Source organism: Carya illinoinensis, chromosome 8 (genome assembly GCF_018687715.1).
Source record: "Carya illinoinensis cultivar Pawnee chromosome 8, C.illinoinensisPawnee_v1, whole genome shotgun sequence".
In the NCBI taxonomy this organism is placed as follows: Eukaryota; Viridiplantae; Streptophyta; class Magnoliopsida; order Fagales; family Juglandaceae; genus Carya; species Carya illinoinensis.
In genome coordinates, this window is record NC_056759.1 from 13520045 (window position 1) to 13592133 (window position 72089).

The 72089-nt window shown below is 35.5% G+C and overlaps 2 protein-coding genes across 5 annotated transcripts; one reads left to right on the plus strand and one right to left on the minus strand.

Annotated features, from left to right (window-relative positions):
- The first annotated feature begins 6557 nt into the window (after window positions 1-6557).
- On the plus strand, window positions 6558-7539 carry LOC122318896. Its single transcript, XM_043136630.1, has one exon. It carries the CDS (start codon window positions 6852-6854, stop codon window positions 7356-7358), a length of 507 nt encoding a protein of 168 aa, XP_042992564.1. The 5' UTR covers window positions 6558-6851; the 3' UTR covers window positions 7359-7539.
- A 141-nt stretch (window positions 7540-7680) lies between these two features.
- Window positions 7681-25652, minus strand: LOC122318894 (protease Do-like 2, chloroplastic). 4 transcript variants are annotated; one of them, XR_006244930.1, is made up of 23 exons: window positions 25345-25651; window positions 24340-24498; window positions 24173-24223; window positions 22711-22784; window positions 22440-22503; window positions 21842-21886; window positions 20835-20942; window positions 20221-20298; window positions 20059-20125; window positions 19804-19862; window positions 18381-18480; window positions 16221-16300; window positions 15968-16024; window positions 10350-10453; window positions 10089-10176; window positions 9893-9978; window positions 9761-9785; window positions 9572-9643; window positions 9057-9107; window positions 8915-8975; window positions 8525-8789; window positions 8078-8162; window positions 7681-7964 (listed from the first exon to the last, which is right to left on the minus strand). XR_006244930.1 is itself a non-coding variant. In XM_043136629.1 (21 exons), the coding sequence occupies exons 1-21, from the start codon at window positions 25552-25554 to the stop codon at window positions 8542-8544; spliced, it is 1884 nt and encodes a 627-aa protein (XP_042992563.1). In that variant the 5' UTR covers window positions 25555-25652; the 3' UTR covers window positions 8281-8541. The 4 variants fall into 4 exon arrangements, 2 of the variants coding, with proteins under 2 accessions (XP_042992563.1, XP_042992562.1); XR_006244931.1 differs by having other exon boundaries at window positions 7681-8000; XM_043136629.1 differs by lacking the exons at window positions 7681-7964; window positions 8078-8162 and having other exon boundaries at window positions 8281-8789; window positions 24340-24495; window positions 25345-25652.
- Between the last annotated feature and the right edge of the window lie 46437 nt (window positions 25653-72089).

Here is a 72089-nt window from a genome sequence, read left to right on the forward strand (position 1 = left end):
ATAAAAATAATAGAGAGAGAGAGAGAGAGAGAGAGAGAGAGAGAGAGAGAGAGGGCACCTCGTTCGGTAAAAACGGGAATACAACGGTTGGGAATTTGAGATGCGACGGAGGGGCAAGTGGGCAACGGCACAGCGTCGGCAATGGGTTACGGCTTGGAGGGGATGCGCACGGCATAGGGCTAGGGTTTGTAGAATTTGTGAGCGTCGAGCGTGTTTTTCACTTGAGAGTTGAGAGAGAAAGTGAAGTCTGAAGACTGAAGGAGGAGTGGAGGGAATCGGGGGGGAGAGGGGCGGAAAGGGAAATTACGTGCTGAAACGGCGGAGGGGGGGGGGGAAGGGAAATTATGTGCTGAAACGGGCGCCGTTTCAGCACATAATTTCAGAAAAAAAATATATGGGTTGGGTGAAACGGCCCCGTTTCACCCAACCCATATAACTTCTTCTAAAATCTAATTCTAAACAATAAAAAAAATTAATAAGTTGGTAAAAATATATTTAAGTTAGTAAAAATAAAATTAGGTAAACTATTTAATGTGTATTATTTAATTAAATCACTAAAAAAATCACTAGTTAATTGTTAATTTAGTTAATTATTACTAACTTAGAGAGTTTTTTTTGTTTTTGAAATTTACTTAGTAATTTACTATTATATTAATACTATTAGTCTATTAGTAATTTAGTATATAGTAAATTAGTAACATTTATTAACTTATTTACTATAGTCTAATAACTAGATAGTCTAGATGTAATAACTAATAACTAATAATATTAATATGTAATAACACTAGTTAGTAGTTACACTAGTACTAATAGATAATAACTTAAATATATTAATTTAATATATATAAGTGATAGTATACTATAATTACTATTATATATATTAGTAATTTACTATATACTAAATTACTAATAGACTATTATACTAATACAGTAATACTATTAGTCTATTAATATATAGTAAATTAGTAATATTTATTAACTTATTTATTATAAGTTTATAAATTATAACTAATAACTAGATGTAAATATCATGTAATACTAACAACTAGTAGCGATTTATTAATATAGACGGTTAGTGATTTAGTCTTAGTCTTAGTAAGTTAGTATAAATATTATTATATTAGTATTATTGTATTAGTATAAAATTATATATATTAATAATTAGTATGATAAATATTAGCCTATTAGGTAAGATAAAAATTATAAATAATTATAAATTATATACAATTATAAATAATTATATACAATTATAAAAATTATAAATAATTATATATAATTATAATTATTATATAAATAATAAAATATATTAATATTCATTCGGTCCGGTTCGGTCTGGTCCGGGGCAAAACCCCCTGGACTGGGACCGAACCGAAACCCATCGGTCCAGAGAAAATAGGATTGAAACCGACCAGACATTCTACCGGTCCGGTTCGGTCTGGACCGAAACTACCGATCCGGTCGGTTTTGCCGGTTCGGACCGGCCGATACTCTCCCCTGACCTCCGGACTGAATCCGATCGACTTCCCGAGGCATCGGTTCAAATTCAATTTTCAATTCAGAAAGATTTATCTTTAATTTCGTTATTCTGGCATAGAAAAAGGAAAATAAAAATTAATTTTATAAATTGAAATGATTTAATATAATTTATAAAATTATAAAATTATTTTTATTATTAAATAGATTTAACGGATACATAAACATTCACATTAACTGTTGTTTAGAATAAGTTGCGCAACAGAAAAATTCTTTGATATATCATATTTATTTTTAGTAATGATACATTTATGGTTAGGCTTTTGCGGGAAATCTACGGAATATTGCAAGTTTTGCACTTTTTTTTTTTTTTTTTTAACAGTATAAATTGGCTTTTGCGGATGGGTGATGCTACATCGAGCGAGCCACTGAAAGTGCTCACTGAATATATAGTTTTTAGATATATATTTTAAATATTTTAAATATTTTGTAAAAAAATTATATAAATTTATTAAAAAATATTTTATTAATTATTAAGTAAAAATAAAAACAAAAAAATAAATCGGTATAAAAAATCGATGGACTTCCTCGAGAAGAATAGTATTTTCCTTTGCAGATTTATCGTAAAAACCTCTCATTTAGGCTTTCATTAATATTTCATATATTTAGTGATCTTATTCAAGTATTTAATAAATATAATCATTTAAAATGTTCTTTATGATTAAGGATAAAAAAGTCAGAAATTAAAAATAAAATAGTATTGAATAAAATATTGTTAGAATATTATTTTTAATATTATTATTTTGTGATTTGAAAAGGTTAAATTTTTTATTATATTTTGTGTAAAAAATTGATATAATTATAATAATTTAATGAGATGAAATATTTCTTATATTCAAAAGTAGCCTTAATTTTACATGTCAATTCTTAGCTGTAAGAGTTCATTCCACCAAGATGTGATAGAAGAATATATGTTTTCAAAAAATAAAAATGATATTTAACACACCATTTGACAACCATTAAAAGTTATTTTTTTTTTCTTATTTTCTCAATTTTCTAATTTTTCATTTAGAAAAAATATCAATTTGAAAAAAAATGAAAATCTAAAAACTTAAGATTGGGTTACTCTTGAATATTAAGATGATCTGATTATTCGAGTTGATATATAAATAGTACTATTTGTAGGTCTCATTTGGAATTTTTTTTAATATAAATAGATTAAAATATGTGTTTAAATGTATGACTAAGTTGAGATAAATTTTAATTTTCTATAAAAAATTAAAAAATAATAAATTCTATCAATAATTTATTTGAGATAAATTGAAACGATTTTATCTTCCAAACACAGCCTTTAAAAAGTTACCTTTTGATTAGTTAAAATAGAAAATTCTTTTTGAAATTTTTTTAAAGGGTAATACTAGATATAAGTTTTAAATAGAAACATTTTGTACAAATCTTTTATATAAAAAAAGCCCCCACTACTAAATAATAATCTTTTTAAAAATATAATTCATTTTTTTTATTAAAACTTACACGAGATTTATTTATTTAAGACTTGTAGAATATCATTTCAATTATATAATTGATAAAAAGAAATAACTGAACGTCTAAAATCTTTGATTCAAAATCTTTTGATCTACTCCGGTTTGGATTCAAAGGTGAGTTGGTTAAGATTTTCTAGCTAAAATTAAAAAGATGTGTTTTTAAAGGTGTAATAAATAAATTTAAATTTTTATTTCTTTTATTTATTAAAAATATAAAAGCCATCACAAGGTAGCTATTTTTTTTTTTTTTAATTTCATATTTCATATTATGTGAGAGATGAGTTTTTAAAAATGTTGTGAAGTTTTTCAAGGTATTATATTTGGAAATAAAAACATCTTAACTTGTCAAAAACTCCGCCAAGTTGTAGAGATTTTATAGCCAATGTCACTTTTTGGATTCAGGAAATATCTCATCTCATCTTATTAATTTATTATAATTTTTTTAAATTTTTATACAAAATATAATAAATAATTTAATTTTTTAAAATCTCAAAATAATAATAATATAAAAAAATAATATTTTATTTAATTTTTATCTTTTATTTAAAATCATTTCTTTTTATTTCATCTCTTAAATAAAATATCCAAAAAGCAGAGTTGTGGAATACTTAAAACTAAAAAAAAAAAAAAGCTGTATTGCAATTAATTTATTGTGTGAATTGACAAAAAGAACTGTAATAGACTAATAATATGTTCCATATTTATTTTATTTTATTTTTAAACTTTATTGAGAGGGGACAAAGTCTATTGGAGATACAAGATAAGGTAGCTTCTCGGTCATGACATGATAATAGACATGATAACAGTAGCATGAAATAAAAACGGAATAATTTAAAAATAATGGTAAAATGATGTAAATTAAACTATTTTATGAAATTTTGAAAAATAAGAGAGAAAAATTTGAGTAAAAATATTATAAAATTTAAATATTGTTAGAATATATATTTTTAATATTATTTTTATTTTAAAATTAGAAAAAATTGAATTATTTTTTATATTTACTTAAAAGTTTGAGAAAATTATAATGACTAAATAAAAATTATTTGTCTTTGTCGTATTTAGATATTAAAATAGGATGGAATGAGATGAGAGGATTTTACTATCCAAATCAGGCTTAAGATTCCAACCGGAGAGACCTAAATGATAGAAAGTCTCAAAATGTTTTCCTAAATCGGTTAAAAAAGAAATCGATTTTAAAAAATCTAACGAAACAATCTCGATTTCAAAAATTTCTATTTCTTAACATTAGGTACAAAGATTTCTTATGATAAATAAAATTGTTCATAGACTTGGTAGAACAGGATTTTGAGTAAATTTTGCTCGCCTTTCCCTTCCTCCTTTCCAACAAAAAGTTTCACAAATTTAAATCATTTACTTTTGGCTCATGAACACTCTACATCTGAATATTGTGCATCAACTTTTACTCCATCTTGGAAATGGAAAAGCAACTTTTTACATGATCCGAAGAAGTAGAACAGTCATCTCAAAATACACTCATATTTTTGGTTGTTAAAGATCAAAAGAATCTAAATTGAACCAATGACAAGAGAGATTACAAAGCAATGGAAATCTTTTCTCTACATGCTCTATAGTACTACAAGCCCCCATCCTATCTGACTAACAATCCCTAATGGATCAAACAATTAGTAATGATTTGTGTAAAATATGGAAAGTGGTCCATAAATGTGATGTAGTGGGTGGGCACGAATGACTGAGTTCTGGGTTGGGGAAATATGTTTGGGAAAATGAAGATTTTGGGATCCTTTTGGAACTTTGGAAGTGTACCACATCTTGTCTCATGGCACTGTTCTAAAAGGTTATATGTTGTTGGTGTTGGGATGTTTGTATGGGGTAAACTAGCGAAAGCACTTGCTGGTTTTCATGGTGGTCCTCACAATTGATTGCTCTGAACTCCACTAGGAGCTGTCTATATACTTTTCAACGCACCCTTGATCGATTTAGACGCTTGAAATGTTGCCTCGTAGTTAAAATTAATTGGTGTTTCGAAAGATATACTCATTTTTTATGATATTTGATATCGCTCGCACCTTACATATTTCTTTTTAAAACGGTTACAGAGAGTGGTGTTATGAGCCTACGAGAACCTTCTCTCAGAATGAGGTAGTGAGGTTCATGTGACTCCGACCCATAACCTTGGATTCTGATACCATTGGTCGGATCATGAACTGTTTACCTACTTGAACCAATTTGTGTTAGGAAAGATATACTCAAATCTTAATGATATTTGACAGCACAACCCACATACCTGTTTTTGAAATGGTCCCAAAAGCAATACAGTAGACACATTTCAACAAATGTAAATAAACTTACGTGACCATGCAAAACTGCTTATGGGATCCTATAACAATGCGTCGGTATCTCTCTTTTTCTATATTCATCTAATTATCGGTAGACCTGCTGCAGGTTTGTGTATATGGATGTCTATACCCATTATATATTCTCTGGCAGAACAAGATGAGAAGACCAAGGCCACGCTAAAATTGATTGTAAAGGATGCAGATTCCTTTGCTCAACGAGCAGAAATGTATTACAAGAAGCAACCGGAGCGATATGATCAATCTTGGGGTTCCCACTTTCTTCCTCTAAGGATCGATGAAACAGATGACAGCTACTTGGAGACTTAAGAGACCCTCACGAGTCTGTTGATTCTGACTTAAGTTGATGATCCTGAGCAGGAACACGAAAACTCAAGTGGATCCATATGGAAGGAGAGGTCGGGTCAGGGATGATGAAGTGAAGAAGTTGAGGGAATATATTGGGGAACTTTTAAGAGAGAACAGAGCTCAACATTATCTAAATGCAAACAGGTGAAGGAAGAGAGAGATCGTAAAATAGCTGAGCTTAGCAGTGGATATGCACAAGGATGAAAATGTGAGTCTGAAGAAGTATCTGGCTTGAGACTCCTTTATTTTATTTTATTTTATTTTATTTTACCTTTTGAGTTGAGTTCAACAAATTTAAGGGGGCATTTCTAGAGAATTTGTTAAGGGATCTTTGAAGGTTAAATTGTTGATTAAGTAGTGTCTCCTTTTTAACACAATCTAGAAAGAGGTCTATATTTAGGTGAATCCCCTTCGAGCTCAACCTGGAAGTTAATCTAAAGCTTCTTTTTCAAGTATTTGTATTTTCCATCATTCTAGGTATTCTTCCTAGATGACACGTTACCTGTAGCTCAATTGTTGTATTTTCATTTCTTCTTCTTCTTCTTCCCCACCTTCTTACTTTACTCGTTTTATGCTCTTAATTTTGGTAATTGGGCAATAGCCCCCCCTCTTGGAACTTTGCAAAACAAAAAAGGACAAGTCAGGTTCTCTTTGGTTGAAAATACCTTTTGCTGAGTAATATCTTTCAAAAACAAAAAAGAAGAGAAAAAGAAGAATAAAAACTCCCTACTTTGTTAACCTTTCCTTTAGTTAAACAAAAGAGAAATGCTTGGTCTACACAAAAATCTTATAAAAACAAACTTACAAACTAACATGCTTAGTCGGATTGTGAAAGGTAAATATAATGCATCACATCTTTGTAAGTCTAGCACTTCTCAAAACAAAATATTCTATCGGAAGATATGTACACACAAGAGAGCATAAAGTATGGGATTTCTGAAAAACGTCTATTTATTTTGTACCATTTTGCAGACATTAGCCTATCATAACTCACAGCAATGCCTTTCATGCCAGTTCATACCTAAAATTACAATAGATCATACCATGTACTACGGAAACAAAAACAATCCTACAGACAAAAAGGAGAACCACTAGTAAAAATAATTGATGGAGCTGTTCAACAACACCTCATATACCAGGAATCTGCATTATGCTAACCGCCACCAAACTTAGCAGTACAACAATGTATAGAGACCAGGATGGAGCCATAGAAATTGATGAAGATTCCGGCAAAGATTTGGATGGTGGAAAGGCCGCATCATGTGCAGGAGCAACCGTAGAATCTGGGTTTGGAGGGCTCCGGCTAGCAGGGATGGTAGGCAGTGATGACTCGGATGGAGGAAGTGCCACACCACCAGGAGAAGGAAATAAGGGACTGATGTCTGGGGAAAGAGCTGGAGAGGACACAGGAGCACTTGGCAATAATGCAGGCGCAGCTGAAATGGTTGAAACACTCGTTCTCAAGTTTAGTTTAGATGCCATGGCTAATGAAGAGCAGGCCATCAAGACAGCTAACATTGCCAATATGGACCAAAAGGAAGCCATTAATGATGATGAAATCAATTGCGTGATAATGAACAGAAACAAAAATATGTTTCCCAGAGAGAGAGTGGAAGAATATGGGAGGAATGGGAGGATGGTCATGAAAAGGGGTTAAACTTGCGGAAGTGCTGGTGGTGTCTGAATGCCATGTTGCCAAAAGATAACTGGGACCCATTATGATAATACACTCTGTATGTTAGCTAAGGGACAAGTTCGATGTGTGGTTTTCTGGTGGAGCACATGAAGAACAGGTGCCTTTTAGCTTTTTCATTCCCTTTTGAGCATTTGGTGCTGCAGTGCGGTTGACTCATGAAACACTGTTGTTGTTAAAGGTTGTTTATTTCAAAGAAATGTAGCATATATGTAGGCTTTCCCAGTTGGCATATTTGAGCCAGTTTTAGATGTATGATTTGCTAATAATTACAGTGACTAGGACATACGAAAGTTACAATTCAATCTTTACAAAACAGGCAGAGAGGAAAACAAAATTGAGCATTCCAACACTACATATCGATTTGAGTGATTTGGATTTGGCTTCATGTTCTGTTACTCTAAATATTTTCTTCTTTGTTTCTTGCTGGATCAACTACTTCTCGGTACAACTTCATAGGTCAAGACAAAAAAAAATAAATAAATAAATAAAAGAAAAAAAGAATAGCACTTGAGCATTGAGATCCACCCCACATCTCTTGTCTTTTGGGTAGCTGTAAATGCTTTTGGCCTGACGGTACCAACAATTTGAAATTTGATTTAAAGGCTGTTTTATTAGAAACTTGATTTAGATCTAATATATCAAACTGATGCATATGGATATATGTAGTTGAGTCGCTTTACCTGTCTGTAGTGATTTGTCCTTATTCTCATCACGGGTAGCATGTGCTTTCTCACCCGTAAAGAAGTGCCGATTTATAAAATTAACCTGTGAAAACTAAATTTTAATCCTCTGACACTGAATATAAAACCTCGACTTTACTATCTATATTATTATTTTGATGGTTTATCTCATTCTTTAAGCAGCATATTATTTATCCAATTAATTACTCAAGTAGATGCAACTTAAATTAGAAACGACCTATGTTTTTTCCCTAATCTTTCTAAAGGAATATATTATGATTACACCTCCCATATCTTTGCCACATTGTAAGAACATGTTTCTTTCTTGTGTTAAATGTGCTTTTTTATAAGGAAAAATTACATTTTTCACCAATAAACTATTACAATTTTCTAATTTTTACCCTAAACTATCACAAGTATGACTGCTATGAGAAAATTGTGATCGACCTCTCGGTGCAAGTTAATTATGTCCAGAGAAGACCATCTATGCCAATTTCCAAATTTGAAACCGGACTTGCACCAATTAAGTCCTGATCTATTGCTTGGTTGTCTCCCCATAAATCAACATATGGCTCCAACAAATCAGAAGATCTTTCTGATGGAATCCCATAATCTTTGAGAATGCATGGCAAAGCAGCAGTCGCCGCTTTCCTCTCCAAAACAGCAATGTAATTGTCTTCAAACTCAAAAACTAGATCTTGGTCCTTGCATGCTGAATAAGGGCAGAGGCATAAGAAAATGGAAAGATGATTTATGCAAGCCCAAGGGGTGCAAGTCAAGAGATGAGAGTAAGACAAGAAGAATGACAGGAAACAGGCATGGGATGTTAGCACTTACAATCAATAAGGTGTGCCAGGTGATGGATGTTCTTTATTCGAGTTCCATTGAATTTCAAAACCTGCAAGTATATTCATCTGAGAATATATAGGAAAGTGGCAGTTCGTGTCAAAGTTATAAGAGGTGATAATAGATAACTTACTTGCTGATTGCTCATATCCTCATATCCAATGTTTGCTTCGTTTGCTAAGACCTATGAAAGTTAAAGAAAATAAGCAAAGCGCAACTGTACTACAGACCAAAGTCGACAAGTTTTATATCTGCCAAGCATGGTAATGTAAGCTTGTAATCAAATGTGAATCAAGAGGCTAAAAATATTTTGGGTAAATTCAGTTTGGACATAGAGGCTCTTGGCTTGTCCACCTTGGTTTGGAGAGAAATCTCAGCATTCCCTAATTGGGTTGGAGTGAAGCTATAATACTGAAAAAATGGCAGTTCAATGCAATGGACTATGATCATTCTCTAACAACATAAAGACATAATTGCCAAGAAGAAAAGAAATAATCAGAATTTAGAACCTCTGCCAGTTCCCAAAGCAAATAAAAGGAAACACAGAGTCAATAGCAATCAGTAATTCGTGTACGGCAGGATTGGTTTTCTTGAGTAGAATCGTTATTTGAACAATGCCATTGATGAAAAAGGCAGCTTGCAGCTAACCTGTGATAAGATCACAATCCGTTCCCCTTTGAACCTTGCTAAGGAATAACTTGCCTTTGCCAGTAGTTTCAACTAACACAGGAAACACCAAACAATCAAACTCCAAAACAAAAGCCATTCATTTTGGTAAAATATATCTGTATCAAGTATAATGGTAGTGAAAGGTGTCCTTTACAATTCACAACTCACCCCTATCGAATCTTCACTCTCCTCGCTGTCAAAAAATAAATATCCCCCTCCCCAAAAGGGATTTGTTAGTAATTAAATTAATATATGCAAAAAGGATTTGTGTAACTTGAAAACACAGAAAGAAAAACATACTCAATCAGTGGTTCCGAGAGTGTGGTAAACACAAAACCAGCAATTATTATATACGAAGGTTGATCTCCATCAATATGATAAGGAACCTTTATGTGAGAGCACAATTAACCAAAATTAATGAATCAGGACATGAAAATTGTATGTGACCTAAATGCATTTTATGATTAAATATAGTATCAACATTGTAACGGTATACCAAATGCACTCGTGGGTTCAAAACTACATTAACTCCCATCAACTTTCCTGCTCTAATTATTCCAAGCTCTGCTACATCACCAGCAAATCTGTACACAAGGATCATTGTTGACAAACATCATCATGATTATGGAATCATAGGAAAAATAAGAAACTGCAACAAAGAATCATTATGGATTCCCCAGGCTATGAGACTGAAAAAATAAAAAAAAACTGCCGGGCTGAGTTAAATAATTCCATGAGAGAGAACTAGGGCCTTTACTTCTGGCTGACGAGGTAGCGAAATGCAATGCGCTCACTTGATCGGAATGGCACTGTCCCTTCACATCCTATACGAATATCATCAAAGCTTACAATGACATCCCCCTGGAAAAGTGCAACTACATTTAAAATTCCAACATATGAAGTATCGAGCATTGTTTGATACAAAATTCTCAAAATAAAAAAGGTTCCCAACTCCAGTAAATTTTCCTTTTTTCCTTATCGAGGGGAAAGGTTGAAGATTTGAGGAGCGTGAAAACACTGTCAAAAAATAAATACCATCTTCACACTCCTCGTTGTCAAAAGTTTGAACATTTACAAAAATGTTCAATTGGATGACATGTTAAAAAAAAAAAACACAAATATTAAGCATTGTGTTTCGACTACACGATTATTAGTGTTAGTGAATGGCACTCCTACGAGCTTCTTTAATAGTTCCCATGGATTAAGACAAAACGATCCGTTGTCTCCCTTCCTTTTTGTCATAGTTATATATGCACTCAGTCAAATGTTGGGGGTTGCAGTTGATGGTGGTTTTTTGGCAGGTTTCTCAGTGGGTGGGTCTTATAATGGATTTGAATAATGTTTCTCACCTTTTGTTTGTAGATGATACATTACTTTGTTGTCATGTGAATCCACGTCATGTGCAAATATTGACGGTGAATCTTGGAAAATCTAAGATGGTTCCGATGGGCCCAGTGCAAAATATTAGAAGTTTGGAAAACATTCTGGGGTGCTAGGTTTCATCATTGGCAATAAGATGTCTTGGGCTCCCTTTGGGGGATGTTTTTAAGGCAAGAGCATTTTGGGATGGGTTGATAGAGAAGGCAAAGAGAAGGCTGGCGGAATGGAAGTTGTATTTGTCAAAAGGGGTAGAATCACCTTAATCAAAAGCACTCTTCTTATCTCCTACATATTTTCTCTCATTATTTCCTCTACCAGTTGACGTGGCTAACCAGACTATAAAGATGTTTTGAGAGTTCTTATGGGTAGGTATCAGGTAGGAAGCGATGTTCCATTTGGTTAGTTGGGATAAGATTTGTACTCCACTGTCGTGTGGAGGGTTGGGGGTTCGGAAGTTGAGAACCTTTAATAAAGCTCTTCTAGGGAAGTGGTTATGGAGGTATCATTAGGAAAGTGAGTCTTTGTGGGGGCTGTGATTGATTCTATATATGGGAGTGCTTGGGGGATTGGTGCTCTAATGAGGTTAGAGGTACATATGGTGTGGGGGTGTGGAAAAATATTAGGAGTTGAGATGAATTTACCAAACATGTTAGTTTTGCGGTTGGTGATGGTTCTAGGATTAGTTTTTAGCATGATTTTGGTGCAGTGGTAGGGCCAAGCACTAGCATTGTTTTCTCTATATGCATCTTTAAAATTACATCTTTTGAAAATTAATTTTGCATATCAAGAAAAACTCCCACATTGGATTATGCATCTTTGAACCAAATAATAATAAAATATTTTTTTTTTTTCCTTAAAGTTATTATTTTTTATATATTTTACAATTAGCACCATATGTTCAAAAATAGCAATTTCATATATCTAAATATTACTAATTTCATATATCAAAATGATCAATTTTATCACTAAATATTTATATGTACTAAAAAACATTGTATCATCAACTTAATACAAATTTCATATATCAAAATCATCTAAATACAAATTCCACAAAGTTAATTTTAATTTGTAGGAGAGAGAAAAAAGATTAAAAATAATGTTTGGAGAGTGAAAAGTGATTCTTCAAACTTGAAGAATCACTATTTATAGCTATGCAAAAATTTAGAGATGCATAAGCTAATGTAGATGAATTTAAAGACATATGATTCAAATTTGAAGATGAAGATAAAGATAAATAAGCCAATGCTAGTACTCTAATTAGGTTTCATTTCCAGGACTTTTTTGTATCACTCAAAATCCAGATGCTTTAGTGGCTAATGTTTTGGACTGCTCAAAGGTTGCTTTCTTTGGCTAGACAGCTTCTCTTGAGAAAATTCTGACCTTGGATAATCTTAGGAAGCGTGGATTAATTGTTATGGATTGGTGGATAATTTGTTACTTCCTTGTGAGATGGCAAGGGCCAATGGCACTATGGTATGAGGTTTTTAGTAGGATTGGAGTGGCATGGGTGACGGCTAGGAGAGTAGTAGATCTTTTTGCTTGTTGGAGAGGTCTCAGGGGTAACTCTCAAATTGCGGCTGTTTGGAACTCGATCCCTTTATGTTTTGCATGGTGTATCTATTTCATGAGTGTTAGAGGACATGGTTGTTATTAGTGTAACCTGTGAGGGTATGAGGCTCAATTGTATGTAGGGTATATATATGCTTGTATATTAGTGAATAAAGTAAGTTTTTGTCCCATTTGTTTGTACAATGAGGAATGATTGGTGTTTTGAAGATAAGGAACACTCAGTTGACGGACTTAGATGTTTCTTCTTTAATACCTTATTTTCTTTGGGCTTCGGCCATTTTTTTTAATGGAACTAGTGTCCATGATTTCCTTGTTCTCTTTCTAGTTCTTGACTTGTAACTGGGTTTCTGCATTCTTTCTATGTACTTGGGCTATACCTATTTACTTCTCTTAATAAAATTTTCCTACTTAAGTAAAGGCGCTAGAGAATATCTATTTAGTGCCTTTCCTACTAACTTAAGTAACAAAGGAATTGTTCATCAAACATCATGTTCATATACACCCCAACATAATGGAGTGGCTGGATGAAAAAATCGTCATTTGTTAGATACAACTTGAGCACTTTTGCTACATATGCATGTTCCTAGACGATTTTGGAGTGATGGTATTCTTACTGCTTGTCACCTTATTAACCGTATGCCTTCATCAGTTTTTGATGGTTCCTCTCCCTTCTCCATCTTGTTTCCATCATCTTCACCATTTTCTCTTCCGCCAAAAATCTTTAGGTGTGTTTGCTATGTTCATAACCTTGGCCCAAGCTTTGATAAACTTGATCCCCGCTCTACCAAGTGTCTCTTCATTGGTTATTCCCGGACTCAAGAAGGATATCGTTGCTATAGTCCTGTTCTTAGACGCTACTTCACAAGTGTTGATGTTACCTTCTTTGAGTCCATACACTATTTTTCGAATACATTTTCAAGTGTTGAGTGTGATCCTCTACCATTACCTACTCTTAAATTACCTCCATCACACTCATCCAATCTTATCCAACCCTCCTGAGTCCCTTCCCCAATTCCTTTACAGGTTTACTCGCGTCACTCGCAACTGCTGGCTCCCATGCCCCAACCAGTTGTGTCTCTATTTTCAGATCCTGAGTTTCCTAGTTCTTCAAACTCTCCACCTATTGCTCTCCTCAAAGGTAATCGTTCTTGTGTTACTCAACATCCAATTAGCTAATTTGTTTCATATCATGCTTTATCCCCTTCATTCTCAGGTTTTACATCTCAACTTTCAAAACTTTCCATTCCTAAGACAATTCAGGATACTTTATCTGATCCAGGATGGAGGACAGTTATGGAAAAATGAAATGGATGCCCTTCACCATAATGTGACATAGGATCTTGTTCCACTACCACTTGGTAAACACCCCGTTGGCTGTAAATGGGTATATATTATTAAATTCCATCCTGATAGTTTTGTGGAACGTCTGAAAGCTTACTTGGTTGCAAAGGGCTACATTCAAACCTATGGCATTGACTACGAAGAGACATTCTTCCCAATTGCCAAAATCTCCTTTGTTTGAGTGTTGATCTCTTTTGCTGCTAATTTAAACTAGCTCTTATTTCAGCTGGATATTAAAAATGCATTTCTACATAGTGACTTGCATGAGGAAGTTTATATGGAGCAACCACCTGGGTTTGTTGCTCAGGGGGAGTATTGAGGTATTGTATGCAAGTTAAAGAAGGCATTATATGGTTTGAAACAATCTCCTTGAGCATGGTTTGAAAGATTCTCTGATCTTGAATTGACATTTGGTCTTCATAGATGCCAAACAGATTAATTGGTATTTCACTTACATAGTGATGCAGGTCACATTTGGTTGGTTGTATATGTGGATGACATTGTAATTACTGGGAGTGACTGTGCTGGAATTACTAGACTAAAATAGTTTTTACATGATTAGCTTCAAACAAAAGACTTGGGCAAGCTTAGATATTTGCTTGGAATTGAAGTCAGTAAATCTAAAAAGGATATAACCCTATCTCGGAGGAAATATGTACTTGATCTTCTAGAAGAAACTGACATGTTAGGTGCACGACCTATTGCCATTCCTGTGGACCCAAATCGTACATTCTTGAAAGAGGAAAATGAGTTATTTGGAGATCCAGATAGGTATAAAAGACTTGTTGGGAAATTAAATTATCTCACTATCACTAGACCGAACATCTCGTATGCAGTGAATGTACTGAGTCATTTTTTACAAACGCCATGGGTCTCACATTGGGATGCTGTAATTCATATTTTTCGTTATCTTAAGTGAGCCCCAGGCCTTGGATTGTTGTATCAACCAAATGAACATCACAGAGTTGAAGCATTTTCAGGTGCTGATTGGGCAAGATCTCATTCAAATAGAAGATCTACTATTGGATATTGTACATTTGTGGGAGGTAACTTGGTTACACGGAAAACTAAGAAACAAGCAGTAGTAGCTTGGTCTAGTGCAGAAGCCGAATACAGGGCAATGGCTCACACTACTAGTGAGCTGATATGGCTGCAACACTTCCTCCAAGAGATTGGATTTCTAGCTCCAATTCCTCTTTAGCTATTTTGTGATAATCAAGTTGCAGTGCATATTGCTTCTAATCCAGTGTTCCATGAGAGGACTAAATACATAGAGATTGATTATCACTTCAGTCGTAATAAAATACTAAGTGGTGACATTTCTACACCTTTTGTGAAGTCTACTAATCAACTCGCAGATATGTTCACTAAGTCATTGTGTTGTAGTCATTTAAAGCTTATATGTTTCAAGTTGGGTTTATATGATATATATGCCCCAACTTGAGGGAGAGTGTTAGAGGACACGGTTGTTATTAGTGTTACATGTGAGGGTATAAGGGTCAATTGTATGTAAGGTATATATATGCTTGTATATCAGTGGATGAAGTAAGTTTTTGTCCCATGTGTTTGTACAATGAGGAATGACTGGTGTTTTGAAGATAAGGAACACTCAGTTGACAAACTTAGATGTTTCTCCTTTTAATACCTTACTTTCTTTGGGCTTTGGCCATTGTTTTTAATGGAACTAGTGTCTATGATTTCCTTGTTTCTCTTTCTAGTTCTCGACTTGTAACCGGGTTTCTGCATTCTTCCTGTATACTTGGGATATGCCTATTTACTTGTCTTAATAAAATTTTCTTACCAATAAAAAAAACAACACACATGGGAGCCATTAATGGGGATAAGCTGGATTATAAAGCCCAAGATGAACCAAACTAAAAAGAACTCGAGTAGTCATTTCCCCCTTTTGCTAAAACAGTTCTCAAATCATCCATAAAAATAAGATGAATAGTATCAAAGATCTCATATGTTGTACTTATTAAGAAGCCCCACTGATCTAAAGGATCCCACTTCGGTGATTGCTTCAGATTGTGAGAGTGAAACTCAAGTGCATCAAGTTCTGCAAGCTACAAATGGAAACCATACCTCCTTCAAGACATTATTTGAATCAGAAATGGGTTCAACTCTCCGTACCAGTACCCCCTACAAAAGCAGAGTATTAAGAGGAATCTGAGAAACCTAAACTAATAAGCAGATAATGGGCTAAGTACATGCAGATAAGGATAAAAGATTGTGTTCGCGGTATCAATAGTAGTTGATATATCTGCAAACATTTATAGATCCTTATATCACTCCAACTGATTCAGAACAACCTTCTAAACAACATAAAGAAGCATACCTCATTAGACTGCACCTTTAAGCAGGCACGTAGAGCCGGATTCTCTAACTTTTGCCAAAATATGCCAAGGCTAGGAAAACCTGGAAGATATTATATTTATTCAATTGTCATATTTATGTCAAATGATATGAGTAAATTACTTGATCTAAGTAATAATAACCACAACTAAGTGCTGATATTTTTGTATAATATGATAGGGAGTAAAAGTAATAGGAAATCAAAATAATGACAGTAAGCATTACATGTGGCTCATAGCTTTTTAGAGGCATTGATGCTACTAAGATCTATTACCTCCATAACTCTTTTTATTGGCCATTACTTCATAATCCAGTTACATTTATCTTTGCCTCTAACTCAATCAAGAGTTTGCGTGGGTAATCACAAGCAAGCACAAAAATCCAGAGTCGTATAGGTTAGCTTATATCCTCTCAGACAAAAGCTTCTATGAAAAAAGCATCTTTACCAGAAAGAGACAAAGGAAAGAAAAAATAGAGCAAACAGAAAACAGACAACTATAGAGAAGAACAATCTTAAGTTGACCCACTGAAGAAAGCAGTAGAAGAAGGGAAGCCACTAAAGAGATTAATGGCTCGTTTGGGAGGAGGGAATGGAGTGGAACAAAGAGTTTTTTAGAATATTCTATTATTTCCTTTGTTTTTAAGTTAATTAGCAATGAGTGGAAAAGGCATTCCCTCATTCAAAAGTTTAATTAAGAAGGAATGGAATGGGTAGAAGGGTATACCCATTCCCTCTATGTTCCTCATAATCTCACTTTTGTATTTCCTCAGAGATTGGGAGGAATGGCCCATGGGAGGGAATGGAATAAGAAAAAATGGAAATTGACCAAAGCCTGTATAATACCCCTTATATTTTGTTAAAATATTAAACTACCCGTCTCTATTATTTTCACCCATATATTCTCTTTCATTTTTTCTTCTCATTCTTTGTCTCTCTATCTATCCCTTTTATTAAATTCTTTTTTTGGATGGATGACAAGTAAATAATATAATCAAAATGGATCCATAGTAACTTTTATTAAGTGCAAAATTGTTGCAATGTTGATATAACTATAAATTGAAAATTACCTATCAAAAAAATTATGAGTGAAACTTACATTTGAAAGTCCATCTCTATAATTATTAATGAAAATGATATTTAAAAGTTCGTCTCAATAAAGTACAATTTATAAAAAATTGAAAAATAAAATTTAAGAAAAGGGCATAATGGTGGTGTTGTTAGGAAATATTCATCTCCATTTAGTTTTATAATACTTTTAAACAAGCTTATTTACTTAAATTCCTTTCCATTCCCTTCTTTTAAAAACATCCAGACAAGATAGATTCTATTCATTTCATTTCATTATATTCCATTCATATGCTTTCAATTTTTTTATGTTCCATTCCTTTCTAAACCCCCAAACAAAGCCTAAAGAAAGACGAGTAGTAGAAGAAGCAATGGAAACGAGAGAGAGAGAGAGAGAGAGAGAGAGAGAGAGAGAGAGAGAGAGAGAGAGAGAGAGAGAGAGAGAGAGAGAGAGAGAGAGAGAGAGAGAGAAGCCAAGTAGATAGAAGAAAGGGAAAAAGAGAATAGGGGAGGAAGAGAAAAATAATTTCATAATATTTTCATACCATTTCGATTGGGGTATAAAAGATGCTTAGATGGACTAAGAAATGTCCTACTACAGCAAGGACTCTTATTTCAACTAAATTCTAAGGAGAGAACTCAGATAAAACTCCTAATCTTAACTTGAATCTGACTGAACCATCCTAATTGGACTCGACCTAGTCAAAATAAAAACTCTTAAATCAAAGATAAAATCAAATATTAATGACCTCAAAAAACTAAAAATCCAACTTTTTTTTATCCATTTATCCCACATCACATTTAGTTCATGAGTCTCTTACTTTCTAGAATTTCTTTTTAAGGCACATGATCTAAACCTGAGTTTAATGGTTTGGGACTGGAAAAAATTTGAAGGACATGATCTCATATATGTAAATTGGAACTTTCTATACCACACATTGATGAATCACACAGGACCTAAAACTTTTACCATTTCTTATTGAAATCCAACATGACTACAAATAAATAGATCTTGAAGAAGAAAGAACCCCCCCAAAAAAGAACTCCATATAAAGATGATCAAGAGGAGTTTCTCACCAGTGTATTTCCCATTCCTTTCATAGTCCTTAAGAAAATGAGAAACAACTGTAGTTGGAATCACATATCCAATATTCTCAGCTGCTTCAGATCTGTAAACCTGAAGGAAGCATCTCATAGAAGCATAATAGCCAAGATCAGTCAACTAAGAAAGTGATGTCACATAGCAAGTGCAATTTGTTCAAGTGGAAAATATTACATCTAAGTAAAGGTAATATATTCAAATAATTTATGATCGATTAAACACTAATACAATGTCATAACTGAGTACCTAGGGTTTGAGTTTTAGAATTTTGGGTGTTTCTAATTTTCTGGTTTGTTTATAATTTGTAATTTTTCAGTTATAGCCACTCTTTGACTGATTTAAGGAGTTAATTGATAAATTAAATGCTGATCTGTCATATATATGGAAAGTAGAAGTCTTTTTCTGAACGGTATGGAAAATGCAAGGGTTAAACCAAGGAAACCAGATATGATTTCATTTAGGAAGATAGTACAGAAAGAATTTAATATTAGTAAGGACTATGAATGTTTTTCTTCCTAGGTAGCGAAGAGAGTGTTGATAGTTTCCAATTTTAAGAAGAAAGGTAAGTAGATATGATCATATCCTCATTTCTTCAAAAATCTCAATTCAATTTTTTTTTTTTCCCCCCTGAAAATCACTTCAATTATTATGATATAATGTAGCCTTCCTTCATGCATCCAATACAGCAATACCATGTAAAAAAACTTAAATGTAATTGATTTTATGTGCATGTTTCCGTCATGGGATATGTAATGAAAATGTCATAAATATTTATGATACGTGATGAAAAGGAAAGAAAGGAAAAGAAATGACATATGAGTGCATGAAAAGGTTTTGAAATGTTTTCTTGGCCTTATGATTTGACGAGCGATGATACCAGAGCTAGAGGGGCAGGGCCAGATGCGGTTCCACCTGAGTCCAAATAATGGAACTGGGATCCTTGTGATCACCAATCCTTGCACACAAGGCACAAATGTGTGTCGGCCACCTAAGAGATTAAAGAAAATGGGTTTATTATGTGTATAAATGCTTAAATGTATTTAAAAGTATTTTCAACGCTAAAACCAGATTAAAAATCCTTATACTAAGCATTCAACTCAATTTTGTTTTTATGTTTTCAAATATCTCTAGTGATGATGATGATGATGAGTTTGCAAACCAAAACCATTGACAGAGACCAGAACTTAGCCAAGCTTTAGTAAGTGAGGATTTTGTTTAGTTTTATTTGTTTGATACATTAATTTTATGATTGGTAAGATATTAAAGTATGTTTGTGGTTTTATTGTTTGTGGGTTTCATATACCTGGGCTACTTAATGTATGATGCAGCATTCTTGACCCTATCAGAAAGGGGTGTTACATAACATACAACAACTTCAATGATCTGCCATAGATTTACCTGAAATGCCACTCCAATGCACTCCCCTTGTTCATTGAATGCAGGGCCGCCACTATTACCTACAATCTAGCAAGTATAATGAGTTGCTATCACAAAGAAATCATGCTTGTACCTACCAAATGGAAAATGACTACTTAAGAGGAAAATAATTTTGAGCAGTTGAACACAAATGCTTTCCAAAAAGAAAATTGCATCAATTGGAGAAGTTTCAACTTGAAGGGCTTCTTCTTTTTTTTTTTTTCCCTAAATACCAACCAGGATTTATTGCTGCATCAATTTGAATTCCCAACAAATCGGATGACCCATGAGCATATGATGTAACCTGATGATAGAGTTTGGTAAGAAATTTGGTACCCTATTCGTTGATGGCAATTTAGGATAAACATAACCAAGGGCATCAAAATGACTAGAAGAAACCTCTATACGTGATACCACTCCTTTTGTCACAGATATGGTGTCCCCTCCGAGGGGGTATCCTACAACAGTTACTGCATCCTGTCAATTGAGAAAGGACCACAAAGAACAACTTAAGATTTGCTTAGAAGAGATGTTTACATCACACACAGATAACTATCAGATCAAATGGTACAGAAACTGACTCTGACAAATAACCAGAATAAGAAAAATGGAACTGTACTCAACCCCCTAACATGGATGTCAAGTTTGGATTAGGTGGACAGATATACCTATAATACATGCAACTTATAAATTTCTGAGTTCAGAGTCGCAAAGTATATGTTAATTTTTAAAATTTTAATCATGCAGTAAAAACACAGTTGTTTGGTCAATTTTTTACAGGAATCATTTTTCAATTAAGGTGAAATACTCAACCCAGGATGTGTCAATTGTTGAAAGCTTTTTAACTGAGAAAATCTTATTTCCTTAGCTATGAGTATACACTTCTTCCAGGTCATCTATCACACCAGAAGAAATAAAGAAAAGTACAAATGACAACATGCCTCTAATGAAATGGGATAATTTTTTTTATTTTTTATTTTTTTTGGTAAGTAATGAAATGGGGTAATTTATACCTGAAGACATGGCAAGCGCCCAAAATTGAGTGATTCTGCTCCTTCCCAAAACTCCTTGCTTTCTACTGAAAGCAAAGCTATATCACAATCAACACCCCTGGCTAGAACCTGTCCATAATGTCACCATGAAGAAAATAAACTAAACTGTAGCATCTTATCAAAGTTGCATAAGCTTATACCATCTTAAATGGACAACTTTAAGGACATAGTGAGTAAAATTTACAGTTATGCTGTTAAAAGTATCTTACAATGATTTCTTATGTGACTTTTCTACTCCATAGCATCAAAATCTGCTAACAAGTAGCTCAGCTATAAACACCCTTTGAACCCACCCCTGCAAAGTAAACCCCGGTCCTGTACACCGCACCCTTGGAAGTTTCTCTACACGGAACTAGTTAAATCATTGGTTTTTCATAATGCGGTGTGGCCCTAAAGGATTGTTTGTACCCATAAGGTGTTAAACCTTGAACCTTGAGAGGAGTGATACCCCAAGACCAAGGCCTTCACCACTTTGGCCAACCCCTTGGAGTTCTTTTGACAAGTATAATTAATATGAGTGCTCTTGATTTTACACCGTTTCCTTTAAATCAACCATATAATTTTAAGAGCCAAAATCCTTTTGACAAATTTGTAGCAAAGCAACCTTTACAACCAAACCACTAACACTCACATCCATGGAATCAACTCAATGAAATTAATATAACTAGAGGATTCTTAACCGCACAAGATACCCTATATAATTAGGAAAAATTAACATTTTACACCTTAAATAACTGCTCCTTCTGCAAAGTCATCACAATACCCCCAAACTAACATGCAATTTATTCTTCAAATATGGAGATTAATTCAATTTTGATAGTTTGGTGGTCATATTGCAAAAGAAGCGATAGTTTGAGGGGGTAAAATATGATTTTCCCATGTACATATAATCAAGAAACATAACAAGTGTCATAATTTTTCAAGAGTATGCTCAAAAGGCATTGTGGTAATTTATGTAGGAGCAATACCTTAGCCACATATTTTGTATCATCTCCTCTTTTCTTAACTTTGACCTGAAATCATTGATATGACAAATACAGACAATGTTCAAAACATACTTAGAAGATAAAATATATATCTGATCAAAATGAACACTAACTCTAAATATGTTACATTTAAGAGAACTGGGTCTGTGAATCCCTCTCCTTGTTCCTGAATGAAAATATTTCATTGAAATTATCTAGGCGACACTTAGGAAGTTGGGGCTCCATACACAAGTTGTTGCATAATGTAGATTTTGAGAATTTTAGACCAAGTGATTTATATACAACTGGTTTCATGGTTATCATAGTGGTTAGACATCAAACCCCTAGGGGTTGGCTCAAGTGGTAAAAGTCTTGGTCTTGGTGGTATCCTTTGTACAGGTCTAAGGTTTGAATCCTCTTGGGTGGAAACAATTTTTACGGGCCATTGGACTGAGCGAACTTCCCCTTGAATTACCAAAGGTGCACTTGTAGGAAACTCCTTACTGAGGGCCTGTGCACCCCCAAAATTAGTCGAGACTTTGTTCTCGGAGATCCGATGCCAATAAAAAAAAAAAATAGTATTTTGACGTCATAGTATTACCTGTGTATCATATTCAACACAATGTGCATTTGTCAAAAGTTTCCCATCCCCAATTATAAAAGCACTGCATAAAAGACAAAGAAACAGAGAATAATTTCTAAAAAAGTGTTAAATGAATTAATAAGCAACAGTCGATAATTAGAGGTATAATGGATGAACCACAATACTTGACTAAAATTAAGTAATAAGCTTCAACTCATTAAAAATTTTTTAAATGAAAGTGCTTTCCACATTCTTCAAGAACAATTGATCCCTAAATTACAAAACTTGCCTTCCAGTGCTTGTATATTGTCTTTGCTTTTGCCAAGGAAGGGAATAATCTGGGGTAGTATGGGTGCAATAAACCTAGGCAACAATTAGAACATCTTATTAATATAGAAGAAAAACTGCAAAGCATGGAACGATACTGAAACCTAACATATAAAGTTTACAACTCATGATTGATGAACTTACATTGATAAGAAATTGAGTGCAAAGCAAAAAAATAGTTTGTCTACATGAAGAAGGTTTCTGACATCCATTAATGGTGACTTGAATAATTACAACCTTAACTGCAATGCCCCACGTTTATGGAAGGGTGGTGATGAGAGCTTGGTGAATGAGATCCCACATTATTTGGGAGAGAATTTCTTGACCTTTATAATGATTCAAAGTGGCTTCAATTATAATTTTGATTATTCATTTTAGAATATAAATTCAGATGTGACTTGAATTTTCCTTGGGTCATTACAAATGATATTAGAGCTACTACCAGCCAAAAAAAGCAGAACTCGAGCTATGTGAAGTCTTGAGTAATGCCACAATAGAATGGTCTGATGATGAAGTTGGGGATTTGAATGGTGGAGATTGTAACACAACATACTTGTGAGAGAAGGATTAATGAGATAGTTTCGACCTCTACAATAATTCCAAGAAGCTTCAATTGAACATTAACTAGTCCTTTTAAAATGAAAGCCTAAATATAGCTTATGCTTTCCTTAGATGGTTACAGTAGCCCTTCAACCCCTATTGCAAAGGATATGAAAGTGGTTATATATGAGGGCCAATTCTAAAGCGCAATCAATTCCACTAGAAAATAGCATAGGACAAATCCTGATGACATGTGATACCGCATTCTGATAAGTGAGGGTATGTGGTTTATGGGATCTCACATTGCTTGGGAAAGAGAAGTTCTTGCTCTTTATAATATTTCAATAGGACTCCAATTGTATCATTGACTAATTCTTTTGGAGTATAGGTCATGTGATTTGGGCCTTCCATTGAGGCATTACAAGACATCATAGAACTTTTTAAATCAAAATGAGCATTGCACTATGTGTGCTGTACTGCTTCTAAGACCCCAAAAAAGTGTTGATAACTTGATTGATTATCTTGTATATGAAAGTGTAGACAAAATGTGGTTATACTACAGAATTCATTGTACTTATCATAAGTTACTTGGGTTATGTGTTCTGCACTTTTTAATAAAATCTTCCATTATTTAAAATAAAAAATGAACTTATCATAAGTCAAGGGACACCAGATCAGGTTATTATGATGCAAGATATAAACTAAAGTCCAAACTGACTGAAGCATCCGCTGAAATTTGCATCAAACCATACATGCCATGAAGAAGGAAGTTAGGACCCCACATGTGGACCACCATACATGAGACGTTTAAGAAAGGCATGATTTCCTGTTCTATTAACACTTAGCAGAGGCCGTGAGTTCAAGACATCAATAAAAAGTTATACCTTCACAACAGCATTAAGAAAAGCTGAATTTTGAAGATTCTCTGGTTCAACCTGAAATGTACGCAATCAGCTCACATGACAAAAGAATGAAAGGAGACAACCTAGGAATCTTGCAGCCAAGAAGTAACTATCAATTCCCAATAAGAACCAAATGCTAAAGATTGTACCTGCTGCCTTAAATCAAAACGGATGTCCTTCTTGTCTTTTCTTTGCTTGCCAAATGATTTAACAGATGTTGATTGAGCACGCCCAATATCCTCTCTTCCACCATTTCCATCAGCATATGAGTTAGGCCTGCCATCCTTTGATCTTCCTGGAATATTCTTCTGGGGAACAGCTTCTTTCAGCATGAATAGCAATCCAACAGTGAAAACAGAAAAAAAAAAAAGGCTTCCAACTAATACAAAAATATGTAGATCATGACAGAGAAAGGCACTAAGGCGATGATTGCACCAATTATTCTCTCCCACTTTTCCTCTGTACACTTGCTTGCCAAAAGGCAAGGAGACAACTAAGGTCCTCAAGGTTCAAATAATTTTTTACAACCAACCTTGGATTCTGACCACTTGAATCCATACTTGAACTTAAACTCTATTTTGTTGTCATCCTAGTATTCTCCTTGTCCTGTACCTTTTTTTCTTCTAACTAAAGGTTAGGAATGCCACAAACGTGCCATCGTCAATGAATTAGTATTTCTAACTTCAATTACCACTAACATCATATTACAAATATATATTTTAAGTAACAAGTATTTCTCTTTAGTTGTGTCGATATAAGAATTTAAATAAACACCCAACTAACCACATATCTACACTCCGATGAATCTGATACGTGCCCTTTACACTTATAAAATCTTCCCAAGCATCACTAAATACAATGTGACAATAATGAAAATGTTGGCATGTCGTACAAGCCTATATACTCAGTGGCTGAACCAGAATTTATAGACCTCTCAAACATAAACATAGTTCACGGATCAATCTAAGCATGCCAAGACAACTTTTTTACTAAGTTGACAGTTTTATAAAATCTTATCACGAATTTACTTCAAATTGTCTCATTATACAAGGTCCAAATGCAGCTACAAGCACTAATGTCAAAGAAAACTGAACAACTAAAATGAATATACATATGGGTTTGTACATTGGACCGGAGAGAGAGTTAACGTTAACCTCTCCGCTGGATTTACTGGAGGACGATGAGGAGGAGGAGGAGCCTCTTTGAGGATTTGAAGGTCTGCTCCTGTGACTGGAGGCTTTGGGAGTGATAGAGCCATTGGATATCTGCAAGGTGGCGGAGCGGGGTTGGGAAATAAGAGAGGAACGGAATATAAGGGTAGAAGTGAACTGGGAGAGGCGACAGCTCGTGACTGCAACCGCCATTCGTACTTCGTATCACAATTATAAGCTTCGAGGTTGGAGTTGCAGTTTTGAGTTTTTGAGCTTACTTTTTCCCTCTTATCCTCTCTCTCTCTCTCTCTCCCTCTCTCTGCTTCGATAAATTGGATTGGATTAGGTCCATTGTTTTCTGCCTTTTGGGCCAATTATTTGGGTTTTATCCGTATTTTCCCGTAAAGCCCATTTGTTCCCTAGTACCATTCATCCGAATCTAGATCCGTATATGTGGAGAATACGGATTCAGATTTGGATAAGAATATCTAGGGCTGCAAACAAACAGAACTGTTTGTGAATAATTCTACATCGACTTATATAAACTCGACTCGGACTCGATTCATCTAATAAATGAGTTGTTCGTGAACACTAATATTAATTCGAATATTAAACAAGTAAAACTCGTATAATCTCAACTCGATTCAGTTTAGGCTCATAATAAATATTCGTATAAACTCAATTCGACTCATTTTGAGTTCGTCACAATACTCGTAATATATATATTTACATATATACTTACATATATTCTTTTATTAAATATGTTTTATATGCTATATATATTATTTTTGATACTTTGTATAAATAATATATGTTGTTATTTTAAGTTTATGTATAAGTAACATGTTTTATTATTTTACAATAATAATATATTAAGTTCATAAAAGAATTATTGAGTCAAATATAAAATGTTTATAAAATAAACAACTCTAATTGATTGCCACACTTTCTTAACTAATCATATTTTGATTATTTGACCATATTTAATATTATATCAAGAATAATTGAATACTTTAATATTAAATTAATAGTTTTATTATGTAGTTTTTTAAATGACTTTAATGTATTAGGTATTCTTAATGCCATATGTATTGGAAAGTGATAATAAATCAATGTTACATTGATATTTGATAGGATTATATTTTAATATGTGTATGTGGCTCATATCAAGTGAAACATCAAACATGTCACACGTGTAGAGACAAAGCAAGTGAAAAATCACACGTATATTTTAGTATGTGTATGAAGCAAAGTTTTGAAATCCGTTCCGAAGATCATTCCGATTGAGGTACTGGAATGGAATATTTCGGTACCAGTATTTTTCGGTGTACCGTTTCGGGATTAATTATATAATATATATATATTATATATTATATATATATAAACCAACAACTAATAAAATAAATACATATATGTAAGTGTGTATCATGTATATGTGTATATATATAGAAGAATTGAAGATTTATAAAATGAATATATATTGAAAAAAATCACAAACTTGAGTTAAGACACAAAAATAAAGAAAAAAAAATTAAAGAATAGATAAATTATTAAAAATAATAATACTTAAAAAATAGAAAATGAGGGGACATATTTAAAAGTATAAAATTATATAAATATATTTTATATTTTAGAATGAATTAAATACCATTTGGATTTAAAATATATAAAAATGTCATCTAAGTATAAGAAAATTACAAAAATTGTCGAAACGGAATGGAGACGAAAATGCTCAATTCCGGCCGAAATGACCGGAATTTGACCGGAATGGCTGAAACGAGACCGAAATGACTGAAATTTAGAACGAAACGGAATGTGTTGGTAGAGTGTACCAGACACTACACCGGAACGGCAAATTCCGGCCGGAACGGAACGAAATTTAAAACATTGGTATGAAGCGCCTCATATCAAATGAGCTCTAATCTTTTGAAGCTACTCAGTTTATTTTTTTTGTAAGTTTGCTGGAAATTGTAATTGTAATTAATGATTTACCATTTGAAATTATAATTTATTATTTTTTAAGTTTGCTAGAAATTGTAATTATAATTAGTGATCTATCATTTGAAATTGTAATTTAATGTGATATGATATCTTAGATGTTAGAATTATTATTTTACCTATTTGTAAGTTGTAATTATATTATGGCAGGTGATGAATCATTGATTTATGTCTAATAAGCATTAAGAGCTCAATTTAATATATATTTTCATATTTCTAGTTAAAATTAATTAAGAGAAATAATCTTGCTTATTTATCAAAAAAAAAAACCTCATTTGTGCTTTAGCCAACCAAAAAAATAATAATTGTGGATCAAATTTAAACCGAGCTCGAGTCAAGCTACTTGAGCTTGTATCAACTCGAGTATTTTTTTGTACTCGAGTTCGATCATAATTTACATTAGACGAGTCAAGCTTGATTAGAAATTCTTAATATTTTTTGAGCTCGAGTCGAGTTCGAGCAGATATATATGATAAACGAGCTCTAGACCACCTGTTTGAATTCGACTCGATTCGGTTCATTTGCAACCCTATGAATATCCGCAGTTGAGTGTAGAGTCAAATCAAAATATGCATTTACGTTCGGATATCCAGATACTCAGAAAACTCTCATCTCATCTTAATCATTACAAATTTTTTAAATTTCCATACAAAATAAAATAAACAATTTAACTTTTTCAAATCTCAATATAAAAATAAAATAAACAATTTAACTTTTTTAAATCTCAATACAAAAATAATATTAAAACAATATATTATAATAATATTTTATTCAACTTTCAATTTTAATCTCATCTTATCTCTGAAAACAAATTAGGATTATTTTTTTTTAAAGAAGGTTTTTAAAATGTAAAAAATTAAAATTAAAAAAAAATCCACAAGACTACTATGGGAAGTGGCCCTCCAGGGTGGTTGTGTTAACCACTTTCTAATCCGATTGGGTTTATATTGATGGATGTAGTATATATTATATAAATTGCTTTATGTTGTTTGGTTATAATGATGGATGTGATATATTGTAAAAGAATACTGTATGAGGAAGGAAAGGGAATACACAGCAAGTGTTTGATAAAAAGCTCAAAAGAGCTACTCATTCATAGCTACGGGTTCTTTGAGGAACCCAACCTCCATTACGGAAATGATCAACAACAAAATATTCCAAATCCTTCTTTCTCTCTTTTTTCCACTACATATATCACACCCCAGTAACTAACTCTGGACTTCACTCCTCTCACCTGCAGAGGACACTATCAAATAATAGTAAGTAAAATGACAAACTCAACTTATTAAAAATGATACATATAACATCACCGTACGACACAACTTACATAATGAAAAAACAAGACCCAACTAAAGTAAACGGTGTGTATAACACCACTAAAACGCAGCACTTTAATCCATCTTCAACGCAATGTTTCTTCACCCGTCAAAACAATGCACTCCAGCAATTATGTTAGGGACCTCGGTCAAGTCCCTAAACATTAAAATCTTCTAACTTCGCTTCTCCTTAAGATGACCGAAGTGCCTTGTCTTCTTGCTTATCTTTACTTGAGTATGTATCTTGAGAAATGGTGTTTGATAAATTATGATGGTTTAAATGGTGATTGTGGATTGAAAAATCTATGGAATGAATATGAGCAATGGTGCAATGTGGACGGATTGGATGGTCTCTCTTGGTGTGGGTGCCACTTAGGAAGACTTAGGGTTTGATGATGATGATTGGCGCCTCTTAGGATATTTTAGGGTTGTGGAAGTGAGGCTAAAGTTTATGATGGATGAATTAGATCCAAAAGTGTAAGATCACTTTAGGGTTTATGGAGGGTATGGCTAGGGTAGGAAAGGTAGGGTCTTTGTGGGTTTTATGGTAACTCCTAATAATTAAGAACTAGTGGAGGTTAGGGCTTGGATTTCCTAAAATGTAGAAAAATCCTTATGGGATTTAGGGTATTCAGCCAAGGAAATGGAGGAACTAGATCTAGGCTAGATCTAGGGTTGAATGGCCTTATGGAATGAGTAGTTAATGGAATAAAGATGGATGGAGGCTAAATTGGTGTTTGGTGGGTAGGAAAATATATGAAAAGTGAATGGTAATGGGCAACACGGCTAGATCTTCTTGGGATAGTAGATCTAGTGTGTTATATAGAAGAATGAAGCAATGAATGAAGAAGGGAATGAGGTTGGCATGAATGATGATGGATTTGCAAGGCGTAATGAAATCAAAGAGAAAATAACAATGAAAGTAAGATCAACAATGGAATTGTGAAAATAAACTTGTCATAAGATTGATAAATGAATCATAACTCATTCACGAATTGCAAGCTGAAGATCCTCTATTTAGGATTCACAAATTGCACCCAAATAGCCCAAGTGCCAAGCACCAAAAAGCGATCTTCTAGACAATAGTTTGTCCACAAAGTAAAATGAAATGCTAAGGGTTGTACTTATAGGTTTATAAAGTGGAAACCCTAGTAGGTCCCATAAATAATAAAAGACTCAATTAAATAAAATAATAATAAAATAAACTAGATCTGGTCATGGGACCCATAGTGGCCCACGACCTGCCTTGGTGCTTGTCTTGAACTAGGATGGCCCATGGGCATTGCTACTCGTGGGGCTTGGCCGTGTGCATGGCTGGTGCTGCCGTGCACATGCATGGCTGGAGCTGCTGTGTGCATGGCCTGGCCTTGTGCATGACTAGTGCTATCGTGTGCATGCATGGTTGGTGAGATGTGCGCATGGCCTAGCTTGGCTTGCGCGCGCACTGTGCTGCGCATGCTACTGCACTCTGGCCTGGTCACTAACCTCGCTAGCGTGCTGCTGCATGATGGCTGGCTGTAGCAAGGGCATGTCATGCATGGGCCATGGCATGCTTGTGGCACGTCCTTGAGGCATGTTAATGGTCATGTCAAGGCATGGCCCGTGGCCACTTCCTAGGTGGTGACAAATTATTCCATGATGTCGTTCTTAGTTTTCCTATCTTCCACTTAGCCACTTCACGATCTCCTTCACTTCAAACTCCCCTTTAATTGTGTTTCTCCCTAACTCATTCTAGGGTTCATAACAATCTCCCCCTCCATTACAACACCTTGCCCACAAGGTACTGATAACGCTGCTGCAACTTCCACAAGTTTTTCCACGTGTCGTCTTCCTCGGCAGAACTTGTCCATTTCACCGAAATCTCAGTTACGGCCCTATCTCCCTGCCAAACCATTCTATGAGCCACTATTGCCTTGGGCTCAGGTTGCACTTCTCCATGCCAGTCGACGGGAAGAAGGGTTGAAAGAGGTTGAATCTGGGTCCCATTCTTCCTCTTGAGGCAAAAAACATAGAAGGTAGGGTGGATTTGGGAAGAACTTGGCAGCTTCAAACGATAAGCCACCTCATCAATCCTCTGCTCCACTTGGAAGGGACCATAATAAGAAGGCGCTAATGATTAAGCTGAATTATTGCATATTTTATATCTAGAACCAATATATTTTAATTCGTTTATGACATTATTATTGATTTTAGATAGAAAAATGGTTAAATAAGCATAAATCTGAGCTTTTGATTTTAATTGATTAATATCATAGTTTATGCTTAGTTTTATAGCATGTGATTTAATTAGGCAAGAATTCTTCACATGCACAATATATTTTTCATATTCTAATTTTCATTTTAATTTATTTTTGGTTTTCTATTATTTGTGTGTTATTTTCTTTTATGCTTTTAAAATCCCCCCTCCTCCAGTGCTCTTACTGATACATGATTACAAATAGAGGACAATACATGATTTCAAGGAGACCGTAAATGGCAGATGCACATGGCCTCTATTTTAGCCATATTTCAGTTTTTGACCAACATATAAGACAAAATCACATGGGACCACCAATTGAAGACCATAAGTCCAAGAGAAATGTTGGGAAGCACAAGCACACCCAGCACTTGAAACATGCAGATGCAATTCTTTTCATTTGAAAGATTGGGCTGAAAAAAAAATAGACAAAGCCACTCTAGCAATGTGAAAGCATTACTTTTGACATGGATGACAACTTTTGCACATGGATGACAACTTTTGTTTTCTTTTGTTTTTATATGTTTCTACATGCAGGAAAAGTTCTCTCACAGCTCCTGTGCCACATGACTTCATGGAAATTAAATGAAACATCAAACATCACACCCCTGCTCCATGCCTGCATCATGGCACACTTATGGAAAGCTTTGCAGCCTTGGTCTGCCTCATTAAATTAGACCATATGGAAGACACCAGCAGAGAAAAATGCAGCAGACTCTTTTGAGAGTTTTTAGATAGACTTGCACAAAAAAAAAAAAAAACAGAAGAAAGCTACAGCTCCTGCGTGACTAAAAGGAGCAGGTGGATGGCGGAGATCTGGAGCTTTTTGGCAACATTGAAATGAGAAAGTGATGCACAGACATGGACAACACATCCTTGCTTTTCGTTGGGACGGTAGCACATAAGCTTTTTTTGGCTTGGTTTTGCTGGGACACACGTCTATAAAAAAGAACTGAAGGAGAATTGAAAAGGGGCCCTCGATCATTCAGTTGAGTAGAGCCATAGCGTAGTGTAATGTAGTTTTTTTTCTCTAATCTTTTCTTTAATTTTTAGAGAACTTAGGTGAGGAGAGAGAGATGGCAGCGCAGTTGTAGAGCCCCCTAGCCCAACTGTTGCTACCCATCCTTCCTTCTCCACCTGTAGTCTTTTCTCCAGTTTATTTTGTGAGAGGAAGAGGGGACAACGAACGCTTGCTAAATAGTTGTAGAATGGTTTTCTGCCAAATCCAAATTCTACCGTTCAACATAGTTGTAGAGCCTCTTGGCCACACTATTGCTGCCCATCTCTCTCCCTCCACTTGTAACCTTTTTTTTCCAATTTATCTTAAATTCCTGCATGTTTAATTTGATGCCATTTAGCTTTCTTGCTTTTAAATTTCTGCTTATTTAATTTGATATTGTTTACTTTTCTTTGCAACACTCAAAAATCTAAAAAATATTAATCTTGTTCACGACCAGTATATTTTTCATTTCCGGTGCACTCTTTTATTCATTATATATATCACTATTCTTATTTTCTCTTTGTGAATGTTTTCACCATTTTATATGTATTTGATTTTAAGCAAGCTTTCCTTGTGGAGAACACAAGGAATTTTATTCCTAATTATTATATGATATTCTTCTGCACTTGGGAGAACGTTTGTGCTATTCAATTTTGAGCGAGTCAAGTTTTTGGCGCAATTTCCAGAAAAAGTTGATTGTCTTAAATTTAATTGAAAATCAGGTGAGGAGGTGGATTTGGGAAGAACTCAGTTGTGGAGGTGGATTTGGGAAGAACTCAGCAACTTCAAACGATAAGCCACCTCATCAATTCTCTACTCCACTTGGAATGGACCATAATAAGGGGGCGCTAGCTTGAAATTTCTCAGATTAGCAACTAAATTTTTGGTGGTAAGGTTGTGGTCTCAGGTAAACCCAGTCCCCTACTTCAAACTTCCTTTCTGTTCTTCTTTTGTCAGCTTGCACTTTTATACAATTTCTAGCAATGTTTAGATTTTCTTTCAATATTTGAATGATCTGATCCTTGGTTCTTAATGTTTGGTCTACTGCTATGTTTGCTAATGTTCCAGGTACATAGGACAACAATAGGGGTGGCGGTACCCTTATGGGCTTCAAAAGGGGTAGTCTTGATTGCCATATGATATGTGGTATTATATCACCATTCTGCAAATGGGAGGCACTTGGCCCATTTCTGAGGCTTCACTCCTATATAACATCTTAGATAAGTTTCCAAACACTTATTCAAAAGCTCTGTTTGACCATTTGATTGGAGATGGTAAGCTGAGTTTTGTTTAGTGTTGATCATTGTAAGAAAATGACAGCCTTCTAGAAAGAACTTACAAAGATTGGGTGTCGATCAATTACCATGGTTCAAGGCAGACCATGTAACTTAAACACCTAGTTTAAAAATAACTGAGCTAGTGTCAAGGCAGTGTAAAGGTGGGATACAATTATAAATGCCCAAATTTAGTAAACATATCCACTACCACTAGGATCACATTTTTCCAAGCTTGCTAAGGCACATTTCACAGCTTGGCATGTCACACACTCCCGTACCAACTTTTTTACATCTTTTTTCATCCCCTTTCAGTAAAAATCATTCTTGGCTTGCTGATAAGTCTTCAAGTAGCCTGAGTGTCCTCCAAAGGGATGGCTATGAATATAATGCTGCACTTTATTTTTGAAAGTGGATTCCAGCACCACCACCTTTCTTCCCATTTTCAGTATTAGCCATTACTGAAGTTGAAACCCTTTTTGGGAGGCTAAATCTTCTTGCAAATTTTTAAGGAGTTCTCTCATCGCCACCGACTCCTGATAGCTCACCTTTAGTTCTTATATCCAATCAGGTGTAGGAAAGAAGATCATAACAAGAGTCCTTTTATAACTGTCCACTTCCTCCCCTCTTCTTCACAGGGCATCTACAACCAAATTTTCCTTCCCTTGCTTGTACGAAATCATAAAATCATACCCTATTAATTTCCTAACCCATTTTTGCTGAGCTACAATTCCCACCCTCTATTCCAATAAAAACTTTAATGTCTGTTGATCAGTTTTGACTACAAATGATTGGCCTAAAAAGTAAGGCCTTCACTTCCTCACAGCTATCACCAAGGCTAGAAGTTCCTTCTCATAAGTGGAGAGGAGTGCTTTATCCTTAAGGGCCTTACTCATAAATGCCAATGGCTGCCCTGCCTACAAAAGGACTGCCTCTATACCCCTTCCACTTGCGTTGCACTCGATTGTAAATGGCTGGAAAAAGTCTAGTAATCTAAGAACCGGAGGGCTGGTCACTACTAATTTTAGCTCTTCAAAGGCCTTGGCTGTCTCTTCATTCCACACAAATGAATTTTTCCTTAATAAATCTATCAAAATGGCTGCTACAGTACTGTAATTCTTAATAAATTTATGGTAATACCCCGTTAAGCCCACAAAACCCCTTAAGGACTTCATACTTTTTGGCGTAGGCCAATCCAACATTGCCGCCACCTTTCTCAGGTCTACCATCACCCCCTTTTCATTAATCACGTGTCCCAAATAATCGATCTCCGCCACCCCAAATTTGCATTTGGAAAGCTTTGCATACAACTAATTCTTCCTTAATAATTCCAGCACTTTATCTAAATATTCTACATGTTCACTCCACCCTAAATTTGTATGTCTTCAAAGAAAACCAAAACAAACATCCTCAAATACAGTCAGAAAATATGGTTCATCAATATATTTTTAAATTTATTCATCCTATATATTTTTAAATTTAAATATACTTTAAAATTTTAATTTTTTTTAAAAAAAAATAGATAGCGAGTATTATCCGCTACGCATTAATTGATGTGCTATTTGCCCATGTTTAAATTAAGGCAGATAGTCGAATGTGGTCATCCATCTTCTACTGGGAAGCAAGTTATCCAGCTTGAATTTTCATTCTAAGCTAGGTATCTCACTGTGTAAAATGAGAACATTCTAAAATCCAACAAATCAAAGTTGTAAGATTACTCACTGTGGTGGAACTTCAAGATTGCTTAGATTGGCTTACATATGTAATACCTCTTACATGTAATAAAATGAGAATAAGAAGTTATTCATCCTATATTTTCTTTTATTTCTATTTGTGTTGATTGATGTGTCATATTTTAAATGACTTGTAACTTTTCATATTTGAAATATGGTATATAAACTAGTATGATAGAGGATACAAAATCTAAAATAAAGAATAACATTTTAGGAAATACAAGTGCACTTAGTCACAAAAACAACCCAGATAAGGATAACAACTGTGGTTCTCAGAATAATAGAACCTCTGACTCAGCTTATGTAACACGTTCTTCCTCTATTGCTTTTCCCTATAATTTGATACTCCCCCTGTCCTCTCCCACCAACCTCTCGAATTTTATTATCCTAAAATTAACCAAGGATAAATTACCTCATGTGGAAAGCACAGATTACATTGTATCTTCGTGGACAATAGCTTTTTGGTTGTATTGATGATACCATCACTCCCATTCCCCAATACCTCTCCCATGTTGGTGATGTTTCCTTCCCCAAGCCCGCTTACACACTTTGGTTCCAAAGAGACCAAGTTATTTTGAGTCTCCTTGTGTCCTCGTGTCCTTACCCAAATTGTTGGCCTATCCACATCTCATGCCATTTGGTTCTCATTAGAGCACATGCTTTCTGCCCATTCATGCTCAAACGACTCACATACAACTTCAACTCTCTACTCTAAAAAACTATGATTCTAACATTACTAATTATTTCAAAAAACAAAGTCTCTTCATGTCAATGTTCTTGCACCTAGCTATTGGCAAACCATTGGAAGACTCCAAACTTGTCTCTTATTTATTGGCTTGCCTTTGTAAAAGTAATTGAGTAGGATTGTGGAAAGCCAGAATACTGACTATGGTTGTATTGATCTCTATGTAAAAGCATTTATAGATAATGTTTGTTACAAAAGATAACATTTGTTACAGAAGATAAACTCTATGGTTTGACTATATCTATATACATGATAAGCTAAGTATAGATTGCAACTGAAGTTGAACATTGGAGATCAAATCGTGAACTAGAAGTGTCCGAGGATGAACTAGACTCTTGAGATGTCTTAACAGCCCCCCTCAAATTCATGGGAGGTGGAGAGATCATGAGTTTGTCTCTGAGGAATAAATATCAAGCTGATGTTGAGCCTTTAATGAAGATTTCTGCACATTGGTCAGCTATGGAGATGTACTGTGGCTCAATATCCTTGTGCAAACTTTCTCTCTAATGAAGTGGTAATTTATCTCAATGTGCTTTATCCTTGCAAGGAAAATGGGATTGGAAGCAAGTGAAATGACTTCCAAGTTGCCACACCAGAGTACTGGTGAAGAAGAAATAGATAGCCGAAGTTCTCAGAATAGCATCCTTAACCAATATAGTTCTGCTATAGCAATTGCCATTGAATGATATTCTGATTCAGTGCTTAATCTTGAGACCACTAGTTGTTTCTTAGATTGCCAAGAGATCAAACAATTTCCAAGAAATATCCCATAACCACTTGTAGACTTATGGTCAGTAGGATCTCCAGCCCAGTCTGAATCACAGTAGGCTTGGAGAGTCAAAGGATAAGGAGTAAAAAAGAGACCATAATATGTTTTAACCTTCAAGTATTTGAAGAACCCTTTTTGCTGTAGTGAAATGCGTTGTTGTGCGACAGTGCAAGAATTGACAAAGTTGATTTACAATGAAGGCAATATTAGGACTAGTAGGTGTGCAATATTGGAGTGAACCCACAATGTGTCTGTAAAGAGAAATGTCCCAAATTGGGTCACCATCAAACTTTTTCAATCGCTTGCCTGAGGTGCAAGGTGCTGCATAGGGCTTGGCACCTACTATACCAACCCTACGAAGGAGGTCGACAGTGTGCTTGGCTTGACTGAGGTGAAGGCCTTGATCGGTCCTTTGTACATGTATACCTAAGAATTATGATAAGTTTCCAAGATCTTTCAATTTGAATTCTATCTGCAAACTTTGAATGAACTTATTAATATGAGTGAGGTGAGTTCCTTTTACAATAATGTCATCTACATAAACCAACACAAATAAATGGACTGGTGGTTTATGCAACATGAAAAGTGAAGTGTCCACCAGGGAGGCTGTGAACCCAAGAGCTAGCAAAACTTGAGACAATCTGTGAAACCATGCCCTTGGGGCCTGTTGGAGGCTATAGAGGACCTTGTGAAGTGATTGAGCTGAAATATTACATATTTTTATACATTTAAAACCAATATCTTTTAATTCTTTCATTACATTATTATTAGTTTTAGATGGAAAAATGATTAAGATGCATAAATCCGAGTTGTAATTTAAATTGATTAATAACATAAATTTATGCTTAATTTTATAACTTGTGATTTAATTGTACAATATTTTTTACATGCATAACATATTTTTAATATTCTATTCTTTATTTTTTTTATTTCTAATTTTTATTTTTATTTTTTTATATAAATTAAGAAATGAAAAGGGACTTAAAAAGGGCATGGCAACATATATATATATATATATATATGTATATGTATATGTATTTATTCAAAGTGGCCCACAACACATATATTGCTTTTTGGAGATTCATTTGCACGAATGAGATTTTCTTTTATTGGGTACTGTATGACAATTTTCACCAAGGCTATATTAATTGAGGGGAGGACTTTGACATAAGGAAAAAACTTTTGACGTGCAATCTTATTTCTTGGGAGATTGGGCACCGCACGGAACCAAGAGAAAAGGAAGGACTTGCTTTTTTATTTGAATCCAATTTTTTCAGCCGCACATTTTATTTTTCTCCTGGGAGCATTTCTGTTTGGACGCCGCACGCTTATTTTTTTCTCTCTTGAGAGATAGAAACACGGCGATACATTAATTTTTCTGAAGCACTTTCACGCTGCAAGGTGGAGAGTTTTCAATTCACTTAGCGCTGCTCTCGATTTTTTTTCTGTCATTCAGCGCAGTTGAAGAACCTTGAAGGTCCACTGTCGCTGGCCAACCTTCTCCACTGCTTTTCATTTTCATTTCCGTTCAATTGACTTGCTCTTTTCATTTCCTATTTTTTTTTATTTAATTTCAGTTTAAAGTTTATAGAATATTTTTGAGATTTTTGGCTTAGAAGTTTGGCTAATTTATTTGCTGTTTATTTACTTCGTATTATTTATTTTTCTCGCTTCTTTAAGCTTTCTATTAATTACAATTACTATGGATTAATTTTGAGAATTTGTGATTTGAATACAAGGATGAACTCTAGAATCTTATTTTGGAGCTTTTTAATTTTCAGTTCATATTTTGTCAATTACTTTCTAATCTAGTTTAATTCTTAACTTAGTTTTATTAATCTCTTAGTTTCATTACATATTAAATTGATTAAAGTTTAATTAGGACTTAAATAATTTCAATTTTATTATTTAATTTTCAGATTAATTAAGATTGTTCAGTTTAGTTGATTATTTGATTGTTAATTTCAATTTGTTAGTCTTTTACATTTTCTTTTGACACTAAAAAATCTAAAAATATGAATCTAGTCCATGACTAGTGCCCTTTTTCATTCTTGTTGCACTCTTCCATTCATTGCACATACCATCATTTTTATTTTCTCTTTGTGAATATTTTCACTATTTTAAACAAGTTTGATTTAAAGTAACTTTCCCTGAAGAGATGATTTAGGAATTTATTTCTAATTATTACACGACATCCTCCTTCACTTGGGATAACCTTTGTGCTACTCATTTTTGAGTGAGTTATGAAGTCTATACACATGGTATGGGTAATCAAGGTCTACAATGCCCTTTGGTTCCTATGTGGATACTAACCTAAGTTTATTCTGAGCTGGAACCCATAACCTAAATCCAGACAGCCGAGTTCTGGTCCGGGCCAGAAAAAATTCGACCCATATGAACAAACATATATATTGCTTTGTGCAGTAAAGTCTAAATAAAGTATGTGTAGTTGGCATGGGAAAACTTTAAGTGGTTGTGTATTTATTTTATCAGTTTTAGACTAAATGCAATTCTTTGTACTGATGAAACCAACCAGGGTTAAGGAAAAGTTTAGATAATTTGAAATTTGAGAAATTCTATTGATAAGCCAGTCTAAAGTACACACAGTAGTATAGTACTGCATATTGTTGATATGATAGGATTTACTTTATAAAAAAAGTTATAAATTGAATTATGCAAATCAAATCATATCACACTAATAATATATAGTGTATTCTCCACATTGACTTATGAATAGAATAGTTTGAGATTTTGTAAAAGTTAATTGTCATATTATTAGAAAGTTTTATATTTGGAAAATGTTAAATGTACTTAAGAAAAACTTACTTTTTCATATATTAGTTATTGATATGTTGAGAATCATGAAATTTGAAATTCAAAAGAAAACTAACAAAATAAATCTTGTAAATAAAACTGTAAATATATATGACACTAGTCAATCAATGCATTGCAAGAATGAGCAATGCTACATACAGTTATGGAATTGCAAACGCCCCGCAATCGCTTTGAAAAAGAGTGGAGCCCACAATTAAAAAGTTAGTTTTTTTTTTCATGTGGGTCCTATATTAATTCATTTTTTTCAAAACGACTGCACGCCGCTTGTACAATGACCGGTGCAAAACTGCAAGTGCACAGTATCGTAGTTTTATAATAAAGTGGTAAGAAGAGTATCGTCCTCAGGGATTGGTACCTTACTCTTGCCAAATACCAAAATTATACTAATCTCAATTTTATCTAGAGGAATCGCTAAGGTTTTTGTAGTTGCAAATATAACTAGATCAACTCAAAGAGAAATAAGCAAATAAAATAAAACTGACTTTCAAAGATCAAATTCAATAGGGAAGAAAACTTCTAGGAAATCGATTTCACCATAATTCTTCACTATGCTTTTCTCATCCAGCTAATTTAACTTAAACCTCTTTTGTCTATTAGCAAATCTCTAATTCATCCAAAAGCCTCTTTCGATAGTCAATTGGAAGTGATTCTAGTTTATCAATTCACACAAGAGTATGCAAATTAAATAATCAAGAACGCAATAAGACCAATGATTTAATTACTACATAGGTTCATACAAGTCTTTCGATCTCTATACTTAGCTATGCTGAAATATCCAAGATCTACCCTATGATTCCCTCTTTCGATAGCAAATCACAAGATTAATAATCATCTAATCAATGGCCAGTTAATTAGAAGCATTAAACTCAGAATAAATCAGATAAACAAAGAGAGAAGTGCATTAAATTAGCATGGACAAACAAGCATAGTTCGGAAATAGGTTACATCGTTTTCCTAGAATAAAGAAAATTTAGCTCATGCTAGAAATGGAATTCAACATAAACGAATTCACCATAATTGTTCTGAGAAGATGGGAAGAAGAAAATAAACACTGAAAAATCCTCCTTGCAGCCTCAACTCGTCGTCAAAAGCTCAAGGGAACGATTCAACGCTCAAGGGAACGATTCAACGCTTTTCTCCCGTCCGTGCTCGTGTATGAATCCAACGTACGTGCATTAAATTGGAATTCCGTCTCCAAAACAAATGATTTGAATCCCTCTAGCTATGTTTTTCTCTCCCAAAGAGTGTTCTCCAGTCAAAAACTCGCAACTCTAGAGTGAAAAATGGCTTTTATATGGTCCCACGGCGGAAAACCTAAAATCTATCAAAATACGATGTTCGCTCGAGCGGGGTGTCGAGCGTGCGTCGAGTGTTCGACTCTGCCTGATTTCGCTCAAGCGTCCTATCGAGCGCACATCGAGCGTTCGACTCTGCCTGATTTCGCTCGAGCGGCCAATGTCTCTGCTCAAGCGATCTTCGTTTTTCAGCAACCCGCTCGAGCTCCCTGTCAAGCGGCAGTCGAGCGTTTGAATCTGCCTGAATTCGCTCGAGCGGCCAAAAGCCTCCGCTCGAGCGAACTTGTAAAATCTGCAATATAAAATTTTGCAAGTCATCATACAACCACGACTGCAAATATCATTTCTACCATTGCAAGAAATACATAAACCCCTTTAATTCCGTCCCTAAGTGTAACATGTTAATTGAAGTCCTCATCAATTAAACAAGAGATCTCTGGTTCCCAATTAAAAAATCTGACTAATAAAGAATAAAACTAAAAAATCTCTTTAGTTTAACTCAAAAACTAACGAGAATTTTTGAGTTAAACTTGTTTTTTTATATAAAACTTTATTCAAAATATATTTTAAAAAATTAAGTTTTTTGTTTAAGTCAAAATATTGAAAATATTAACTAAATCCCACTACAAGAAAAACAGATTACTTGTTTTCGTTATAAATAGTTATTTTGGTTGCAAAATATTGATCACAAAAATCTATTTTTTTTGTAGTGTCAAAAATTTAAAAAAAATAAATAAAATTAAAAAAAACTGGCGAGGGAGAATTTGTATTTATTTTATTTTTCGGATTTATTTCATAGTTGAAAATTACTTTTTAAAAATTACTTTTTAGATTTCAGTCTTTTTTTTTTTTTGTCTTTTTTAATTTTTAGTTAAACTGATTTATAGAATTTTCTTATTTACTCATTTTTTTAGTTAAATTAATTAAGCATATTCTTTTTAAATTCTTTATTTAAACTCTTTTTTAAGTTTGACCTTTTTTTTTAAGTATTTTTGAAAATGAATTTTTAAATATGTTTTAGATAAATAATTTTTTTATAAGTTTCTAGTTAATCCGGTTTTTGAAAAAAAAAAAACAAAATAGTTAAACATAATTGTTTTAAAACTCTTCTTGTTAGAAGTGATATTTTCTCAGTTATTTAAGTTGAACATGTTCTGTTAAAATTAGTTTTAGTTAAATTTATTTTTTAAACCTAAATATGTATATTAAAAATTCATTTTTTAAGTTTAATTAGATTTTTAAATATCCTTTTTTTATAATTTTTTAAGTTGAGAGTAAAAAACTGAATAAGGATGACAAGTGTCAGATTTTGATTTGCTAACAAGTGTCATGTTCCGCTAACAGACTAACAGTTTTTTTTTTTTCTTTACAAATACTTTAACCATAAAAGGATTATACAAAAGTGAATCCACAAATTGACCATGTAGCTTGATACAGAATGTCAAATTGTAAAGTTACTTTTAGTAAAAAGTAAATCTAATGAATCATATAAAGTCACGTCAGTTTGTAGATTTACTTTTGTATAATTTTTTGTGTTTGTAACAGTTCTCTTTTTTTTTTTTTAATGGAAGTTGTAGATTGCAAAATCTTGAAATCTTATATATTAATATTACGAGTTGAAAAAATTGAAGTAGTTTTAGTATAATGCTATTTGACACAGACAAGATCAAACTTTTGTTCATTAATAGTAAAAAGGCAAGTGCACATAATATTAAAAATGTTATAAACTATCTTGAATTGTATGACCACATTTAATTAGCCGTCAAACGCATAGTACTAGTCGTCAAATGCATAGTGCTAGTCATCAAAAGCATAGTTAGCTAGCCATTAAACGCATAGTACTAGTCGTCAAAAGCATAGTCTCTTTTGTAATCCTATATATATGGGTATATTGATGTTCTATGATATACAGATCAATAAGAGAATCTCCTCTCTCGCTCTCTCTCAATCTCTTGAAACTCTCTCATTCTCCCGTTTTCTCTCTGTCTAAAAGCTCTTTCTTTTTAATGATTTCATAACAAAAAGTATGTATATAGGATTAGTCATCGGTTCTAATTCTTATAGATGTGGGATTTCTTTATAACATTGAAAGAGATATAAACAAATTGCTTTAAAGAATATAATAAATAATGTGTTAGAAATGAGGAAACTACATGTTCAAAGGGACAATTATGAAAATTTGCGTATTTAATTATAATATTATAGAAATGTGATCAAATAAGAGTGAAATCCGTGACAAGTTAAAAAATAAAAAGTATAAATGCTTTATATATTGAATTTAATTGGGTGGCACTACAGCCACCGAGAATTCCAGGAATTCTTCGATATATGTATTTTCCTTTTATTTTTTTTCTTTTTAATGTATTTTTAAATCATTTTAAAAAATACAACATCATTAAAAAAAATTGCTTAGTTATTAATATATATATATATATATATATAGAGTATTACTATATCCATAAAAGAATTACATAAAAATAATCTCATAAACTGACATGATTTTATTTGATTCGTTAAATTTACTTTACAATAAAAATAACTTTAAAATCTGATGAATCACATCAATTTAATTTATTTTTATATAATTCCTTTATGACTAAAGTATTTACCATATATACACACACTCTAAGAGCCATTATTGGTATCCCTATCATTTTCCGTTGAATTTAGTTTGTTGGGATCCCAGTTTATGTATGTTTGCTTGAACTTCTATTCTATTTATAAACTTCTTTAAAGGGGTGGTTGGAGTAATAATAAGGACGCGTACTCCCTGTGACGCCCCCAAATCCCCACGCATGAACACGGGAAAATCGAGACGTCCGGATGATGACATGACGGGTCATCATCCTATCGACGTGTGCCAAGTGTGTGAAAAAGTGACGAATGTGCACGAGAAATACGCAGCGAAAAGCAAGTCAATATCTACAATCCTCAAAGAAGTATATGAGCTAAATCATTACCTTCCATTCTCAAAGAAATGTACTTCCATTCTCAAAGAAATGTACCCTAGAAAAATTTCATATTATTAACTAAACTCTGATCAACCCCATTTTTTGGTTCCGTAGGTAAGTAAACTCCAAACACCACTAGATAAAAATATATAAAACTCAAACAATATACATGAAATAAAAACCAATGCACATGCGCCATAAAACATGATTTTTACACGCACGCCAAAAACCCATTTGGCCCAAAAATATATCCTTAAAACCAAGCCTCGCCATTATCCTAGATAATGGCCCAAACCACCATTTTCCCAGAAAATGGATCAAAAACCTCGGAAACCAAGCATCGTCATTTTCCCAGAAAATGGCCCACATCCGAAAACCATAAAAACAATCCGGTTATGCATGCACCATGATCTCCCCTAGGGATCACCCGCACACCCTGGCTCTGTGCCACACCGCAGGTAACGACTACGCATGTGACACCTAAACGAGCGATGCCCAGACTCGCGCTCCGCGCGTACCTAGCCAGGCCATCCTCTAGTCCCCGCCACTCTAGGGACCACGGAGTCGTCACGACAGCGTTACCGTATCGTGTGATCCGGTCGTCGCCCTGCGACAACCCAGGGGATGTCACTCAGTTTTATCCACTCCCGAGTGACCAGAGGAGCTCCACCGAGATAATAACCCATCTCGGCTTGGGCTCGTGAGACACACACACCCAAAAACCATCTACGCCAATAAAACGAGATTTTCCTGATTAAAATAATATGCACATAAACACAATATGCAACTCACGCCTCATAGCACAAATAATCAAGCAAACACAAACAAGCAAAACCAAGCACTCCGTCCTCAATCCATCCAACCCCCGAACTCCTCGGACTCAGTCCGGAATCAGCCAACCAACAACAATAATTTATTGTAAGAGCAAAATATATTTAAATCTAAAAGTAGAGTTTGGAAAATACTTACAGCGCAATATGGTATTTTTTGAAAGCTCGCGGCGTTGCAAACGGCGGAGGAAAAGCAACGTAATAGTGTAATTTACACTGTGACTGTGGGTTGTAAAATACCAACTTTTGAACGGAGACAAACCAAGGCTCAGGATTGATAGGGAATGGCCTTGAGATATTTATGAAGTTAAGGGAAATGAATTTTGGCCGTGGGTGGTGGTGGAAATGGCGGTCGAAGGCCAAAAAGGGGCTGAACGGAGTTGAGCTCGTGGGAGCTGCTCCGGCAACGGATCGAGGCCGGAAATGGGTGGTTTAGGTCAGCAAGAGGTAGGGGAAGAAGCTGTGAAGAGATGGTGGCCGGAGGTGGTGCGACGGCGCCGAAAACGGTAAAAAACGGTATGGCTTGGAGGAGCTCGTGGTGGCTAACGGTGGCTCGGATGGAGGTGAAACTTGGTGGAGATGTTCACCGGTGAAAGGGAAAGAAAACTGGGTGGGTGGCGTAGGCCATGCCGCCGGCGAGCGGCAGTTCTGGGCTGCGAAAGCAACTGGCGACAGGGGCAAAAACAGAGCAGGTGCAGCGACTTCCGGCGGCTCTCGAAGGCTAACGGCTGGTCTGATGGCTCTGAAAATTGGTGGGGATGATCTCTGGTGGAAGGGGAAGAGAATGGTGGTGGCGGTGCACTAAACAGTGGCTGGAAGGTGGAGAACTGGCCGATCAAAGTGGCGGCAACGGGAAGGAGAAAAGAGAGAAGGGCTGCGCACGGGGAGAGGGGGAAAACGGGAAGAAAAAGAAGAAGAAAAAAAGAAGAAAAGAAAGAAAAGAAGAAAAGAAAAGGAAAAAGGGAAAAAGAAAAAGAAAAGAAAAGAAATGAGGTCTAATCCTCACCTCTGGAATCCAAAAACTGATCCAACGAAAATAAGTTTAAAAGCAATAAAACTAAGAAAATATTTTAAACACAACGTAAAACTAAAATATAATAATTAACTAGTAAAAAAAACTATTTAATTTTAAATCCAAAGACAAGCTAAAATAAATTAAACAGCAATTTAAATTCAACAGCAATTAAAATCTAATTAAAATCCTATAATTTAAAATAAAAGAACTATTATATTAATTAAATTAAAATATTCCTTCAGTGAAAATACACATAAAAACGGGATGTCACATCCTCCCTCCCTTAAAATAAATTTCGTCCTTGAAATTTGTGAGATCAATATCAGTGCCAAATAGGATACACTACGCAACTCAGAGTATACTTGAAAAAATCATACCATCAGCCATTTCCACACAAGTATGATTAAAGATCTCTCCAATTATACTCCTAAAGCAATTCCATCATATTCGTACTAGTCTCCCAGCGACGCATCACGTCTAGAACTCCTAAAGCAGCCATGTAAACTGGAATCACTATATCGTCAAGAACTTCAAAACCACACCCAAGAAAATTCTAAAAATTATTACTTCTTAGAATGAATTGTATTAACCTCAATCAACCTTCATGCTATATCATCGAAACTTTCATTGTATACTATATCTTGGTAACCTAATAGTCACTTCCAAAATAAACCATCAATAAACATAATTTGCCCAAACAAAATATTACTCTCCAATTACAAGCACCTTCTCGAAATTTTAAGTCATCACTAATTACTCAAAATCAGCACACCTAATCATGAACTATCACTCCTATTTCCTCAATTATCTCTACCTACCTTAACTAAATCAAAATTCCGCAACGACACCCATGATCATCAACAAAGAAGACGATATCAATCAATTGCAACCTTCCAAATTAAAAACAAGTATCATTATCTCAAAATACGCCAATCTCATCTAAGATAAAGAACATAGGGCTCGAATCCGTCCCGACCAACTAATAAAGCACCTATAACTCCTACCTAACAACTTACACTTTCAAGATCATCACCTAAATTCTGAATATCGTCTAATTTAGAGATAACTAAATTCACTACGAACCACAATTCAATTCACGATAACCTTAATAAATCCTTCTTATAACTCACTTACCTACTTCTATTCTCATAACTCTAATATTAGCACGACTATTTAATTGCATACAAAATTAAATCTCAAGATAGGCCATGCTATTCAAACCTCCAATCCGTCAAAACTATGGCACTACCCTCCTGACTTCTACTGCTTATTACCTTACGTACCTGTTTAGGCTAATCACCGTTGATTCCCAAACTTCCACTTTCAAGATTTTATTATCCACTACACATGGCGACTCAACAATCTCTCTTCAAGTTAAATAAAATGTATATAATTCTCCCAACTGGACACTCAAACTTCAAAGGAAAGTATAGCCTCAAAATTTAAATTCCTGTGTGACCTCAAGTCACAATTAATTCTTGAAGATAGTTTCAACAATAAATGCCAACCATCACTCCAATTGGTAACCCACTTCAACTGTACACTCTGATCAACTCACTAAGAACTCGAAGTTAAAATCTATTGAATTTAATACTATCACATCTAATCTACTTCAGTACTCACCAAAGCCACTTCTCTCAAGCCAAAAAGAGACTAGGATTTGTACTCTCCGAAATCCATACACCCTCACCACCACTATAAATGGATCTCATGTACCCTTAGCTAAGATCAATAATCATTCTAACGTATAAGTGATCCATCACTTCCATTTCCAACATCCATACCTTATCCTCAAAATAAACAAAATTTCATTTCCCAAAACCTGCATCATCTATTATCCTCAACTTGGTATGAATCAATCCTAAAACTTGTCACTATAACCTCGAGCTATAACAATTATTGCCAACCCACATTCCATTGAGTAACACGCTTCGACTGAACGCTCCAATCGATTCACCACTATCACGTGTCAATCTCATACGTCCTTAGCCGAAACCAATAGTCATTCCAACGTACAAGTAATCCATTACTACTATTTCCATCATCTGGACTTATATCCACAAATCAACATGAATCATTCCTATATCTGCTTAACTTATACCCTTAATATCAGCAAATAGTTATCGCTTAAAGCTTTGTATTGAAAATGACCTTAAACCTGCTAATAATCCGTTTCCAAAAGTCTCTAGAACATAAGGTCTCAACTTCAATCGAATTCAATACCAACAATTAAACTATTGCTTCCAAAACTAGTTAATTATTATATTTTAGATTTACGTTGTGTTTAAAATATTTTCTTAGTTTTATTGCTTTTAAACTTATTTTCGTTGGATCAGTTGTCGGACTCCAGAGGTGAGAATTGGACCCCATTCTTTTCTTTTCTTTTTCTTTTTCCCTTTTTCCTTTTCTTTTCTTCTTTTCTTTCTTTTCTTCTTTTTTTCTTCTTCTCTTTCTTCCCGTTTTCCCCCTCTCCCCGTGCGCAGCTCTTCTGTCTTTTCTCCTTCCCGTCGCCGCCACTTTGACCGGCCAGTTCTCCGCCGTCCGGCCACCGTTTAGTACACCGCCACCACCATTCTCTTCCCCTTCCATCAGAGATCATCCTCACCAATTTTTAGAGCCATCGGACCAGCCGTTAGCCTTTGAGAGCCATCGGAAGTCGCTGCACCTGCTCTATTTTTGCCCCTATCGCCGGTTGCTTTCGCAGCCCAGAACTGCCGCTCGCCGACGGCGTGGCCTACACCACCCACCCAGTTTTCTTCACCTCTCACCGGTGAACATCCCCACAAAGTTTCACCTCCATCCGAGCCACCGTTAGCCACCACGAGCTCCTCCAAACCATACAGTTTTTCACCGTTTTCGGCGTCGTCGCACCACCTCCGGCCACCATCTTTTCACAGCTTCTTCCCCTACCTCTTGCCGACCTAAACCACCCATTTTCGGCTTCGATCCGTTTCCGGAGCAGCTCCCACGAGCTCAACTCCGTTCAGCCCCTTTTTGGCCTTCGACCGCCATTTCCACCACCACCCACGGCCAAAACTCATTTCCCTTAACTTCATAAATATCTCAAGGCTATTCTCTATCAATCCCGAGCCTTGGTTTGTCCCCGTTCAAAAGTGGGTATTTTACAACCCACGGCCACAGTGTAAATTACACTGTTACGTTGCTTTCCTTCCGCCGTTTGCAACGCCGCAAGCTTTCTAAAAATACCATATAGTGCTGTAAGTATTTTTCAAACTCTACTTTTAGATTTAAATATATTTTAATCTTAAATAAATTATTGTTGTTGGTTGGCTGATTCCGGACTGAGTCCGAGGAGTTCGGGGGTCGGATGGATTGAGAACGGAGTGCTTGGTTTTGGTTGTTTGTGATTGCTTGATTTATTTGAGCCATGAGGCGTGAGTTGCATTTTGTGTATATGTGCATTTTATTTATTTGAGAAATTCCTGTTTTATTGGCGTAAATGGTTTTTGGGTGCGTGTGTTACACGAGCCCAAGCCGGGATGATTTATTATCTCGGTGGAGCTCCTCTGGTCACTCGGGAGTGGATAATACTGAGTGACATCCCCTGGGTTGTCGCAGGGGGACGATCGGATCGCACGATACGGTAACGCTGTCGTGTCGACTCCGTGGTCCCTAGAGTGGCGGGGACTAGAGGATGGCCTGGCCAGGTACGCGCGAGGCGCGAGTCTGGGCATCGCTCGTTTAGGTGTCACATGCGTAGTCGTTACCTGTGGTGTGGCACAGAGCCAGGATATGCTGGTGATCCCTAGGGGAGATCATGGTGCATGCATAACCGGATTGTTTTTATGGTTTTCGGATGTAGGCCATTTTCTGGGAAAATGGCGATGCTTGGTTTCTGAGGTTTTTGATCCATTTTCTGGGAAAATGGTGGTTTGGGCCATTATTTGGGATAATGGCGAGGCTTGGTTTTAAGGATATGTTTTTGGGCCAAATGGGTTTTTGGCGTGCGTGGTAAAATTATGGTTTTACGGGACATGTGCATTGGCTTTTCTTGCATATATGTTGTTTGAGTTCTATATGTTTTTATCTAGTAGTATTTGGATTTTACTTACCTGCGGTACCATTTTTGGTTCCGTAGATTTTGGTGCAGAGTACGAGGAGGAGAATGAGGCTGAGCCCAAGGATGCGACTCCGCCGGAGTTCTGAGTTGGTTTATGTTTTGTATTTGGCTTTTGAACTGTATTTGTGTTATGTAATATTTTAATTATGTATGTTTTAAACAGCTTGTATTATATTAAGAAAAATTCTGGTACTTAGTTATATGACTTTCGTTATCCGCTGCGTTTCCTTTTGCACATTTGTTGCTCTTACACACACTTGGCACTCGTCTTAGGGTGGTGACCCGGGTTGTCATCATCCGGACGTCTCGATTTCCCCGTGTCCGTGCGTGGGGATTTGGGGGCGTCACACTCTCTGCATGCTTGGTAACTTAGTAAGGGCTGAATTATCTGGTAATAGTGTCTGGGTGAGATATTAATAAATCCAGTGAAAAATAATAATTGAAATTACTAAAATGTCCCTATAGAATAACACAAAAATTTATCAATTTATTCAACAAATTGGTTAGTTGCCAACTATACAATTATTTAATAATCAAACAATAATATAAAGTAAATAATTAATTGCATAACACCAATATTAGTAACGAAGAAAAACTCTTCGAGTAATTCCTTAAAGGTAAAATTCTACAGGGCACCCAAATCCAAAAAAGTTAATTTTATTATTTGAAAGTCAGTTACAAGCAAGTTTCGATTACAAAACCTTTGTCAATTGACACTCTTATTTGACCAGACAAATGACACGTTCGTCTCTACTCAGTAGCAGCTAGAACCTCTAATGATTTTCAAATATTGGCTTTTCTTCTAGAACTCCAGTGGCTTAATGACGATCACACTATCTCAATTTTAAATCAACGATCACACCTTTTGAGAGAAACAATATAAAGATTCTCCAAGAAATTTTCTCACCAAAATATGTATTGGAAAGTGTTCTAAAAATATTCAGAATTAAATCTCTACAGATCCTAACAAATAAAATCTCTTAAATAAACAATCTAAAAGCAATTTGAATTGTAGTAAGATTTTGCTGACGAAGTGTCTCTGTCGTGACAGACTTTGCTGATGGAATGTTTACACCTGACACTTTATCTTTTTAGCAGTAACAGTTTCACATTCAAGTTCTTCTCTAGATAATATTTGGTATTGAGTTGAGTTGAGATGAAAGTTGAAAGTTGAATAAAATATTATTAGAATATTATTTTTTAATATTATTATTATTTTAAGATTTGAAAAAGTTGAATTGTTTATTATATTTTATTTTGAAAGTTAAAAAAGTTGTAATGATTAGATGAGATGAGTTGAAAGGAGTTAAGGAACCAAACGTAGCCTAAAACTCTTAAAACTCGATTTTTACACTGTTGACTTATCTAAAACACTTTCTAACAACTTCTAGATAAAATCAAAATAGTTACAGTTTTGCTAAAGACAATCGGCTATGGAAGCCGTGGTGCAACCGGCTATTTTTCATTTGTTTATTTCATTTTTTGGATTAAAAAAAGAAGAGATCCACCAAAAAGATAGGGGATCGACCCATCGTTGCTTTCCTTATCTTTATCCTTTTGGTATGCATACAAGGTTGTGGGATGTGTACAAGGCCATGGAACCTACTCCTACCACTCTCTCCTTATCTCCTTCACCCTCTAGACTTGATCCAACTCAGGCCCTGATTCCTTTTTTTGAAACCCCTCTCAAGAGCACGGAAACTAGATGCAGTGGAAAACTTTCCACACCTACTTGTTAAAGAAAAAACAGTTGTGCCAGTTTTATTTTGTAACATTTCATTGCTCAATAATAATGGCATGTTTATCTGTAGTTGGTTCTTATGATTTTGCTAGTGTAACATATTTATTTCCTTCTGCATGGTTTGCATTTCTGAATTGTTTTAGTCAAGTTTGATGAATTTTTATTTTAAATTTGTCACGACGGACTCTACCAATGAAATGTTTACACCTGACACTTTATCTTCTTAGCAATAACATTTTCACATTCAAGTTCTTCTTTGGATATTATTAAAAATCTTGGAACTTGATTTTTACACTGTTGATTTATTTAAAACACTTTCTAACAACTTTTAGATAAAATCAAAATAACTATAGATAAAGTCAAAGTGTTTTACATTTATCCAAATTACAAAACTAAAAATAAGGTAAATTCTATCATCTTAATCTATCCTAACTCACCCCGTAATTTGAAATGTAGTAGTTGGATAATGACATAGACGTTGGTTAAATACGGGATTTGCCAATAAATATGCAATTAATGAAAAAAAAAAGCTATAGTTGACTCAGACAAGATCAAACTTTTGTTCATTAATGGTAAAAAGGCAAGTGTACTTGATCTTAAAATATTGAAAATACTATAAACACAATAGAATCTCACAAGTAGATCATACATACTTATGTGAAGCATTACTAGTGTGCCATGCCTTTTTTTTTCCCCTTTCTCCTCGCGATCTCCCAATGTCTCTCCCCTCCCCTCCTCCCCCTTCCCTCTCTCTCATCACTCCTTGCGCTAGCCATGGTGGTTGGAGACCACCTTAGGATTGAGAAAAGCTGCCAATGATACCACTGGAGTGTGGTTGTAGCTTGCATTGGTGGGGATATGAGAGCATGTAGCTTGCATTGGTGGGGATATGAGAGCATGTGATCGTGGCTTGCATGGCTGGAGTGTGGTTGTGGTGAGCTTTGTGTGGTTAGGTGGTCATGGCTTGCAGTCATTGTCCGTTGGCTTGGGTGCTCAGGAACCACCCAGGGGGAGGGGGGGCAGACATCACTGGCAAGGGAAAGGGAGAGGGAAATGGGAGGAGGGGAGAGACACGATCGAGGCGTGGTTGGGGCAATCTCAAATTGCGTTGCCGCATGCCGTTGTCCGATGGGTGGAGAACCACCCCGAGCAAGCATATATTGTCGCCGAGGGAATGGGAGGAGGGGAGAGGCACGAAGAGGGTGGGTGAAAAAAAAAAAAAGGGTAATGTGTATGGCATCTTGCTATTGAGCCATATCAGTGTATAGAATTCCTTTGTCGAATTTCTTTGTCTCTAGTAGCTGCCTAAAAGTATATAAAGGATTAGTCATAGGTTCTAATTCTTATAGCTAGATGTGTGATTTCTTTATAACATTGAAAGAGATAAAAAGGAATTGTTTTCAAGAATATAATAAAAATAATTAAAGTTATCTATTCCATCCGTTTAAACTTAATGATAATTTTACTTGGTATCAAAACAAGAATCCTGAATTTGAATCTTAATTCTACAGTATGTTTTATTCAATGAAATATTACTCATGTTAACCTCACTCATTAAGAGGAAACTTGACTCGAAGGAAATGATTAAAAATATAATAACAATAATTAATTTTATCTCTTACTATAATATATATATTTATATATTGTAAACAAATAATGTGTTAGAAAAGAGGAAACTACATGTTTAAAAAGACAATTATGAAAACTTACGTATTTAATCATAATATTAAACAAATGTAATATTATATATAGGATTAGTCGTAGGTTATAATTCTTTTAAACGTGTGATTTCTTTATAACATTGAAAGAGATAAAAAGAAATTGTTATTAAGAATATAATAAAAATAATTAAATTTATCTATTCCATTAGTTTAAATTTTTAGGACATATTTAATATATTGTAAATAAATAATGTGTTAGAAATGAGGAAACTACATGTTGAAAGAGACAATTACGAAAAATTGCGTATATAATTATAATATTATACAAATGTGATCAAATAAGAGTGATATCCGTGATAAGTTTAAAAAACAATTAAAATATTTTTATTTGGATCTGGCTTGCCTCCGGTTGCGAAGTAACAGGACATCTCCTGTTATTAAATCTAAGGGCTATTATTGCATCTTGTAAACAAAAAAGAGGGTGCTAATAGTGTGTTGGAGAGGAACATGTTTTATTTATTTTTTATTTGTTAATTTTTGTTAAAATTTTACTACAAATAAATTTTAAAGATTCTTGTTTTTACTACATTATTTATGTGTTGATATATAAATATATTATTTATTATAAATAGTAGAAAAATAAAAATATATTAATGTCTTTCATGCTGCCACTTGCAAAAATATAAATATTAAAAAATAAAGAAATTTTGTCCCCACGCTGGCCTAGCAATAACTTTATGCCCAACACATTGCATCAACTATAATTGATTTAACCAAAAAATTCAAAAAAAATTATTTATTTAATTATTAAACACACTAATAATAATAATAAAAAACCATCTATTTATCAATTAAACATAGTAACTAGTATCAAATATATTTATATGTTTTTTTTAATATTTATATACAAACATATAAATAACATAACAATGGTCTCTTTAAATTTATTTTTATTAAAATTGCAAGTATATTTTCAACATGGTTGGATTTTACTTGCCAACATAGCTAAAGCTGGCCGTTCAAGTCTCAACAGGAGATGTCCTGTTATAGTGAAACTGGAGGTAAGTCGGATCCTTTTTATTTTATTTTTTATGTATCTTTTTAATCATCTTAAATATTTTAAAAAAAATATATATAATATCATTAAAAAACACTTACCTATTTACTATTATACATATATATATATATACTAGTGGAGGCCAAACGTGCTTTGCACGTTTGCTTAGTTGTGTTTTGTTATTGTCTTATACAAAAATTTGTTTAGAGCAAATTTAAACAAAAAAACAAAAATACAAACAGAATTTTTTTTTCCATGATCATTGTAGTTCTCGGCCATATTGCACAGGGCCAATAGAGAGAACATTGAAATTTTTGTGTTGCTGCTGATTGAATATTTCTGGATCTGCAACAAGTTTAATCATCCACTATTTTTCTGAAACTTGTACTGCAACAGTCTCTATAAACGGCAGATGCTCCTATATGTTAAATATTTAACATATTGGACTTTAATTATTGTTTTGCATTTAAATTGATTTTTACTTTAAATTAGTTTAATGTTGGACTTTAATTATTTTATTTTATTAATATTGAGTTGTAGTATTTTTATTTGGCTCGTATTTATTTATTTTATTGTACATTTTTCTTTTGTTGAAGTCTTATATTTTCAGATTGGGCCTGTGTTGAGTGTATTTTATTTTTCTTTTGGGCCCAGCCCAACTTGTGAACCTTCAACCCAGCTCAACCCGTGAGCCTTCAACTCAGCCCACTAAATTGCTGTTAGATTTTCCTTCATTTTGGGCCCAAGCCCATTCGGAAACCCAGCCTAGCCCGTGAGCCATGAAACCCAGCCCTCTCTCCTTGGCAATACGGTGTCGTTTGGCATGCCTTAGGGCTTCTTCTTCTTTTCTTTCTTTCCTTCTCAGCGCCGTTCTCTTTCCTTCTAAGCGCCGTTCACTTTCCTTCTTCTTCTTCCTTTAGCTATCGTAGCTCTCTTCCACCATTCTTCAACTGGTAATTTTCAATTGGCAAGTAGAAAATATGAACACTGTTATTTGGTTTGATTGAACTAAAAAAAAAGGCTAGGTTTCATTCACTACAACAAATATGGCTTTTAGTGACAGATTATAAATAGTGACGATTTCCAAACTGTGACTAAAATGTATTTACTGTGACGGTTTGTGAGAACTGTCACTAAATGTTGGGCAAGAATTTTAAAACGTTCAGACGTTTCACATAATACGTTCACAATAATGTTCGAATGTTATGTATATTGATGTGCGAACGTAAAATTTTTAGTGCTAACGTTCGAACGTTTTATCTAATTACGTGCGAACGTGAATATATTAGTGCCAAGGTTCGAACGTTAAAGTGATAAGGTTCTAACGTTATATGTTAATTTGCATAAATTAACCATAATATATATTTTTTTAATAGTAAGGTTGAGTAACGATATAGTGGCGGCTAACGGCTGGTCCGATGGCTCTGAAAATTGGTGGGGATGATCTCTGGTGAGAGGGGAAGAGAATAGTGGGGATGGTGCACTACACGGCGGTCGGACGGCGGAGAAACGGGCTGTCAAAGGGGCGGCGACGATAAGGAGAAAAGGAAGAAGAGCTGCGCAGAGAGAGAGAAAACAGGGAGGAAAGAAGAAGAAAAAGAAAGAAAAGAATAAAAAGAAAAGGAAAAATGGAAAAAGAAAAAGAAAAAGAAAAGAACTGAGGTCCAATCCTCACTCTGGAAACCAAAAACCGATCTGCCGAAAACGATATTAAAAACCGTAAAACGACTAAATAAATTAAACACAACATCAAATAAATTAAAACCAATTTAAAATACAATAACTTAAAATAAATAAACCAATATATTAATTAAATTAAAAACAACCATTCAGTGAAAATACACGTAAAAGCGGGTCATCACATCCTCCTCCCTTAAAAACAAATTTCGTCCTCGAAATTTGCAAGATCAAACACCAGCGCCAAAAGATACAGGATACAACTCTGAACATAACTGAGAGATACATATCATCAACAACTCCTAACAAATCCAATGGTTATTATCTTCACACCATAAATTACTAATATCAACGACGTCTCTGTTTTACCTTCTAAACTTTCATCCCATTCTAACTTTGGTAACCTAATAGCCACTTCCAAAGTTAACCATCCATAACCCAAATTGCACGACCAAATGATTAATCTCCCATTAAAATTTCGAATCACTACTAATTCTTCAAAATCAACACAAAATTTGAACTTCTAAGAATCTCCAAAAATCATGCTTTCGCGCGCACTCTGATAACTCACCAAAATACATAAAGGCTATGTCCTCAAAAATTAATATCATGAAGTACAAGCTCAATCCACACCTAATCACAAGAAAACCTTTACCACATTTATATAGAAAATCATATACTTCTAGAAACCACAAATCTTCACTCATTCCTCAGTTGGCCATCGCTGCCCTAAACGAAAACCAACATTCCTTCAAAAATACATCCATTGATTGATGACAGAAACCAGTACTAATCAACCTCCAGGCCCCAATTTGCAAATACATAACATCCTCCCAAAATACACCTGTCTCTTCTAAAGATAAGGAACATCTCCAAAAGGCCCAAGTCCTTCCCGGCCAACCAACGAGAGCGCTTAGAACTTCTATCCGATATCCCATACTTCAAACTCATTACCTATATATCGAATAACATCTAATCTTGCAATAACTAACACACTATAAACTACCATTGACATCACCTAGATATAATCGAAACGCTCTTGGTAACTCACCCACCTACTTGTACTCTCAAAAACTCTAGTTTTAGCACAACTAATTCCTTCAATAGCACATCACAATTAAATCTCAAGACAGGCCATACTGTTTAAATCTTCAATCCATTGAAAACTATTAAACAACACTCATGGATCCTAATGCTTTATTACTTCATACATATGATTAAGCTACCCACCTTTGATGCACAAGTTTCAACTTCCAAGGTTTATTACTTCATACACCACACATGGTGACCTAACGATCTCTTTTCAAGTTAAATTAACAATATCCCTAATTTCCCCAATTGGACCCTTGATCTCCAAAGAAAAGTATAGCCTCACAAATTTAAATTCCTATGACTTCAAGTCGCAATTAATTCTCAAGATAAACACAACAGTTGTTTCAAACTATCATCCCAATGGGTAACCCGCTTCGACTGCACATTCCGTTCAACTTACCAAACAACTCAAAGCCAAAATCTCTTGAATTTAATATTACCACACAGATTCTTCTTCAACTCCTACCAAGCCAAAAATAGATGAGACTAGGACCAGCACTCCCTGAAATCCATACGCACATACCATTACTACTCATCGATCTCATGCATTCTTAGCCAACACCAAAAATCATTCAAACGTACAAGTGATCCATTATCACATTTCCATCACCTGGACTTATATCCTCAACTCAATAAGAATCATTCATGAATCTACTCAACTTATATCCTTAAATCAGCAACTAGCCATTGCTTAAAATTTGGTACCGAGAATGACCTTAAACCTGTTAAGAATCCATTCCCAAAATTCTACAGATCATATAGCCTCAAATTCAATCATATTCAATACCAACACAAAATCTACTATTTCCAACACCCTGATAGACCTATATCTTTCGAATCGATAGAATCATTTCCTAAAATCTGCTACTACAATCTCGAGTTAACAATAAATATTTTCTAAACTAGCTCGATATCTTCAATCCTCAAAGAAATACACGAACTAGATCATTATCTCCAATCCTCAAAGAAATCTACTCTAGAAAAATTTTCATAACCATAACTCAACTCTAATCGACCCTATTTTAATGATTACAACTAATCACTCACTAGAGTAGATCAAGCTACAGGACTAAGTCTGTAAAACTAAGAACTCGATTCGTATTATCAATCAATCCTTCAACTCTGCAATTCTAAAACCTTAAATCAAATAAGAATCATCTTCTGGAACTCCTAAGATCAAAGAACTTACATCCTATAAAAGAAAAAAAAATCGACTCCCAAATCTTCTAAATTCTAAAACATTAATAGATAATAAATCATTTTCTGAAATTCTCAAGATTGGTGGCTTTAATCCAAAACATTCACCTTAACAGCTTTTAAAATCTAAAGCCCCAATTGCCACCAATTTACTCATCCGAATCACGAAATCTAAAACTCGAAATTTAATTATTCCCCCCCAAAACTTGTCAAACCTAACACCTTAATTACCATAAACTTATTTTCCTAAAATCTATAAGGCCTCAAACTTTAAAACTTTGCTGAAACTTCATAAAATCTAACATCGAAATTTGTTGAACTTACAACCTACTACGTTATAGACCATTTTCATAAACTCCACAGAACCAAAGAACTCAATTATTCTACTTCCCTAAAAGATCACCTAGATCATGCCACTCTCTCTAAGCCTCGATAATAAAAACAAACCACACAAGGTGTTCATCACTAAAGATTAGATTAGACCCCTACCTGCCATGACTCCAGCATTCTGAGTCTCCGTAACCTCGCCTCCAACGGTACCAAGAGTCATTGCATACATTTGGGCCCGAGCTAAATTTGCCTCTGGTTAGTTCTACCACTGCGACGAGCTCCAAGGCTTCCTTGAACTCTAACAGGGCACCCATGAGCGAAATGTCCCACTTGGCCACATCGGTAACAATGGATTCCACCACTTAGCCGACACTCACCCGCATGAGCTCTATTACAAATTCTGCAAATTGGCACCCGTCCTCCCATACGTAGACCTGAGGACGCTTGTGGTCGAGTCCCAGTCCGCTGAACAAATTTCTGAGGCGAACCTGAACTACTTCCTTCACCAGAAAAACTCTGCCTCTTATGTCCTGGAGGGGAGCCCATACTCAAACTAAACTCACGCTCTGTTAGAGTGGCCAAATCAACTAATTCTTGAAAAATTGTAATCCGGTGGCCAACTACCATTTTGCGTATATCTGGTCGTAAACCTTCCTGAAAACACTCGGCCTGCATCTCCTCTGTGGTGATGAGGTGGGGAGCAAATCGCCCAAGTTCTATAAATCTTCGAGCGTACTGTTCCACGGTCATACTCCCTTGGACCAAGCTTGTGAACTCTCTTGCTTTTTGCCGCCTTACGGAAGCGGGAAAGAAGCGATCATTAAATTCTTTCTTAATGTGCTGCCAGGTCACAGCAGCAAAAGACCCCAAACCTTAAATAAAATTCCCTTAAACATATCCTTAAAGTTCGTTGAACCTACACTCTCCTATACTATAGCCTCGTTACATAAATTCTACAAAACCTTGACCTCAATCATCTTAAGCGGCTTAAAGCTAATTCCTTTCCTCATTGCTACGTGAGTTCCCATCTTACAAAGATTGCCTAAACCATGACATTCCCTTCAGACCTCAACATCATACAAGCAAACCACATCGCTAAAAAATTCAAGCCTACTACACTAAATGTTCATGCCTAATAATAGTATCCTCGATTATACCGCCTTCCTGCCACAACACAACCCTTGACCCCCTTAAAGAAAAACGAATAAAACCAACAACATAAAACCAAAACCAAAACCGAAACCACATAACAAGAAAACAAAAAGAAACTAGCATGCAATAACATAACTAAATAAATACATACAAGCAAACAAGATCAAACAAATAAAACAATTAAAACATGTTAAATAGCAACTTTACTTAAAATAAATTTTAAAAACATTCTGGTACTACCTACGGGATATGTGGTTTTACCCACAACCAAACCGCTCTGATACCACCTGTGACGCCCCCAAATCCACACGCACGGACACGGGGAAATCGAGAAGTCCGGATGATGACATCACGGGTCACCACCCTATCGACGAGTGTCAAGTGTGTGTAAAAGCAACATATGTGTAAAAAGAAACACACAGCGGATAACGAAAGTCATAACTAAGTACCAGAATTTTTTCTTAGTTTAATACAAAGCTGTTCAAATCATACATAATAAAATATTACAAAACACAAATATAGATTCAAATCCAACAACAAGACAATAACTCCAACTCAGAACTCCGGCGGAGCCGCATCCTCAGGCTCGGCCTCCTCTTCCTCTTCCTCGATCTCTGCACCAAAATCTAAGGTACCAAAAATGGTGCCGCAGGTAAGTAAAATCCAAACACCACTAGATAAAAACATATAAAACTCAAACAATATGCATGAAAGAAAAGCCAATGCACATGTCCCGTAAAACCTCATTTTTCCACGCACGCCAAAAACCCGTTTGGCCCAAAAACATAACCCTTAAAAACCAGTCCTCGCCATTATCCCAGATAATGGCCCAAATCAATAAACCACCATTTTCCCAGAAAATGGATCACAAAGCCTCAACACATCCTCGCCATTTTTCCAGAAAATGGCCCGTATCTGAAAACCATAAAAATAATCCAATTATGCATGCACCATGATCTCCCCTAGGGATCATCCGCACACTCTAGCTCTGTGCCACACCGCAGGTAACGACTACGCGTGTGACACCTAAACGAGCGATGCCCAGACTCGCGCCCAGCGCGTCCCTGGCCAGGCCATCCTCTAGTCCCCGCCACTCTAGGGACCACGGAGTCGACACGACAGCGTTACCGTATCATGCGATCCGGTCGTCGCAGGGATGCCACTCAATATTATCCACTCCCGAGTGACCAAAGGAGCTCCACCAAAATAATAACCCATCCCAGCTTGGGCTCGTGAGACACATGCACCCGAAATCCATTTACGCCAACAAATCAAGATTTTCTCAATTAAAATAAAATGCACATGAATGCAATATGTAAAGCACGCCTCATGGCACAAATACCCAACCAATGACAAACAACCAAAACCAAGCACTTCGTCCTCAATCCATCCGACCCCCGAACTCCTCGGACTCAGTCTGAAATCAACCAACCAACAGATAAATATTTATTGTAAGAGCAAAATACAATTAAATCTAAAAATAGAGTTTAAAAAATATTTACAGCACTATATGGTATTTTTTGAAAGCTCGCGGCATTGCAAACGGTGGAAGAAAAGCAACGTAACAGTGTAATTTACACTGTTGCTGTGGGTAATAAATTATCCACTTTTGAACGGGGACAAACCAAGGCACGAAATTGATAGGGAATGGTCTTGAGATATTTATGAAGCTAAAGGAAGTGAGTTTTGTCCGTGGGTGGCGGTGGAAATGGCGGTGGAAGGCCAAAAAGCCCAAATCGGAGTTGAGCTCGTGGGAGCTGCTCCGGCAATGGATCGAGGCCAGAAATGGGTGGGTTAGGTCGGCAAGAGGTGGGGGAAGAAGTTGTGAAGAGATGGTGGCCGGAGGTGGTGCGACGGCGCCGGAATCAGTGAAAATCAGTGTGGCTTGGAGGAGCTCGTGGTGGCTAACGATGGCTCGGATGGAGGTGAAACTTGGTGGGGATGTTCACCGGTGAGAGGGGAAGAAAATTGGGTGGGTGGCATAAGCCACGCCATCGGCAAGCGGCGGTTCTGGGCTGCGAAAGCAACCGGCGACAGGGGAGAAAAAAGGGCTGGTGCCGTGACTTCCAGGGGCTCGTGGCTGCTAACGGCTGCTCCGATAACTCTGAAAATTGGTGGGGATGATCTCTGGTGGGAGGGGAAGAGAATGGTGGGGGTGGTGCACTACACGGCGACCGGACGGTGGAGAAACGGGCGGTCAAAGGGGCGACGACGGTAAGGAGAAAAGGAAGAAGAGTTGCGCGGGGAGAGAGAAAACGGGGAGGAAAGAAGAAGAAAAAGAAAAGGAAAAAGGGAAAAAGAAAAAGAGAAAAGAAAAGAACTGAGGTCCAATCCTCATTCCGGAAACCAAAAACCGATCCGCCGAAAACGATATTAAAAACCGTAAAACGACTAAAGAAATTAAACATAACATCAAATAAATTAAAACCAATTTAAAATACAATAACTTAAAATAAATAAACCAATATATTAATTAAATTAAAAACAACCATTCAGTGAAAATACTCGTAAAAGCGGGTCATCACATATATATGTATGTTATTATATATTATATTATATATACTATATTATATTACACTATAGTTAATATACTATTGTATCTATATAATAAGTATATTATATAATATAGTTATTATATAATATAGTATATAATATAGTCTAATATTAACAATAGTATAATAACTAACGTATATTATACTATAGTTATATAGTTTTTTTTTTTTTTGAAATGGAAACTTTCATTGATTAAATCATGCTATTACAAACATCTAAGATAACAGCACGTCTAATACAAGGTGGTATTTCCTCTAACTCATAGAGATCACAATCATTCAGAAGGGCATTCTTGGCTAGCAAGTAGGCTGCCATATTTGAATCCCTCTTTGTGTGACAGAACTTCCATCTAACAAAATCTTGTAACATGAGCTTAGTGTCTTCGATGATTAAACCTCCCTGGCTCCAATCCTTAGCTTTTTTCTGCATCCCTTCAACCACTTTGAGTGAATCACCTTCGAAGAGGACTGACCTGAAACCAGCTTCTTTACAAAATATGACAGCCATCATCATTGCATAAGCTTCAGCAGTGAAAGGGGATAGGTTCAACTCTCTTCTGGCTCGCATTGTCCCGAGAACCTGGCCACTGCAATCTCTAATAATAGCCCCAATCCCTACTTGGTTCAGTGGTTGATTGATGGCAGCATCCCAGTTCAGTTTGTGTTCTCCCACAGGTGGTGTAGTCCATTTCTGAGGACACTTAGATGACTCTGCAGCCCTGCAACTCACACGATCCTGAATTGCCAATCTGTAACAGTAGAGGTCATCCTGGGCCTTAACTAATATTGAGTTGGGATCCCTGAAAGCCTTCCCATGCACCACTTCATTTCTTCTTGTCCATATAAGTCTCATAATCGAGCCTACTTCCTCAATCCTTGCTTTTGGTAACTTATCTGTTATTTGCTGCCAGACTTCCTTGAAGGATCCTGCTTCTAGAGAGAGTTTTTGGATTGGCTTGCTTGCTTGACACCAGACATCTCGAGCTGCACTGCAACTCCAGAGGGCATGGTCTGCTGTCTCCTCTACAAGACCACAGATTGGGCAGGTACTCTCAGCAACAATCTTCCTTCTTTTCAAGTTGGCTAGAGTAGGTAGGCCATTGTTGCAAGCCCTCCAAATGAACACCTTAACCCCATTTGGGACTTGCAGCTTCCAAACACCCTTCCATAACTCAGATTGATCCTTTGGTTTAGAGGGGCCAACCTCAGGACTAGCATGGATTTCTCGGTGAAGATGGTAGCCACTCTTTACTGAGAATAGACCATTCTGAGTGCAACCCCAAATCAACCTATCATCCCTACTGCCCAGAGTGATTGGGACAGTTTTTATCACCTCTATGTCTTGCTGAGTGAACATTTCATGAAGGCTGTGATCATTCCATATCCTTAGAGAAGGGTTGATTAAATCTGCAACAACATTCCTTTGGGTTGGGGCACCAGCCTCTATCCTTGGGGCAAGGAAGTGGGGTCGAGGGAGCCACCTATCTTCCCAGATTCTTACCTGTTTTCCATCTCCTATCCTCCATAACAAGCCTTCCTTTAGCAGTAAAAGTCCAGCATGTAAGCTTCTCCAAGCCAGTGAGGGTCGGGCCCCAACTTTTGCCTTTAAAATGGATCCATGTGGGAAGTACTTTTGCTTGAGGATGGTGGCAGGGAGAGATGTAGGGCTCTGCAACAGGTTCCACCCATTCTTTGCTAAAAGAGCTATGTTGAAACTATTGAAATCTCTGAAACCCAAGCCCCCCTGATCTTTTGCTTTGTTGATTCGACTCCACTTTATCCACCGCATTTTAGTTTGATCCCCACTAAAGCCCCACCAAAACTTCCTTAGCATCTGGTCAAGCCTCTTGGTGATGGACTTTGGTAGAAGAAAGATTCCCATTGTGTATGTGGGAATTGCCTGTAGTACTGACTTGAGCAGCACCTCTTTTCCAGCTGCTGACAACTTATCTGTCTTCCAGTTATTGATCTTTGACCACATTCTATCAATTAGGCCATGGAAACATGCTACTTTTGTTCTTCCTACCATGGCTGGTAATCCCAAGTATTTTCCAAATGATGTTGTAGGAGTTACACCTGCAATTCAAGTTATGTTGGCTCTGCATTCACTTGTAGTATTTCTGTTGAAGTAGATTGCAGATTTCTCCTTATTCAAAAGCTGTCCTGAGGCCTGCTCATATGTAGTCAGCATGCCTAGCATTCTTCTCCACTCCAATGTACTTGCTTTACAGAATATCATACTGTCATCAGCAAAGAACAAATGGTTTATCTTGGTTGGTCCTCTTCCCATTGGAATACTTGATATTTTGCCCTTTGATTCAGCCTGAGTCAGGAGGTTTGATAGAGCCTCAGCACATATGATAAACAGGTAAGGGGATATGGGATCCCCTTGCCTTAGGCCTCTAGTTGGCTTGAATGTAGTCTGAGCCTCTCCATTAAGCAGCACTGAGTATGAAACAGACCTGATGCAGTTCATTACCAGTGTAACCCATCTTCTGCCAAACCCCATTTTGCACATTACAGCATCTAGAAAATCCCACTCCACCCTATCATAGGCCTTACTCATGTCGAGTTTGAGAGCCATATAAGCTGACTTTCCTTGTATTCTTGTGGACATGGAGTGGAGGGTCTCGTAGGCCACCATGATGTTATCTGTTATGGCCCTACCTGGAACAAAGGCACTTTGGTTCACAAAAATTATGTCAGGCAAGATAAGTTTAAGCCTATTTGATAACACTTTAGCTACCACTTTGTAAATGACATTACATAGGCTAATTGGCCTATAATCAGAGACTTTGGTGGGGTTCTTGGTCTTTGGAATCAGGGTAATGTAGGTGTCATTTACCCCTTCCAAAGAACCTGCAGTATTGAGAATGTTGAGCACAAATCTTGAGACTTCCTTCCCTGTAGTGTTCCAATGTGTTTGAAAGAAATAGGCTGGAAAACCATCGGGGCCTGGTGAACCCATGCCTTTCATTTGGAAGACAGCATTCTTGACTTCCTCTTCTGTGAAATCCTGGAGAAGCAGTTCATTCATTGCTGTAGAGACTCTGTTGGGCATATCCTTGATGCAATCCTCTATGCCTGATGGGGAGGAAGATGTGAAAAGGTCTGAGAAATATCTTGTAATAACCCTTCCAACTTGGTCTTTGTCTGAAATCAGGCGGTTCCTGTGGTCCATGATATGTGAGATCTTGTTGATTTTCCTCCTATGAGATGCATGCAGGTGGTAGAAGGTAGTATTTCTATCTCCATTTTGTAGCCAATGTTGTTTGGCTCTTTGTTTCCATTTCAGGTCCTCTGCTGCTAGATCTTGATCAATGTCACCTTTTAATTTTCTGATTGAGTCTAATTGGTCCCCTTTATTTAGCTCTTGAAGTTCTTCCAGGGTTTTCAGTTTCTGTCTAATTTCTTTGGGGGCTTTCCTTATAACTTTTGCATTCCATTTTCTCAGCACAGTAGCACTCATAGTCAGCCTACTCCTCATGGTCTCAGTAGCTGTTCTTTCATGAATTGGCTTAGCCCAGGCTTCTTTAATAGTAGCTTCACATTCCTTTCTTAGTGACCAGGCTGCTTCGTATCTAAACCACTTAACATGAGGCCTTGGTTGATCTTGTTGGTAATTCACATCAATGAGTAAAGGGCAATGGTCTGAAGTCATGGTTGGTAGGACACAACAGGATGATTCTTTGTATTTTTCTAACCACATTGGGTTTGCAAGGGCTCTATCCAATCTTTCCTTTATAAAAGAGTCTTGCTCTCGGTTGTTTGCCCAAGTAAACCTGGGGCCCTTTGTCACTAGTGAATTCAATGAGCACCATTCAAGAGTGTTCCTGAATATTTCCATCTGATTATATGGCCTAGGACCACCTCCCATCTTCTCATCTTGACATACTATTTCATTAAAATCCCCACAACACATCCAGGGTATACTGTCATCAGGTTTGAGAGACTTGAGGAAATCCCAACTCAGGTGCCTTTTTGAGGTTTCTGGGTTCCCATAGAAGCCTGTAAAAAGCCATGGTTGTTCCATTCCCATTCCTACCATTGCACTGATATGCCATCTCGAATAATTATAAATTGAAATCTTGTCCCTTGTCCTCCATAGAAAGGCTAGACCTCCACTACTTCCTCTACTATCCACTACCAGACAGCCATCATAACTCAGCATGTTACACACAACTTCAATCCTCACTTTCATACACTTAGTCTCCATGAGAAATATCATGGTTGGGCTCTTTTCCTTAACAAGGAGGTTAAGGTATCTAACTGTCCAAGGGTTCCCAAGCCCTCGGCAGTTCCATGCTAAGATTTTCATTGAGTTTGGAAGGGCTGGGAACCAGCCTCTGCCTTAGGAGTTGAGCTTTCACATGTACCCCCCTGCATCCTAAATTTCTTTCTTTCATGACTTTCTGTTTTTATGTTTTCCAATCTCCCTCTCTTGCTTCCGGTTCTTAAAAAGTAGTTAGATATGTCTTCCATGGCACCCCTCTCATTTCCTGCACTTTTTTGATTCTGTGTTCTAGTTTGCCTCTTCCATTTTCTAGCATGTTGAATTGATGTTTCAGCCTCAAAGCACACATTTTCTTTTTCTGTGTCAGGTCCTGTGCCTCGATTATTTTTACAGCTCAGTAGACCCCTCTCTCCACTTATCACTCCATCTAGGTCCTCTTGGGTATTTTCCATGTGATTAAAAGATACATTTAGAGCTAGCTGGTTTTGGTAAAAGTCAAGTTCCATGTCAGTAAACGTACCTCGCATGCTCTTTAGTTCAGGCTCTATTCCAACCGAGCTTGACTTAGTTTGAGGATTTGTCCCTGTGGTACCCTCCTGTTGACTTTCTTCTTGGTTTCTTTTGTGGACCTCGATAATACAGCCTGGTTTTGTACTGACGCCCAAGCCTTCCTCTATTCCCCGCCTACCATGCGAGACATGATTTGATGTTATCGGGGTTCCCTCTTCACCTTTCTGCTCCTGGTCTGCTGTCACCTTCTGCAGGCTAGGTTCACTGTTTATCTTAGACTCTGCCCTGTCACCTCCCTCCTTCTCTCCTTGCAGACCACCGTGAGGGTGGTTTTTACCTGGTGAACCACCATATTTTCGCCCCTCAAAGAGGTTAGAATGCATGGGTTGAGCTCTTAGCCAAGCCCCGAACTGCATTAGTTTTGGATCATCACTTTGTTGTTCATCCCGTGACCTCACACAGTTTCTACCTTTGTGCGACAAGGTTCCACACTGGAAACATAAGTTTTGTAACCGTTCATACTTGAAGGAGATCCAGTGTTGCTTCCCATCAACCCCAAGCCATTTGCCACGCATCAAGGGTTTGTATAAATCCACCGCCACCCTAACTCTCAGGCATCTACCCCATGCTCTTCCATCTGAGCCTGCATCGACTCTTATCACAGGCCCTATTGATGCTGCGAACTCCTCACCAAACGTCTCTGTCATGGTAACTAGTGGAAGGTTATGGAGTTGAACCCAAAAGGGTTCATAACGGAACTGCAGTGCATTGATGGACTGACTTTCGTCAACCTCTTGTATGGCTAGCAGGCATCTATCGAAGAACCAGGGACGCCCCCCCAGAACCTTCTCCTTATCCTTCACTTTTTGGAATTCAATCAGGAAGCTCTGGTCTCCGAGTTCTTTGAAACTGACCCAGCCTTCCAATCTCCATAATTGTGACATGGTGATACGGAAAGCTTCGTTGTTAACAAGCTTTTCAGCCATTGCCTTAGCTACGAGGCATTGCTTGCCCAGACCTCCAGAATCCTGGCTGGCACCATGCGTTACGTGAAAGCATGAGCTTTCTTCCATTGACAGTTGCAGTTTCTCCCATCTTTTTGTCAAGTCTTCTGTTGCATCCATTGTAGCCCAGTAGGACAATGAACAAAAATTACTACAAACACACAGCTCACACAAGTGAGACCCAAGCCTTTGAGGATCAAAGGCACTCTGGAGCCTTACCGTTTCTCACGAGAGAAAGGAAGGCACTCGAATAGATCCTATAGTTATATAGTTATTAACTATATAACTATATATAATATATTTTCCTATATATTACTATAGTATTAACTATACATACCAACTACGTTTACCAGGATATATATAATAGATAATATAATAGATATATTAACAGATAATAGAATAAATATTAATAAATAAATGCATGAAGTGCAGAAAATAAGAGCATGAATAAAAGTAAAGAGTAATATAAGATAAAATCAACTTTATTGAAAACATAATACTTACAAGGAGATTAATTCTCAAAGGGTTGAAAGGCAGGAGACATGGAAAGGAGTTTACAAAAGAGAAGTTTTGAGAGTGACGAAAGAGAAGGACTAGGAATGGCTTCAGATGAGAATTTCTGAATGCCTTTCCTCACTTACAAACTGCCTATTTATAGACTCCAAAACAGTACCTTACAATAATATTACTGACATGTACAATGACTCCAATAACTCATACACAGTAAATAGGTGGCTACATTTATTAAATATGGGCGGCTAAACAGTAACTAGACAGCTGGATGATTCTTGACTGACGGGCATCTTGAACAGTGTTCTGATAATGGACAAAAGGACGATAATCCTTTAGAATTACATAATCTGAGGGTCATAATTTACTAGTTCCAGTTCATACGGATCTTGAGAATCCATCATCTGTGAGGAATAATATGGTGAGTTGTCATGAGAATGAGAGGCCTGTTGAGAAGGAGAGGCCTACTGTAGTGGTGATGATGTTGTCTGCTGTGCTGGAGATAATCTGACTTGATGGTCTTCTTCTTCATCACTGTCTGATACTTGTGAAATTGCTTCTGCTAATTTTTTCAAATCTTTTTTATTGGTAATTGTTGCTAATTGAGCTTGGAATTTGCTTCTCTGAACAAGAACCTCATGAGCCTTGGTAATTTTTGAGAACATTTTTACAACATGATCATAATTATACTTTTCCCACCATTTTACAGAGGCTTGGCGGGCCAGGAACATAATATTTTTGAGAGAATGATGAGGTTTAATGACATATTCCCACTTCATGATCTAATTTAATTTGGTTTTAAGAAAGAAAAGGAGAAGTGGTGAACAGTGTGATAATGAAGGTGGACAATCGTTCTGTAATGTGAAAGCCTGAAGACTCTCCTGGAGAGGTGGAGGAAGAATGAGAGATTCTGGTCCAAATTGATCCCACCATAATAGGAACCATCGCAGTAGATTCTTAATTTCCTGTAATTTATCAAAATGGAGAAACCAGGAATGACGCAAATTCTTGTTTTGTCGTAAGAATGTTTTGTTCCATGCTTGTTGTAATCGTAGTAATCGAAATAAGGAGGATCATATGGCTGAGAAAATCTTCTCGTCAAATATGGGCTTTTTCCCCACTGTTCTAAGGTAAGAACCTGTTTAATAGTAATTTTGTGGAATGCAATAATCGGAGTTGTAGGTGGAGAAGGTTGAGATTGTAGAGAGCAGGGGATTTCAGAGATAATAATAGAATTAGTGTCTACTAAAATAAATTCATAAAAGTTCTGAGTCTTGGTAATGTTCTGGGGAACATCATGCTAATCTAGTGATAGAAAAGCGTCAAGTAATTTTTGAGGTTCAGATAAATACTGTAATTCTGATTCAATAGGAAAGACTGGATGCCAATGGGATTTGAAGATAATAGGAGTTACAGAGGGCTGAGATAATGGTGGAGGATTAATAATTTGAGAATGAGAAGAACCAAAAGAATAAACAACTTTTGAGTACGTGGGTAATTTTGGAGAGGATAATGGTGAAAATGGATTATAAGATGGCCTAATGTTTTGTGGTAATGTCCCTAGTACTGTATAGGGTTTTGGTGTGACGGAAGGACAGGGTGAAGGATAAGGAGGAGAAGGTGATTTGGCATAGGAGGATCTGGATTTCACTCTGGACTTTGAGGAAGACATGATTTTCCCTATAAGAATTCTCGGGATAAAAAATCAGGAAGAGAATTAGAATCTCCTTTAATATGCTCAATATCAAAATCAAAAATACTTAAAATAGCTTGCCATCTTGCAAAAATTTGTTTAGCAGCCAAGTTTTTAACATCTTTTACTAAAACTTCCTTAGCTGATTTACAATCAATTCTAAGTAAAAACTTTTGATTCAAAAGATCATCTTGAAATTTAGAAATGCATAATACAATAGCTAAAATTTCTTTTTTAATAGTACTGTAATTCTTTTGAGCAGGATTCCAGCATCCTGAATGGAATCGAATAATCTGTTCTTTTTCATCTGATAATTTTTGTTTCAAAATTCCTTCATAACCAAGATCAGAAGCATCTGTTTCAACAATTTTAAAGGCATCAGGAGATGGGAGTCCTAAGCATGGTAATTTTTTAACATGAGCCTTTATTTGTTTTATAATATTTGTATGTTCCTCTGTCCATGGAAGTGAATTCTTTTTTAATCTTTTGAATAATGGTTTATATAAAGGTCTAAGTGCTTGATAAAAATCAGCAACATAATTTAAACTTCCTAGAAATCTTTGTAGTTGTTGCTTATCCTTTATTTCATCAAGGAATTTATTAGCAAATTCTATAGCCCTACTTATTGGGGTAATAGTTCCTTGATAAATATCATGTCCAAGGAATCTAATCTTTTTTTGGAATAATTTAACTTTAGATGACGAAACTACTAATCCATTTTGTTTAATGATTTGAACAAAAGTATTTAAATGTTTCCAATGTTGTTCAATTGATGAAGAGAATATTAGTACATCATCTATATAAACTATAGAAAAATGAGTGAAAGGTGTAAATATTTCATTCATAATATTTTGAAATTCACTAGGAGCATTTTTTAATCCGAAAGGTATAACATTCCATTCATAATGTCCAAAAGGGACTGTAAATACAGTTTTATATCTATCTTTTTCATTAATCTGGATTTGCCAAAATCCGTTTTTCATTTCAAATTTTGAAAATATAGTAGCAGCATAAAGTCGAGATAATAAATCTTTTTTATTAGGAATAGGGTATCTAATCCATTGTAAAACTTTGTTTAAAGGCTTATAATTTATAACTAATCTAGGAACACCTCTTTCTAATTCTGCTTATTTTTTTACATAAAAAGCAGCACAACTCCATGGTGATTTACTCTTTCTAATAAGTCATTTAGCTAATAAATCATTAATTTCTTGTTTACAGAATTCTAATAATTCTTTATTTATTTGAATGGGCCTGGCCTTAGTAGGAATATTCTTTTCAGAAAATTCTTTTTCATAAGGTAATTCGACTATATGTTGTTTTCTACTCCAAAAAGCATTAGGTAGATTAGAACATACTTCCTTTTCAATTATATTTTTAAAATTATTAATTTTTTAGATTAATAAAGGATCTTTTAATTGTTCTTCAATTCTTTTGTATTTTAATTCTTGTTTTAAGAAATTTATTTGTTTTTCTTTTCTTTTGATTTTAACTTTTGTTAAAAAATTAATTTCTTTAGTTAATGAGGCTTCTTTTAAGGAATTAATCTCTCTTGAGACTGGAGGGAATAAAAATTTAAATTGAATTTCTTTTCCTAATACTTTAGTAGAAATTCCTTCTTCTGTTACAGAGAAAGGGTAAAGTAAAGTAAGAAATGAGTTTCCTAATATTACTTTGGTATTGATGTTTTTTACTAGAATTAATGAATGTTGTTTTAAAACAAATTCCACTATTACATATATGTGCATTTGATAATTTATAATTTATATTTAATTTTGCTCCATTAGCTTGAGATAATGTCTCTTTTGTTTTTTCAAAATATTTAGAGGGTATTATTCCTTCTTGTATGCAGTTTAGATCTGTACCTGTATCTAATAAAGCTATTGCAGAAAAAGAGAATTCTTCATTAATGGAAATAGTTACTTCAGTATACAATTTTTGAAAATTCATCTTATTAAGTATGTTTATAAAATTATCTGATTCTTTTTTTGTAATTTTTACTGAGCTTTCTCCTTGTTCTTTTTTAGGAGTGTCATTATTTTTATCTATTTTTAATAGTATAATTTCTTGTAATAATTGTTCATTAGAAACTTCAAGTTTGGTGTTAGAGGCTTTCAAATTTCTAATTTCTTTCTTTATTTCATTAATTTCTTGATGTAAATCCTTTAAAGTAATATTTTGTTTTTCTAATTGAAATCTATTTACTATTTCTAGAAAATCATATGATGAGGGGGTTGAATTGGGTTCAAAAGTTTTGGGA

Bases quoted from the DNA above. Each gene is read 5' to 3' on its own strand.
- LOC122318896 (XM_043136630.1), top strand. From the start codon at position 6,852: ATGCTAACCGCCACCAAACTTAGCAGTACAACAATGTATAGAGACCAG.
- LOC122318894 (XM_043136628.1), bottom strand. From the start codon at position 25,554: ATGGCGGTTGCAGTCACGAGCTGTCGCCTCTCCCAGTTCACTTCTACC. The intron at 18,481-19,803 runs GTAAATCTATGG...TGCTTCCTTCAG, and splicing joins GCATTGGAGTGGCATTTCAG to GTTTACAGATCTGAAGCAGC. The intron at 10,177-10,349 runs GTAAAGGCCCTA...CCTTGTGTACAG, and splicing joins CGCTACCTCGTCAGCCAGAA to ATTTGCTGGTGATGTAGCAG.